This window comes from Brachypodium distachyon, chromosome 4 (assembly GCF_000005505.3).
Source record: "Brachypodium distachyon strain Bd21 chromosome 4, Brachypodium_distachyon_v3.0, whole genome shotgun sequence".
NCBI classification, from domain to species: Eukaryota; Viridiplantae; Streptophyta; class Magnoliopsida; order Poales; family Poaceae; genus Brachypodium; species Brachypodium distachyon.
Window position 1 is genome coordinate 38199613 of NC_016134.3, and position 60189 is coordinate 38259801.

Consider the following 60189-nt stretch of genomic DNA (forward strand, 5'->3'; position numbering starts at 1 on the left):
GGTTCTTCTTCTGCTATGACGGTGCCATTTTGTGCCATGCCACGGCCAGAGAGTTCTACGCACCGCAGGTTCTATGTGTCTGATCTTACGGATTTTGAATTTGTGTCCTCGCAGATCTGTTCATGCGGATTTGATGAGTTTTTGCCAGGGTGTCATGGTGCTTTCGTTGGTATGGTCTTTTGTGACTTTGGAATACTTCTCTGGTGTCCTAACGAAGATTTTGTGATTCGATGACTTTTAGTTTTAGAGGATCATGCCCGGTCCAAGTACGTTCAATGCTCACGGCTTTACATCATTTTGGATGGGCGATTCAAAGGACTTTATGAAATCTTTGTTCTATCTTTGGTGACGTGGTTTGCATGGAGGGTCCTTTGGAAGTAATTAACCTTTGAGAAGTATTTTCTAGTGATTTCGCATAAGAACACATCCTTTCTATTATCTTTTGTACGAAATCAAGAGTTCTATTGAATTCTTTTTCCTTTGCGATTGAAGAGTTCTATCGAATTGGCTTGGCAGTCTAGCCCGGACAAATAGAAAGTTTAGCATGGCCTATTCAGTCGGTCCATAGGGATAGCTTGACTAGAGTTAACCAGCCCCGAGATATAGCAAAACCCTCCTGCTTTTTTTTCGCTGCCGAGCCGGAAGGCGACGCCTCGCAGCGCAGCCTGTTGATTAATTGATCTTCTTGTTTTTAGAACATTGATTAAGATTAATTAATTGATCTTCGCCGTGCCGGTCTCGTTTCCGGAGTCAAGTCAAAGCTCGGTTGTTACATGCGTTCGCGCGCGCGGTAGGAGCAACATACAGGTCATGTCTGCCACCGCCATGTGCCTACGTGCAAATCTTTTTCTGAACTACGCTTTGCATATATCCGCGTGTTTAGACGACCAGGTGCCTGGAAATGGGGCGATCCATCGAGCAAAATAAATCTATTCCATGGTGGCGCCGACTAGAGTTTAAAAATGAAGAGCGGTAACCTAAACCCAATAATAGTATGCCAAACGGACACGAAGAAGTCAGAAGCACAATCTCCGAACATGGCTTGATGCGTACGTACACTCAACTTCATCAAGTGGCCACATTATATACCTGCGCAGCCAAGTCAAAAGATAACATGGACCGCCTTGCGACCGTACTGCAACTTTGAGAGACTGCGCGAATCCGTTTTTTGCACCTCATTTCGGATCGCGCATGTATGTATTTGCATCTTGTGGAGGACAATGGCACACGAATCTCTCTTTTTCCCAGTAGAGGCATGCAAGCTGATTAGCTCACTAGTCGAAAATCAGACAGTTGACGTGAAGAGGATAATAAGCTTTTAATGCTCTTGTCAAGCTTTCGCCTTCGTGGATCATCATAGCTGATCGTTTTTAATCCTGAAAGCAACAAGTAGTTGCACATAATTTCATACAAAAATATTGTATGGACTAGTACAACCTCAAATGATTTTTCGATCAACCAGACAAAATCATACTGTTCTGCTTCAACAAAAAAATGTTCAGAGTTTTCAGAATTGGTTTTCTATTGTGCAAGACAAGCACTGAACCAAGGACAATCACTGTACTTAAAGGTGAAAATTGTAAACAACTGAACAAGCACATGCATTGCCTATTTGCCTTCTATAGTCCTATCGCCACGAAGAAGAAACCGTGCCGGCCCACCGGGAGGATCCGAACCGGACGTCCGCGCCGTAGCCGTAGCCGTGTCCGGCGCGGACAGGCATGACGACGCGCGCGGACGCGCTCGCCTTGGGTTCCCTCCGCACCAACCGCCGATCCCGCTCCGTCAACCGCAGCAGCACCTCCTCCGCGCGCTCGCGGAGCCGCCGCGCCTCGGCCACGACGGACTCGTCCAGCCCGGCCCACTTCCACTCCGGCGCCGGCGACGCCGCGCTGGTCTCCTCCACCCGCTTCAGCACGCACACCAGCTCCATCGCGTCGGCAAGGACGAGCGTGTCCAGCCGCTCGCCCATCTCTCGCACCCGCGCGGCCAAGTTGCGCTCCGCCGCGACGCGGTCCTCCTCGGCGAGCCGGATGGCTTCCCAGATGAGGGCGTCCCTCTGCGGCGCGCAGGACGGGGGCGGCGCCTGGCGGACGGCGGCTACGACGGACGCGAAGCTGGCTAGCTCGGAGACGAGGCACGGGTTGGGGAGTGCGGCGAGGTACTCGGCGTCGGTGCCGCGGGACGTCGACGGGTCCGGCAGGAGGAGGAGGACCTCGAGGAGGCGCGCGGAGAACCGGACCCAGGAGGCGGTCGCGAAGGACCGGCCGAGCGGGAAGGCGGCGAGCGCTAGCGGGTTGCGGCCGGACGCCGGGTGCCGGACGAGGGCCGCGAGGATCTGGTCGCGGAGGATGAAGGCGCCGCGGGCGAGCAGGATCCGCAGCGCAACCAGGGCCTTCAGGGCCACGGCGGCGTCGCCGTGGCCGTGCAGGCGGTCCGTGAGCGCGGACGCGAGGGCCGCGGCGGAGAGGCGCGAGCCCCGGCCGAAGGCGAGGAGCGCGTCCAGGTGGTGCGCCGACGGCGGGGCCGTGGACGGGTGGTGCGCCGTGGCTCGTAGGACCGCGTGGTAAGCGTCGGAGGCGGAGGCTGTTGTGGAGGCGGTGCCAACAGGGGAGAGGAAGGTCGCCGCGAGCCGCCGGAGCTTGAGGCCCATGGCGCGCTGTCCCGACTCGCGATCGCGAGGATCAGGCGGTGTGAACTTGGCGAAGAGGTTGGAAATCGGGGGACGGAAATTGGAAGGAAGCTGTCAGTTGTACTACTACTCCTTCGCTTTTTTTTTTTTTTGACAGCAGTACTCCTCCTTTGCTTGTAGCGTGGCGCGCTCCGACGCGACAGATGGAGTATCTGGGCCGTCAGATCGGTTTGACTCGATCAATCTGCAGCTTTCGATGATGCAGACTGCAGAGACTAGGTTCTGTACGGAGTTCATCATGTGCAAAATAGAAAAGTCCACTTCTTTTCGCCCTGCAATCTACTACTCCTCGTCGCAGCAAGTTCTTCATTTTTCTTTCTCGGACGAGGTCAACACGCACATCGGAATGCACGTGAATGCTTATTGTTGCAACTTGCGACTCGACTAACGGGGTAGTGTTTTGCCCAACAGAGGTTTTCGTTTTGAGCTTTCGTTTCGGTTTTCTAGAGAGGTTTGCTCTTCTATGGAATCCAAGCTTGAAAAGCAAGTGGTTTCTATAAAGATAGTGAGTACAATTTTTTGCGACAACGATATACTTTGGAAATTTAGTTCAAGCATTTTTTTTTTAGCCTCAACTAAGGATACAAGCTGCAGTATCTGATCAGATGCAAAAGCACACGCACCACATTCACACACAGCACAACTCACACCCCACTATGCGCCTCCGACTATGGGAACAGCGGGCACGTCGTCCTCTTCTGTGACTTGTAGACGTGTTGTGAGGCACCTGCAAACTTATACAGGAAAAATATCCCATGTGAGACACCCATCAATCTCAAGGATCGACTGTTCTTAACATGGATCAAGCCAAATGCATAGCTCTATGCATGTCTGGTGGAGTATTACTCTCTAGGTGTTACTCACTCCGATCCATAGTAAGTGTTGAAGATTTAGTACAAAGTTGTACTAACTTTCGACTAAATTCTCGACACTTATTATGGAATTAGTAGATGAGATGGCAAAGTTTTATCACTAATCTTCAAGCTCCGCAGGTAATTTTTTTATTATTTTGTGTGAACACGTGTGATCATACGCGTCCGTGATGTGCACGGGTGTTGCATAGGGTCCCTGTGAACAAAAGCACGGCTTTGGACCTTTTTATTGTGAAATTCCATATATGCCACTACGAATTTGGTCAATTTTCAAGACCAAACTAGGGACTAAAAAATGGAATTTACTCAACTGTTACAAGAATTATGAAACGGAGATAGTAGCATATATATTCATGTAATAAAATGTGATGCTATGAGAAAATGAGGGCATGTATTTTACTAATATTTTATTGTGATTATTTGTGCTGCTATGCTGAAACGAAGGGATATGCTGCTGAATTTTTTCATACTTCTCCGATTCATATTAGTTGTCGAAATATTACATGTATTTAGACGTTTTTTAAGCATAAATACATCCATATTTTAACAAATTGACAATTAATATGGATCGAAACGAGTATTTTATATTTGTAATGGAATTTCCTCTCCTCGAGGCAGACCGGTTCTCGAACTAGTGACATGTGTTAATTATTTCTAAAAGTGGAGTAAGATATCGGTCCCTTGCTATGAATATAAAAAAATGTGATGTCTCAATCAACTGTTTGATAACTTTGGTTAATCAAATGAGCAGGCTGGCGTACACAGTTCCGCACGAGATCGATCCACTCCTGACACTAGAGGAGAGTACATGGGCGTCCCTTTCATCAAGTTTTTTCTTAAAGGCCAAGGCGTATATTAAATCGTCCCGCTCTAATCTCCTTCGCCAGCAGAACTTGCTCCGTTGCTCATGACATAAGATACGTGCACTTTTCAGTAACCAGCAGACAACCGTGTTTTCTTTGAACCAAACTAGCGGACAACCGTGTTATTTCGGTTTTTTTTGAGCGAAGTGTTATTTGGATTAATCGGTGGTATGCAGCTGGCCTGGGCCAGGGCAAGAACGGACACGGCCCAGGGCCTAGCAAATCTTGGGCCTATGTAGTTACTGGCCCAACAACTTCCAAATTCCCTTGATTACTCCTGGCCCGAAACTCTGACGACACAGTCCTCTTCGGTGTCGTTCCAAATTCTCGATCTTTAATCGTTCGAGGCGGCAGCCGGCAGGCTGAGGAGCTGACTGATTCGATCATTCCGTTTCCGAAGGAAAAAAAAGGTGCAGATTGCAGTTCCAATCAGATCAATCACGGTGGCACATCACGCACGGACGATAGATTGCAATTGCAATAGAAGAGAGGTAAATCAATCATCAATCAAGTTATTTCTAGATCAACCTAGCAATTGACGATTCATCGATTATCTTTTTTGTGCAACACTCGCAGCTGTTATTTAGAATGATGCCGATGGAAGTTCATCGATATTTATACTTTATTGATTTTTCTAGTGACATATGGAATTGATATTTTGCACGCACTATAGCTGTTGGGCCCATTCAGGACTTATGTTGGCCTATGCTTGCTTAGCAAAAAAAAAAAGGCAGAAAAGACTTTGAGAGCCTCGTAAAATTTTCCACCCAATGCATCCTGGCCGGTAATTTACTAGTCCGTACTGCTTAACAATTGTTTATATTGTGGGTGTAGATGCAAGCGGCCCGCCCCATCTTCCGCGTAATTTCTTTTATACAGTTCTTTCGCACCATAGCTAAAACAGTAGTAGTGGTTAATTTTGCAGCTGGAAACTTTTGTTTTAAAAAAATCTTGCAGCTAGAAACTTCGTGATCTTTATTGGTCTGCTAGTTAATGAATCTGAATATGCTTGTGTTTTTATTTTATCTTGGCATTCAACGGTAAGTAACTTTTTGTTGCCTTTCTCCTCACAGGCTCACAACCTGGACATGTCGACTTCGTTGCCCAGTCACATGCAAACCTAATAGAAAAATCAACAACGTCAACAATGACACTTCATTTATTTTTTCCGGCAAAACAATGACACTTCATGAGTCTGATTAACCACTGATCCGTCGCATCTTATGATGCACCAGCTGACGCGAGGTCGCATTATGCAAAGCAACATGCTTCCCCGGATGTATTCATATTTTCATCTGATTTGCACTTAACACACACAACGGTCAATGGAGAGCGGATCCTTCACTAAGATGAGTTATAATACGAAGTACTAACTCAACCAAGGGAAAAAAAGATATGAAAATAGTAATTGCATAAAGATAAAGTGAATAAGGTCATTTCGACAAAAATCACAAAGCGAAGACGATTCAAACATGTCTTTAACTAAGCCGAGCCAGCCCACAATAAAATTAGCCGGTCCCGGTTTGAGATCAAGTGTGACGGATAATGATTTTTTTTATTTGCCTCTCCCAATGGTAGGAGAAAGTGGCACGTATTTTTTGGAAATTTTAAATGGCTGAACCATGAATTTTGAATTATGTCTCTGAAGCAGTTAGGGATACATGGGGACTAATCAGCTTGAGCGAAGCTGATTAGTTCCGGTTGGCCTGGATGAAGCTGATTAGTTCCGATTGGTTTCGCCCAAGCCAATTGGAATTAATTAGCTTCCCCAAGCTACTTAGGTGCATGATCAATGCATGTTTAAATGGACGTAACTTGTGTTTCGTCCACAAACCCAACAATTTGAATGAAATTAAGGCACCGCTGAAATTAAGAGAGCAAATTAACAGAATCTGGTTACAAAACTGAGGCACGATTGGACTATTTGCTCTCTTAATTTCAGTTGTGCCTTAATTTGAGTCGAATTGCTGGGTTTGTGGATGAAACACAAGCTACGTCCATTTAAACATGCATTGGTCATGCAACTAAGTAACTTGGGGAAGCTGATTAGTTCCAATCGGCTTGAGCGAAACCAACTGGAACTAATCAGCTTCGCCCAAACCGATTAGTCCCCACCTCGCCCAAACCGATTAGTCCCCACCTGTCTAAACCTGCAAAAGCCCAAGGCCAACTACCCCTAATCGGCTTGGGCCAGGCCGACTGGGCCTAATCAGCCTGGCCCATGCCGAGGGTGGCCTAGTTTTGTAATTTTTTAGAAACGCGTATTATATTAAAAAATATTAAATAATTGTATTATTTTAAAAAAATAGATGGGAGGAGGGTCAAATGTCAGCTAAGTGAACAAGAGAAGCTTGTTTCAGTGACCGATCTGAGAGATTAACTAATCACTTTTATCCTAAATACTTGTCGTGGTTTTAATACAAATTTGAACTAAAACCATGACAATAATTTAGGATTGGAGGAATAACTAACACTTGTTATATTAAATTTTGTATTTTGGTTACTCGCTAATTTTAGAGTTGTGTCTTGTTAAAGGTTATTGGAATTGCAGTATTCAGTTACTCTATCATTTGAGCATCTGTTCGTAGTCAGACGGAAAAACATGTGGTTGGTTCAATCAGCTAGTTCTTTGTCCGTGTCACATGATTCTCGTATGCATAAAGCAAAAGTACAGAGTCCCCGTGCGATCGGCATACTACTATGCTTTATTTGGAAGAATATAGAGATGGCAGAATATAGAGGCACCATATGCTACACAGCTACCGCCAGATAGATAGAAATGGAAACCCTGCTTTAATTAAACACCTTTTTTTTCTTCTATATACATGTTTCTGCAAGAACAAAAATTGGAATGGAACACGCACCCCTGTAAACAGAAAAAAAAAATCCCACCGGGGACGACGGCAGCAACAACCGTTTCGTTTCCTTCCAAGCAAGCAGGCGGCAATCACACGCGCCATTTGACCACGGCAAAAACGGCCGGGTCAAACTCGTTGTCCAACACCGCACGACTGCTCGCTGCATTCCCCTGACCTGCCGGCCGCCTTGCCGCCCTTGCTCGACCCGTCCGACTCGGCGGCCCGCCGCGTGGACCTCGACCCCCACGCCGCGGAGAACGTCCGCGACAGGAACGACGGCCACCGCCCGGACTGTCCCAGCCGGACGCTCCTTCCGTCGCGGCTGCTTCCATCGCCGCCGCCCCCGGCTCTGAACAACACGCCGCGGCGCGTGCTGCCCAGCTGCCGGCTCGCGGGGAACGCGACGAGGCTCTTCGTACGCCGCAGCTTCCCCGCCGCCACGACCTCCTTCAGCACATGCTCCGGCAGCCGCAGCGTGAACCTCTCGGCGCCGGTGCCGGCCCGGGTGCCGCCGGCCGCGGCGAGCGAGTGCCCCGTCGAGTGCGAGCGCGGGAACGGCGCGCGGCGGCTCGACTTGGAGCGCAGCGCGCGCTTCAGGCTGCCGATGCGCGTCAGCTCGTCCGTCTCTTCCCTGATGATCCTCTCCTCCTCCGTCTCCTCCTCCGCCACGTCAATCACCACGGCCGCCGCTGGTGATTCCTGCGGCGGCGGAGCGGGTACTGGTGGGGCCGAGAGCTCAGCCGCCTCAACGGACACGTCATCGCCGGCCGGAGCAGCAGCAGGATCGTCATCGGGGACGTCGAGAACGGCGCGGCAGACGGGGCAGGTGACGTGGGACGCGAGCCACGTGTCGATGCAGTCCGGGTGGAAGACGTGGGAGCACTTGGGCAGGAGGCGGAGCGTCTCGTCGTCGTCGAACTCGCTGAGGCACACGGCGCACTCCAGCGCGCCCTTGACGGACTTGTGCTCCTTCACGTCCGCGTACGCCATGGTGGGGAACGTCTCCAGGACGGCCTTGTCGAGCCCGCGCTGCTGCCGCCGCGACCGGGCCGCGTTGCCTGCGGGGAGCGGGTTCACGGAGTAGCCGGAGCGGTCGCCGTAGCAGTGGCGGATGTACACGGAGAAGAAGCCGAGGAAGAAGAAGGCGGCGATGAGGACGACGATCACGATGGCCATGGACGGGCTGAATTGGGTCGCGTAGCGCGGGTCCCCTGGCAGCGGAGGCGAGCTCTTCTGCTGCGCCGCCGCGAGGTCCGCGGCAGCGAGCGCGACCATGAGGAGGAGGAGGAGGCGGAGGCGGCCATTGCTGCAGCATGATGGCCCCATCGATCTGGGTTCGAGTGGTAAATGGCCGAGCGGCGCTGAACGCAATTGGGACTTGGGATGTCAGGCCATGTTGCAGAGTGGAGCGTGTTTATATGTGAGAAGGAAGAGCCGAAGAGGTGGTTGACGGCCGGCTTGTAGGTGTGTGGAGCGAGAAAACCTGTGAATTGCTAAGTCCACCGCAAATTCATTGCTACAGCTTGCAAGCTCTATTAACAATAAAACATACCATGGTGCTTATTGGCTGATGCGCTAGCTTGGACACGCTGAAATGTGATTACTAGCGCTCCCTCCGATCCTAAATTGTTGCCGGTCTTAGTTCAAATTCGCACTGAAACAACGACAAGAATTTAGAATCAGAAGGAGTAGTATATAAGTTCACAAGGTGTAACCAAGATATCTTTCTTAGGGTTTGTTTCGTACGAATGTATTTTTAACCTGATCAAACGAAAAGGGTATTTGAAAGGATTGGTGATCAAATACTTTCAAATAAATCCTCTTTCACCCCCAAAATGCTAGTACGTTGGAGTGTTTTTAATTGACACAATAGGCATTTTGTGAGGGATATTTTAGGATTATCTTTTGTAATTTTGATCTACCAAACGACTCATTTAGTTTATTTTAGCATTTCTCTATTTGGGAAGGAAAACACTCTATGAAACCTTTAAATACTTTTCTACTCCCTCCGATCAATAATAAGTGTCTCAGATTTTGTACTAATTTAGTACAAAGTTGTACTAAATCTGAGATCGGAGGGAGTACCACACAATACCTAGTGGTTCGAAGTGGCTTTTGGATACTGTTTTTATCCTCTGCATCCTGAAAGTCAAACCTTCATCTATTCTATTTTTTGTTAGGGCCATATTTCGACCCAAATATCACAAATCTGAGTTTGCAATTCTTTCAAGTTTCTTGTTTGCTTCAACCTTCCTCCAACCTCTCTAAGGTACAAGTTGTTTTTCACGTGTCCTATGCTCCGCTTCGCTTCGATATCTAGTCCTTGACCTTCCTATCCGGAGCGTTTGGTTACATCCTTTATGAAGCCGAATGTCACTCTTTGACAATACCGTCAACCTCTTCAAGGACAAGCATCGCAACGTGAAGACCATCGTTGAACCGAGTATTTCACTTCCTTCGTTTCCTTCTTTTGGAATCTCGGGACACGATTCTTTTGAGTGGGGGAGAGTTCTAACAGCTCGAGAGCAACCCTTTTCCTTTTAAACTCTTTTGGACTGTTTTGTAATTTAATTATTTTCATCATCATGTCATGCTCATGTCATCATTATATCTTGCCATGTCATTAGCATCATGTCCCATTGAAATCAAATTTTTTTGCATCAAGCTGTCTTTTAATGTGCTTACCTTTTCGCGTGTTCGCGAAAAAAGCCTAAAATTATTTTATAAAAATCCTAATTTGGTTTGACAAATTAATTCCGGGTCTAATTAAACCTACACGCTCTCTCTTCTTATTTTATTTCAAACTCAAAATTAATTAAATTCGTGTGCAGCTGTTTGTTGGGCCTAAAGCCAGCCCAATAGCTAAACCCTAGCTTTTCCTTGCCTATAAAAGCTAACCCCAACCTAGCTTCCTTTTCTCCCTCTCCCTATTTTCCTGGCCGCCGCCACTTCTTCCTCCCCCGAGCTCTCCTCTCTCCCGAGCTCCCTCTCTCTCGTGGCTCCCTGCTGCTCGCCCGCGAGCCCCACGAGCACCACCACCTAGCCACGCTCGCCCGAGCTCCTCCTCCTGTCGAGCGCGCCAAGCCACCTCGTCGTCGGGGCCGCCTCGCGTCCTGCTGCTCCCCACGCTGGCGACCACCCCCACGTGCACCCCTTGCTGCCGGAGCTCCGCCTCCCCTTGCCGTTCTCCACCTGCACCTTGACGGCCTCTCTCGGACGCTGCTCGGCACCATCCTTCGCCTGCTGCTCCTCGCTGTCGACCTGCTCCGCCCACCTCATCGGCGTCACCCCCTTGTCTGCTTCCTCTCCGGCGCCCGCCCTCGCTCCCCGCGCCGTCGAGCTCCCTCGCCTGCTTGCCGCCGGCGCACCCCTCGGTTTTCCCACGCCGTCCGCCTCCTCGCCGGTTGCCGCTGCTTCTGCTCCGCGCGTGCCTGCGCCTCGCCGCTCGCCTCGCCTCTGGCTGCCGCTTGCTGCTCGCTAGGCCCAGCTCGGCCCGTCTCCAAGGCTGAGTCCAGCAGGCCCGTGCCCTTTTCCTCCTTTTGGTCTCTTTTCTGTTTTACTGAAGTTGCTAAGTCCTGACGTGTGGGCCCTGCTGGTCAGCGCATCCGTGTGCTCGTTGCTGTGTGCTACTGTTGGTGCTACTGCTCGTTGTTGTGTTGTGTTGCTGCTGCATATGTCTTGCCGTGACCCTTCGCTAGCCCGAGTCTTTGCCTTGCACACGTGAAGACCGAAGAACCTCGGAACCGGAGCCATGAACGACTACGACCATGACAAATGAACGACTACATCGTCTACTCGACTACGACGACTACGTGAATGACTACCTCGTCTACGTCGACTACTTCCTCTACATCGCGATGCCGCACGTGTCCAAGGTATAACGAGCGACCGTCCCGTGAAGCCACCGTTCTTCGGCGTAGACCCGTAGGTTGCGATCGATGACATTCATGTGTTGTATGAGATGCCCGTGATTGTACCGATTGTATCGATAATATTAGTTGCAGGTACATCGTTGCCACCGGCGTGTGCAACCCCGATCGAGTTATTTGTTTTGTGTTGTTCTTGTTAAAGCATGTGTTGCACCTATCCATGTCATTCTCATGCATGATAATACAACTATAATGTTGAGTGTAGTTAATCCATTAAACTCTATTCCTTGCATATGGAGTTGTATAGATGTTATGTGTAGTATTTTCGGACTCCATTTGACTTGGTAAATTATATATCGGATTTACTTTCGGAATCCTTAATATGACATACATCATCCCTATACGCCACACAATATTCTTTGATTGCGCATCAATTACCTTGTGTATCTTGTATGCTTATACTTTCCTTTTATGTGGTGTATTTGCTTCTTCATCGCTAGTCTTTGATTCCTACGACGACGACTACGCTTGTGTTCTTCTTCCAGGATTCTTGCTCAATTCCGGGCAATTGAGTACTCCAGGCAAGCAGCCATTCCTTGACCATATTGATTATACCTATTGCCTCTATCTTAATCTTGCATTGAGTTACGATCTCAGTCTTGTCACGATGCCTTTAAAATTGCATAGCTTGTTTGCCAGCTCTACTTATTGCCCTATGTCTTGTTACTTGTCCTAACACCATGTCACATGTTTGCTTGTTGTCCTACTTGGTCATTAGAAGTCTTGCTTAGGTTGTGAGTCTAGTGTCTTTACTTTGGGGTTATACAATTGCTGCATCAACATGCTACTTTATGTTTTAATTGCAATTCTTAAAACTGTGATCTGATATTTAACTGTAACAAGGCAACGATGGGAGGCCGTGCTCTGACACATTGGTGATTTGTTCCATTCGAGCCGACTAAGGACTGAGATCTCGTTTTCGCTGATCCAAGAAACATCGCGCTAACCGCTCGTGGGAGAAGATATGGCTTCCCCCTCGACTTAGTACTTGATCCTCAGCTCTTCTAGGGGCCACGTAGTTCGGGCGTTCCATTTGGCATTTGCATTGCCTGCACACAGAGATTTGTGGAGACTTATTGGTGACTTTGCATTCATATAGGATTGCGGCACTAGTCTGGAGTGGTCATCCTGCGGGCTCTGAACCGCTACCAGCTGTCCTCGCAACTCTTGAGTCCGTACGACGCTTCAGCCGGGCTCTCGTTTCGGATAGACTCAGTTGGGTGGTCCCCTGGATTAGTTGTGGAACTTGAAAACGTCGTGTCACTCAATCCCGCCAGCGCACATTTGAGTGTGAGCACGCTTGGTATTCGTGGGTTGGTCGAACGTGTACGGGTAAATTGGTGCAGGGATAAATCTTTCGGAAAGCCGTGTTCGCGGTTATGGACGACTTGGTTGGTTATTACTTGATCATTGAGATCTTAACCAACTTAATCTCAAAAACTTGAATAGTAATTAGCCTTAATCATAGAGATGCTTAAAACTGCTTAAGTGTGAGTGTCCTTTGGATTGCTTCCTCACAGGGTGTTGAGGGGGTGATATGAGGATTGTGTTGTTTGGTGTTTAGTAAATAGGTTAATCACCTTACACCTTGTAGACGCTTCTCATCCTCTCATTAGACGTTGTTATTAGAGTGTCTCTCCAGATATTGTTGCTGCTGCATAATCCCACCATATTTATCCCTACTTTGAGACTTGTTGCATAATTAGTTTAGTTCTCCCGTAAGTCTTGCGAGTACTTTGTACTCAGTTACTTTGCAACGTTGCTTTCTTCAGAGGTTCCAGTAGAGCAGGTGAGCCGCTAGCTTCTTTGTGGAGCACGATGTTGGATTCGATGTTTAGCCAGGAGATCCAGATCAGGGTTCTGAGACTCGTGGCGGGTTTCCTTTCAGCTTCCAGCCTCTTCAGACCATGCTGTATTCTTGTTCGTACTCGGGCATAATTCGACTTCCGCTGATGTAATGATGTAATGTTGGGACATGTGTTCTCTTTTTGTAATAATTGTTATTCTGCTCCTTGTATGAACTTTGTAATTACTCTCTTCTGTAGAGTTTTGGTAATGATATTCATGTTGCAAAACCCTGCGATGAGCACATTAATGCATGTATGCATTGAAGTGTTTATCGTAGGTTAAAAACCTGATGCTTGAATTATGCAAAGGTTAGCAATCAGGGGCTAAATTGCATAATTCCGGTCATGGTATCTTACACTTTTGCATTCTTCTGTACGTATTTTTCTACGACAAATTACAAAATAAGCTTATTATAATATACTTCACCAACCACCAACTCACCTTATCGTGTGCAATTTTGTTTCCTAAACCCAAGTTTGTAACCTTAATGTATTTTTTGCGGGTACTAGTAACCTTATTAATTTTAAGAAGCGTTAAGAACCATCATAACTACACGTGCGTAATCATGTATGCACCCATGGTAACCCACAAGCAACATGCTTGATTAGTTGATTGCATCTTTTTCTTAGTTCCATTCAAATTAATGGTGTGCCCAACCTATTGCTTTCTCTCAAGAAAGAAGTTGTCCCTGCAGAAAATAGATATATGAGACATCAAACAAAAGTGCAGGCGTAAAGTGACCTGACGCTCTCAAACTTTAGTATCTCACGGGAACAAGAATATATTTCTTCATGCCAAATGCGTGATCTTAGTGCTCATAACTGCCCAAAAAAAAAACACATGAAGTTCCTTTGAAGGAAATCCATGGATATTGCTCTGGCGTGTTGGTGCGCATAGACAATTTCCCGGGAAAGTGTAGTAGGTCAGGCAGGAGGCAGCAAATCCGGTACAGCACTCTTTCCTAATCCTCCGAGGCTGTCAGCCGAATGCGACCACAGAAGGATCGCTGGAGACGCGCGGCGGAGCACGTGGCTGCTGCTCTCGTCGCAAGCGTTAGATTCGTGTATGTATTCGGTGTTCCCTGCCCTGCCTGTTCTGTTCCCACCCTCTTTCCGTCCCATTTCCTTCCGCTATCTGCGAAGCTGACTTGACTAATTAACGAGACCGGTCATCAGTGACCGTTGCGTTTGCACCATCAGGCGGCCATGATCATAGTCAAATGTGAGCCAGGAGAAGGTTCTTGGGTTGTTTGACAAGCTAATCATCCAGAAGATGACCGTACGTGAAGGAGCGGTATCCATGTTTTTGTTATGTTCTCATCATGACCATTCAACTGCATGTTACTTTTTTTTTTGAAATTTACTACTTTTCCATCCAATAGAAAATGTTTCAAATTTGTCAAAATTTGGATGTAATCTAGACATTACTTACTGTATAGATGCATTTAAATTTAGTCAAAATTAAGACATCTTTTATTCGACGGAGGGAGTATTTTTACATCTGAATTTCCACAGGAGACTTGTATTATACTAGGTCTGCTTACGAAAGCTTCCAGTTGGTTATGGATCGGGGATCGAAATACTATTCGCCCATGAGACGCTGAACGAGGCTTTACCACTCGAGTGCATACCACTTTGACGTACGCCGACTGCCATGCCGCCGTAATGTCAACTTGAGCTTTAGCTATCGATGGACTGAAGATTAATCGGAGGTCAAAATGCGTGAGACACGCTGTGGTTGCATGTATGAGTACGAAAGTGCAGGCAAAGAAAACTGTCACGGTTAAAAATAAGGTTTACCCTATATATATAACAGTTTTATTATATCTAAGTGGCCTTATTTTTAGTTACAAATAAGTTGATTCATTATCTATTGAACCTGATATGTGCTTTACGATTCAGGACAAACGATGGAAAGAGAAGAGTGGAATGGCATCCAGGTGTCAATCCAAGATTTAAGTTTTTTTCTTAAAAATCACGTGGCTGAGATATAGCCACACCCATATACATAAGCTCAGTTCGGCAAGGCTTCGACTCCTAAATCTATAAACGGTGCAGGGCTGAATCCGTGGAGCCGAGTGGGCGTGTTCATTTTCATGGTGCTAGAATATTACACCAAAATTGCCACCAAACATCCCCAAGCCCAACCGGAACCCTCGACTCCAACCGCTCGTTCTCTTCCTCCAGCCGCGAGATGCCCATGGCAAAATCCCTCGGCTAGTGTCACCACTATCTCTTCCCGCCGTTCTCCACCGGTCACACCTCGCGAAACCCTAGAATGAAGACCCCTTGGTGCCATACTCTCTACCGCTGCCATGGAGATAGAGCACTGACACCGTCCATAGCTGCCACCATCGTTCTTCTTCTTGTCCCAAAAGGATACGGAGCGACAAGCTGTCACATGTTGGACCCAGCGCACCTAAACGTGCGAAGACAGATTTCGAGATTTCTGGATCACAAAGAGTCCTCAAAAGGTGTCTTATTCCCCAACCAATCAACTTTTCACGGTTATTAGGATTTCTAAAAGTTCTCAGGGTTCACATCGTCTGTCAGACTTCCTCTTTGTATGCTCGGTGTTAAAATTGCATCGTCCTCATTTCTTCACCAACTCACTTAAATTTTGGATGAAGGAGGCATGCGGAGAAGAAACGACTAGCACGATGGAGATCAGCCGTATACAAATAGGATTGTGCAACTTAATATTTGAAAGGTGCAATTGTCCTAGTCGCACATTTCAAAATCTAGCATTGTACAGATTGGTTTTGTGCAGATTTACCAATGAGCTAGGAGGTTGGGAAAAAAGGGAGTATGACGGAATTCATCAACCGAGAGGCGAGAATAAAGGAATTGTGAAGTTCATTTTCAGTCAAGAAAGATCAAAAACAATTTGTAAAGATACTCTTGACATACTTAGTCACAAATCTAAGGCCCAAATTTTAATACTACCAAATTATGGTGAAGAAGCAATGACGAAGACAAACGCCAACTATGGTGTAGCTAGCCAGAGCAGAGTGGGCATTCAACTAGGAGGGCTCTCCGTGTGGATGACATTGGATTGGTTTAGCAATGCAGCACTCTGTGCCGGAGTCTGTGCTCATGAATGACTAGGTTATCGGGCTACTGGGGTAGAGGCATGCTCTGAAATTTGACTAATCTGCCATAAGAAAAGATGCGCCGTATGTAACTTAATGCAATATTTCGTTGAAATGGAAATAAAGTTCCACTTTTTACCTCTGGATTTGAAATCCCCATACCAAAATTTTTGATGGCCCAACGTGGTACCTTGGCCACTTCGATGCATGTCGCCTGCTACGGCTGTGCCTTGCAATGTGAGGTGCAAGTATTACTTTATTGGCTCAAATTTGTCTAAATATGAATGTATCTATTTTTAAGCGTCTAGATACATGTAATATTTCGACAACAATTTAGGATCGGGGAGAGTATTTTGCAAGGAGCTGGATACATTAGAATTTAACGCGACATGAGTAAAGTACGAACATTTGAATTCGTCAATCTCAGGCTTGACAACACGCCAATTAATCAGGCTTACTTGATCGATCGGATATCTCCAAGGCCCCGCGGTAGCGATTGGAGCTAGTCATGCTGGTGGTGACGGAGGAAACGGCGAATTTACTTTCTAGAAATGACCGACCTAATATTGTACCGGGGAGCTAGTCATGCATGCCTAATAGGCCGGTCAGGGAGGGTCATTATTATCCCATAATATTGTACTGTTAGCTCGAGATCGAGCCTGGACCAGACTCTTCCGCTGGGACCCGGTCGGGCGGAATTTCGCGAGCTAGGAATGTCGTCACGGCGTTGCTGGCGGCTGCTAACCGCCTGGGGGCCCGGGCGCTGGCTGGGCTCATCTGCCTGATTCGCCTCCTCCTTTCGGCTTTCCGGACAGAAGTACTCGAGGCTGCCGCACGCCGGCACGCGCCACGTACATATCTCCCACCGATCACCGTCGACCGGCAGCCACAGCCTTGTCGGCCCGGCTTCTAGAGTCCTACTACGTTCCACGGCCGAGCCTGTCTCAGTCGCGACGAGTTGGATGGCGAAATCTGTCGGATACAACATGATCCTACACATTCAGGTGCTCAAATGAAAAATGCAATTTATAAATATAGCAACTGGTTATCTTCGACATAGTTTTTTTTTGTTTCGGAAGATGATGCATCAATCAGTTAGGCACTGCACGTTTCATCTTCAGATCGACATCCTGCCCCATGTGTAACAGTGGCAGTTAGGAGACACTGTTTGGGATAAGATGAAGTTCTTCGTTTATAATAATATACGAGTCCCTTCCCCCGACGTGATTGCATCTTCAACATAAGCTGTAGGGAGTAGATCGTAGACAATTTGTGGTACTAGTAGTCTGAACTCTGTGAGGGCCTGATCAATCACGTACGTTCTCTTTCTTTTTTTCGAGAAAGTCACGTATGTTCTCGATGAGCAGGCACGTTGAAAATATCTAGACATCTCGGTGACTAGAAGTATCGTGTTCCGCGAATGGATATGCCGTATGGGCACCATATTCTTGGCGTCCTACGGCTAGGATAGGAAGTTCTGAACTGCTGACGCCAAACGAGCCCACGCAGCCAAAGCAGGTCCTGAACTAGTGAACTGAACTGAGGTTGCCGCACGCAGCCGCGTACCACGGTGGCTTCGAATAAAAAGTAGATCGGCGAGCATCCCCAACGTGCTATAGAATTTGTCAATAATGAATAAAGTTGTTCTCATGGACAGCTTTATACATTATGGTACGTGACCACAAGCCCAAAAGCTTAAGGTCATGGCACAAGCTGGTGGGCTGCCCACAAGGCTTAAAATATTCACATTTAGTGAAAATGTAATACAATAACATTATCTATCTTCATTCTCTTCTCATTGTTTCTGACCGGCGGGCCTATCTTATGGACTGGTTTGGTCTGTGAGATTTCTTGTTTGCTTTAAGCTCTGTGCATGGGTCCCACCTTATGGCAATTTTGACCACATACACTGTTGATGCCCTAAGGTGCGATGAGCAACGTACTAAGTGTCAGCCTGCGCTGTGGTGCGCTATCGCCAGACGCCACCCGGTGGGCATGCAGGCATGTGGCCAAGTTTAGCAGCACGATTCGCCCTGCCCTGATCCGCTCTGTTCTGGTGGTAAACAGCCTTCGGGTGGCAGATCAATATGGTCGCCTGTGTCAGCTCAAACTAAAAAACAACAGGAATATGGCTGTCTGTGTTTTGAGTAGACCACCGCGGGCAGCTCGCCAGCAACTGGTAGCGACCGCAGACTACGGCCAGCGGCGAGGAATTTAGCGTCGGAGGTACCACACTTTTGCACGCACAATTTAACTGCCGTGTACAGACATCACAATTCAGGGCACATGTTCAAAACTTGTCAAAATTTCAATGCAAATTGTTGCGGTCGATCGAGGTGGGATACACATAACGACAGTGTGTACAATTAATTGCCGTCTGCAAACAATTAATGCAAATTGAATGTACAAGTTTAATGTGTATTCACTGCGTTCCATAAGTCTTGTAGAGGGAGTATGAAAATTACGATACCAAACATGTTGACGACGAACATTTGCACACTTTTTCTATGTGAGAACGCCGGCAAGTTTCATTGGACCTCATCTCTTATTTAATCTGCAGTCACTTTGGTTGACCCGAAGATTTCGAACCATAACCATATCATTACGTTTAGGAAAAAAACTGCAACAAGCCTTAACGGTTCAAAGACTTCATCACCAACAGCTGTAACCCTGATTCTCCCATTGTTCTTTACCATTTCTATGCTTCAAATCTCGAGATCTCTCTCTCTAGTGCACCCCTCAAACCAATACTTTGAGAAAGGGTAGAGAAAATCTCGATCTAGGGTTTCACCAAAGCAAAAGTTGATTCTCCTCGTTTTTCTTGGTGGATTTTGTTACTCTTGCGATTTTGTGATCTCTAGCCGGAAGGTGTCTCCTCAAGGCCACCAATCTTGTGCGGTGGTGCTTGTAGATTCGGAAGTAGACTCCAATTGAGTTGTGGAGTCGTGCCGTTCTCCTTGTTTACAAAGGTTCGGCGTTCGCCTTCAAGTAAACCATTAGTGGAGCTCACCTCGCCTTTGTTGTGTTGTGAGAGGAGAATACAATGAGCCTTTATGATGTCTCTATCTTTATGGTAGAGCTCTCCTCCAAATGAAGACGTACACCACCTCAGAAGGTGGAACTTTGGGATAAATCTTTATCTCCCGTGTGGTATCTTTCTTACTCCTTTACTTACTTGTTTTACTTAATTGTCTATCCTTTGCTTCGGCTAGTGCACTTCATACTATGGTTGCATTCACTTTAGAAAATTTAGTAGGCACTAGGATTAAGTGTTTGTATCTTTCAAGAAAAGAAAAGAAAAAGTTAAAATTTGTTAGTCGTCTATTTGCCCGCCCCCCCCCATCTAGTCGACCATACTGATCTTTCACTCAGATTTGCGCTCGTGTTGGAAACGGCATGAATACTCTTTTTTGGACTGATCCTTGATTGACGGCCAACGAGTTAAAGACCTTGTTCCTAAAATCTTCAAGCTTTGCCCTAGAGTTCAGCTGGATATCTCGGTGCACGATGGGCTTTTAAATCAGAACTGGATGCGTGGCATATCCCCTAATTTTAATGAAGATGAGATTGCTGAACTTCTGTCTTTATGGGACAGTGTTTTTGGCTTTCAGCTGACTGAGGATAAAGATTGTTTCCGGTGGAGATGGAATAAGTCAGGAGCCTTCTCAGTCCAATCTGCCTACTCAGCATTCTTTGAAGGGAGAAGTGAAGCACCGGGGCACGTCTTGATTTGAGACTCGAAGGCTCCAAGCAAATGCAAGTTTTTTCTTTGTCTTGTTTGCATGAATCGCTACTGGACAGCCGATACGCTGCAACGTGGTTGTCTCGATCATCCGGCTGACTGCCCCCTTTGCAACCAAGTTCCTGAAACTATTGATCACCTCTTGGTTGGCTGTGTTGTTGCTAGAGAGGTTTGGTTCAAGATCATCGCTTCTTGGAGGAAGCTGCAGTGGATGCCGGTTGCTGATTCTTCGGTGATCGGCTGGTGCTCAGGTCTTCAGGCTTCTGACAATAGTTGGAATGGCCACGGTGATCACTTTGACCTGTTGGATGATTTGGAAACAGAGAAACAACATTGTCTTCGATGGCGCCTCCTCCAACGCGTGTAAGATCTTTTCGTCAATTTGTGCTGAAACTGATTGTTGGCTGAGTGCTAGGACATCTCTAGGAGTGGTTTTGGTTGCGTTCAAAATGTAGCGTTGCCATGGAGAGACACCGGCTACTTTGTAAACTATATCATGTACTGGCTGCTTTGGGGTTTTCCTTTCTTCTATAAATGATGATATACCAGTTCGGTGTACTCTAGAGAAAAAAAGCAGTCAAAAAACGAACAGATAAAACTGTTAACATATGCGCAACTGAGAGTTTAAAAGATGAGCTGTTTTACAATACCCCGTGATGAATATCGGCCATCTATTGTTGAAGATCCAACGATCCTTGTGACACACTGGCCTACGACTTAATAGGATTGATAGAATACTCATATCAATAGGATTGGCTAAGAGCAATTTGAGGATGGGTGACCGACTGGAAAGTTTCTCCCGAGAATGCATGAGTGAGGACAAAGTGTGCTGGAAAGACATGTGTTGATCTGTGGGGCCAGTTTTGAAGCCTACTGAGCTGCCAGAAGTGACGCTGGGGTGTTACAATCCTAATAATATATTGCTGCAGGGGCGGAGACAAGCTCCAGGCAGAGAGGGCCGTGGCATTGGTAATTTTATTGATTTCACAATTTTCCCTGGGTCTGACTTGTTAATTTTAGCGATTTGATGCAACGGCCCTGGACTTGACAACGAAATCCAGACTCTACCACTGTATTGTTGGTTAAACAAAACAGTATAGAGGATATTTTAGGAACATCAAATTAAGCCCACGTTTTGCTCCCACACGGCCCACGATCATCCTTTACAGAAAAGACATTCTCTAAGTCCGGTAGACAGATGAAGAAGAACAATATTTTTGGGGAGCGAATTCCCCGGCCGACACCACCCACGGCCTCGCTCGCTCTTCTCATCCGACTTTTGCCATCCCCGAAATCTCTCTCTCACCTCAAATTTTGTACACGCATACAGAGCTAGACGATGAGATCAAATGGGCTCAGCCCATTAGCAATTGATGTTCACGTAAAAAATATCTTCAATTCTTTTAAATGACAAATATCTATTTTACCCTTACCAAATCAAGGGTCCAGATTTATATACTGCTTCCTATACCGTAAAATCTCTCTAAAAGATGGGAGTAAAACTGTACTAGTAACATATACGCAGCTGAACACCTTAAATAAACTTGTGGCCCCTCTATATATGCTGCTGCTGCTGCTGCTGCCGCCTGCTGCAGCGCCCATGATCAGTAGCTTCCGGGACGCAACAATGCTGGCCGCTCTCCACTGCCGCTGCAATCTGCATGCATCGACGGGTCATGAAAGCTCTGTAGTCTGGACCATGGCAGCAGCATAGTATCTAGATGCATTTTTAGAGAGAGTGGGAGGAGATATGTGCGTGGCAGGCCAAACAGTGATGTGATCAGCCAGCACGGCAGATTGGCAGGGAGCTGGCTGAGCTCCCTTGCTTTTCACTGATACTACTGCGTGCTGCTGGGCCAAACAGCGCGACACTGCAGTCGCTGCTATAGCTTCGCGCCGGACTGCCGCAAAGACCTCTCTCGATCGTGCCGTCGATCAGTTTGAGCGTTGTTCCGACTTTGCTGTGCCGCTCAAGCAGTGACGCTGGCCACTGGCAAGCTTCAGTGGCAGGCAGAAAGAGTGGAATCCATGGTTGATTCCAAATCGAATCCGTCTGCTTGGGCCAAAATTATTGCTCCGTAACGTTCAAGGACTTGTCCACCGCGGCGCATTTTTTTTCAGTCCCATTTCCCCGGTCAGATTTGCTTGTGCAGTTGTGCTTCAGGATGACAATGGATAGCCAAAATGTAAATATCCATGGATATCCAGCCCATGGATCACGGGTATGGATCGTTTTTTCGATCCATGGATATTCACTCATGGATACCCGTCAACTCATGGAGCGGGTACGGATATCACATTTGATCCATGGATATCCATGGATACCCGGTATTTAATGAAATAAATAAATTACTGACATGTGGGCCCGTTCTTTATGTCATATAAATAATATTCTTCCACCCAAACCCTAACTCCCTCAAGCCCACAATCCCCAGTTCCCCACCCCACCAGGCCGCCGCCACCCTCCCTCTGTACTCCCGTCCCCGACCCCCCGATCTCACCCCGATGGCCCGATCCCCCCATCTTCTCTCAACGATCTGACGAGCTCCTCCCAGTCCCTGCCTCCCTCCGTCCCATCTCCCATGCTCCCTGCCGGCCCCAAAGCCACGAGCTCCCTCCACCCCTTCCCTGCTACCTCTCCCTTCCCTGCTCTCTCGCCCCTCGCTCGTCCCGATGCAGCCGGCAGAAGATGTCATCGGGGATGGGGAAGAGGTGCAGAGGCTGAGCGGGAGCGGGAGTGGGCACGGGCGTGGCGGACCGGCCCGAAGCCTTGAAGAACAGCCGAGGAGCGGGAGCGCCGGTAGCGGGTCGGCGCAAAGTGGAGCAGCACCAGCGCGCGGCGGAGCAGGGATCGCCGGCAAGCAGAAGCGGCCCATCTGCCGGCGGAGGATTATCCCACGGTCGGCCACAACAACTCCTGATGGTGAGTTCTTCCCACTCCACTTTGCTTCTATTTGTAGCCCCGATCTACTCTATTTAGAGCATTTTGAGTTAGATGGCGAGTCCACTGTTAATTTTGCCATCATCTATCACAGAGCAGTATTATCAACTCCGGGTACTAGCTCTTCACATGCGGCATTATTATCAACCCCAAGTTCTTCACATGATACTGCTACAGCACCCATGGTAGTAGAGAAAAGGTTTAGTAATAAACGGACAACATCTGATGTTTGGGAAGATTTTACATCAGAAGAAATCAAAGGACAATGGAAAGCTGTATGCAATTGGTGTCATAAGAAATTTGCCGGAGAAGCAACCTCTGGTACGTCACACTTGCGTAATCATAGAAGTACTTGTGGTGCTCGACATGCACCAATAGGCCCTTCACAACAGAAATTAAGGCTATCAAAAGGTGCAGATGGGAAAGTAAATGTAGAGAACATTATATTTGATCAAGAAGTAGCTAGAAAAGAACTTGCCTTGATGATATGTGTCCATGAGTATCCTTTATCTATCGTTGATCATCTTGGCTTCCGAAAATTCTGCTCTGCATTGCAACCAATGTTCAAGCTAGTGTCTAGAAATACTATTAGAAAGGATATTTTGGGGCTGCACGAAGTCCAAAGGGACAGCATGGTTAAGTACTTCGCCAACTTCCCAAATCGAGTTGCAGTAACTACAGATATGTGGACAGCTGGCCATCAAAAGAGAGGTTACATGGCAGTTACTGCTCACTATATTGATGGTTCTTGGAATCTAAAGAGCTTTCTTTTGAGGTAAAAATCATTTTTTAGGCATCGTCAATATGAACTGTTTAGATATTTTAGTAAATCTGAACCTTTATGTTTCTTTTATGGCCTGGTTTATGTATGTGCCATGTCCACATACAGCTGAGGTGATATGTGAAGCTTTGCATACATGTCTTGTTGAATGGCACCTTGAGAGGAAGATTTCCACGGTGACCTTGGATAATTGCACATCAAATGACAAGGCTATGGAGATCTTGCCAGATAAGTTGGATTGTAATTCTCTTATGTTGCGAGGTTCTTTATTGCATATGCGTTGTGCTGCCCATATATTAAATCTGATCGTGAAAGATGGATTGGGTGTCATGGAGGATGGTATCGAGAGGGTACGTGATAGTGTTGCATTTTGGTCAGCCACACCCAAAAGGCACGAGAAGTTTGAAAAGATGGCACGCCTTATGAATATTGAATACGCCATTAGGATATGCCTTGATTGTAAAACTAGATGGAATTCTACCTACATTATGTTATGTCGTGCATTACAATACAAAGAAGTGTTTGCTAGACTTGCTATACGTGAAAAATCCTTTGCTTGTCCAAGTGAGGATGATTGGCTGTTTGCCAAGGAGGTTTGTGATAGGCTGAAAGTGTTCTATGATATCACAGAATTGTTGTCGGGTACTAAATATGTCACAGCTAATCTCTTCTTTCCCAAAATCTGTGGTATTCGTTTGGCAATACGTAAATGGCATGCTAGTGACAACCCTGTTATAAGAACTATGTCGGAGTTAATGATATTAAAGTTTGAGAAGTATTGGACAGATGTTCATGGTCTTATGGCTATTGCAACCGTTCTAGATCCACGATATAAACTGCATATTTTAGAGGCTTTATATCGGTCTCTATATGGATATGATACAGCATCCATGGAAGTTGCAAAAGTTAGGAGGTTGATGCTGGATTTATTGATTGAATATCAACGTGGTTCCGAGGGTGGTGGCACAACAAATCTGGACAACACTGTTGCTGCTCATAGTGTTGCTGATGTAGATGAAGTATATTCAATATTTGATGAGTATATGTCTTCACAACCCGCTGCCTCTTCTTCTCAAGTGCGCACAGAATTGGATCTATACTTGGAAGAGGCTCCACTCCCTAGAACACAAGATCTAGACATCATAAGTTGGTGGAAGATTGGAGGCATTAAGTACCCTACCTTGCAGCTGATTGCTCATGATATATTATCTATTCCTGTTACATCAGTAGCATCAGAATCTGCTTTTAGTGCTAGCGGAAGACTACTTAGTCCACACCGTAGTCGACTTGCACCCAACATAGCTGAAGCTCTTATGTGCATGCAAGCTTGGTCTCGAGCGGACATGTTAGGTAATTCATTTCTATAAAGGAAGTTTCTATTCCAGTTCTTTTATGCCATGTGAAAGCTAACTTGTGTCTTATCTTTGCATTAGGTGATATTGATATTGATCTTCTTCAAACTGTTCTTGAGGAAGAAGAAGAAGAAATGGTAATGTTCTCATTGCAGCATTGCTCATTTCTATGTTTTGTGTTCTTAGTTTTAGGTATTTAATTTACGTTTTCCCAATTCCCATTGTAGGAAGCAACTGAATCAATCATCACCGAAGAGTGAGGAGTTCCAAGCGGCTAGCAACAAAATCAATCTTCTATATTCACCTATCAACCGTTGTGTTGTAATAAGACCTATTATCTTATGCAATTGTGTGAGACTTTGTGTGAGCTATGTAGTGCTATTGTCTGACTATTGTGAGACATTTGTGAGGATTATATTGAACTCATGTTATCCTGCTGTTCGCTGCTGTTATACTGTTGTTCGCTGCTGCTGTATAATGCTGTTTGCTGCTGTTATACTGCTATTTGCTGCTGCTGTACACTGCTGTTATACTGTTGTTTGCTACTGTTGTATACTGTTGTTTGCTGCTATTATACTGCTGTTTACGGTGTACATTGCATGGATATGAATAATCCATGGATATCCGGATACCCGTGGATATGGATGTGGATATTGTTTTGGATCCACGGATATTTTCGTGGATGGATAGTTGGTTTGACGATAGATATGGATATGGATATGGATGTGGTCCACCCGTCCAGACCCGCTACTCTTTCCTGCTACTTTCCCCCACGAGGCCATGGTGGCCTTTTGGGCGAGGAAGCACGGCCCACGCACTGCCATGCGACCAAATCATGGCCTAATCACACACAAATCTTCGCTACCTTCCAAACCCTCCCATCAATCGAAATCCCTATATACGTGCTGCAACCTCTCGATCGTCATCGCCTCCCATTCCGTTCCTGTTCCCAAAGCTCTCCCCTTCACGTGCCCAACTTCCAACCCAAACCTTGTGTTGCTACAACTACACGTAGTACCGAGTACCGACCGCTGCCATGTACAAGACATAGGAGCTAGCTAACTTTTACCTCTTCAAAGTTGAGAGCGACCCTGTGTGCGGAGCTAGCTAGGCATGGCATTGGAGGCCGGGGTGCGTTCACAGGCTGCTGGTCTCTTCGGTCGCTGCGACATGGCGGGAGCAGCTTGGAATCCATTCTGTGGAGGCTACGGGATGGTGGATTTGGACGGCGGGGAGTGCGCCTGGGACGCGGCCGCGTGCTCGTCGACGCTGCTGTCTCAAGGGTTGATCCATGAGGTCAGTATCAGTATCCCTGACGACGCCGCCGCCGCCGATCCCTTGCTGCAGGGAGAGTGCTCCGGCGGTCGCGGGAAGGTGAACGCGGACGGCGCAGCACCGGTGACGGCGGCGGCGTCGGGGCGGAGGAAGCGGCGGCGGACGAGGGCGGCGAAGAACTGGGAGGAGGTGGAGAGCCAGCGGATGACCCACATTGCCGTCGAGCGCAACCGCCGCAAGCAGATGAACGACTACCTCGCCACGCTCCGCTCCCTCATGCCGCCCTCCTTCTCCCAAAGGGTAACATGCCACAAACACCTTTAATTTGGCTTCCCTTAGATTCTCGATTTCTCGTGCACGAACTAGATCGGGTACAGATTTGCTCTTTTGGCTGCTGTACGTGCAGGGTGATCAAGCGTCCATCGTTGGTGGTGCGATCAACTTCGTCAAGGAGCTGGAGCAGCTGCTCCAGTCGCTGGAGGCACACAAGCGGTCTTCGTCCCGGCGCCAATGCACGGCCGACCTCAACGACGCATCCCCGCCGCCGCCATTCGCCAACTTCTTCACCTTCCCACAGTACTCGATGAGCGCCGCCACCGTAGCACCGGCGGCGCCGCCCACAACCAGTGACGAGGGCAACGTCGATGCGTCCGGATCATCAAAGCCGTCGGCGGTGGCCGACGTGGAGGTCACAATGGTGGAGAGCCACGCCAGCCTGCGAGTGCTGGCCCGGCGGCGGCCCAGGCAGCTGCTGCGGCTAATAGTGGGCCTGCAGGCCCACCGGCTAACCGTGCTGCACCTCAACGTCACCAGCGCCGGCCACATGGCGCTCTACTCGCTCAACCTCAAGGTACACCTCACCTCACCTCACCAACCACACGTTCTTCCTGTCCATTAAACCCAATAAACAATTCCATCTACTAGCATCTGATAAGACTGATATGCATGAATATGGCTCTTAGTCCAAAGTTTACAGTGTCTCTCGGGTTAGCAATCTCACACTGTTTCAGTCTGGAACAAGCTGGTGCCTAGGTTTCCGTGCTTTTTGTATTTAGCATTGTCTTGGACAACACCGCCTCCAAATTTACCCCATGGTTTTTTTAATTACTACTCCGTAGAACCGTTGGTTAACTTTTCTAATGGGAACGTATAATGTGCATGGCCATTTCATCGTCAATGCATGCAGGTGGAAGACGATTGCCAACTTACCTCCGTGGATGACATCGCAACCGCGGCTCATCAGATCGTCGAGAAGATCCAACAAGAGCAGCATGGATGTACTCCTATCTTAGAGTAGCGCAACTTCAAGCCTGCGTCTGTGCCACACTTTAGTTATTCTAGCAACTTAATGTCGAATCAATGGACAAATTTGTTCATAGCATGTGATGCAGGCATGGTAGCTATGCACGTAATGCTTCGTAGGTTCAATAAGGATGTGCAATAATGATTAATTCCAGACCTTGAAAGCTCAAGGCAGAGAACAATTCCATGCAGGGTGGACATGACATTCCTGTGGCCTACCGTATTCCGTAGGATCAGGCACAATTGGCAGGTGCTGTTCCTCGACCTCTACCAGGGATTCTGTTCCCCTCGTGAAGCACCTGGCCTTCCCTGCCAAAACACCAAAAATACAGAAAAGAGCACAGAAGCCTTTTCGTTCCAAATTAACCTTATGATTCTTTATTTGGTTCGTTCAATACCGTAGTAACGCATTTATACCATCACTAGTATGCCATAATAAGCCCGTTTTTGTAAAGAAGAAAGAGCCTTTTAGGGAAGGGAGGCAGCAAAGCACAGATTTGAACATAAATCAGAGTGTCAGACACACGGCAAAACAACACAAGCTGTGTCATCTCATTGACCCAAGAAAAAGATTCTAGAACAGGGCGCTTTACCTCAATAGCCTTTTCCCATTTCTATGTAAGCATGATTGACCAAATAGTGAAAAGACCTGCACGAACATCTCATTTCCGTGATGCTCTTGCACCTGATTGATAGACCGACAGGACAAAACACATCCGCAGCTTGCTCTCATGCAGCGTGTCGTCTTCCTGCTTCAAAATGTTCTGCTCCAATCAATGTAGCATCGTTGGTAAAAACTAACAAGTGGAGTTACTTGAGAATAAAAATAAACAGCAGCACTAGTGGAGACACAATTCATCCAACAGTTTGAGTTAGGGAAAGATGTGCAACTCATTATCATATTTAGTGTGCATGCATGTTTCCAAAAGTAAATAGTGTGGATGGATCATGGATATGTACTAGTGTGTACACACGTGTAAGCACATGCATGTTAGTGTCCATATGTGGTATCGTCTCATCGTAGATTTGTTAATAATGGTCCATATGCTCAAAGACTGCCTTTTGCAGAAATAGGGGACAACAAAATTGGAGACGACATGGCTGGAAATATGCCAAAAACTGGTTGTATACGCCAAGATATGATTGACTATGGAGAAACTATCTCAACAGCAGACATGACATGCAAGATTGTTCCGTATTACTTAATTACTCTGTAGTAGAATAACAGCAGCTTAATACTATAACATAGTGAATGTGGACAACCAATATCAATGAACATGGCATAGATCACATGTTTACAAGAGCTTGTAGAAGGACCTACAGAGTTGAGGTCTTGTTCCATGAGTACATCAGGATGATGAGAACCACCTTAATGTTCTAACAAGTTCAACACTTGACCTCGCGGAATCGATACAACATTATCCAGAAAAGTACTAATCAACAGCGAATTAATAATATAGATCCTCATTAAGTGGAGTAAAAAATTAGCCCAATTCGACCGTTTGAGATATCAGTCACCGATGGACTCAGTTCAGATGGATTTGGCTCTTAAGAGTTAGCGGTACACCGGTTACATGTCAGTACAATTGTATTTTTGTAACTTCTATGACGGTAAATCCTCAGTAATCACTCACTGTGGGTAGCAGTTTGCAGCAATTTAGCAAAGCAGTCCAGTCCTGTCAACTCACAAAGAACACCCTGGTAAGATCAAAATGTAGTACCAGTAGAACGTTTACAAACCTTCAGAGAAACAGCTACCTGTAAGCGTCTTCAGGGAATTGGAACATTTGGGTACATAGTCACCGGTTAACCAGGACTTAATGTTCAGCCAGCCCGCTTAATCTTTGAGAATAAGCTGAATCTGGAAGAATTTAAGCTGAATCTGGAAGAACTCTGTAGACAGAAAGTGAAGGATCAGAAGCCACACCAACACTATGATACTTAGAAAGAAGCTTTCTTGGTTTTCAGAGACTTCATAGCGAGCGAGGTGCCTCCGAAGCTACTGTGTATTGAGTTATACAGGCATATAGACACATTTTGATCTCAACTTTCTATAATGGAAGGGCCTCATAGACATGGAAATATCTTGAAGAACAAAGGTAAAGAAGCTAATGCAACTAAGCACAAAGAGATAAAAGGCATATGTTCGTACAAACGCACGGAGTAGGATATCATCAACCAAAGTTTCCTGTGGGCAACTGCAGATCAGCAGCGATGAGCCCAATCAAATAGCAAATAAACAACATATAGACAGATTAACATATGTGCAATTTTGTTTGTCTTGATTCTTAATAAATAACTCTGCCTGAGGACAGGGACTGGGAAGAGAAAGAGGGAAGACAAGGATGGAGAAAGAGGATGAAAAGGGGGCATAAAGTCAGCATAAGTAAATTTTCAGTAGTTGGTGGGAAGAAAAGGTGAACCAACAGCAGAACCTCGGCAAAGCACCAATGGAAATCTAAAATATGCTGTCGGTTGCTGTAATTTTTTATCATGTAATACAATTAACTCTATGCTTTAGCTCTAGAACAAAAATGAGGTGCTTCGCACATCTACCAAGAAGGGAATTTGGAGGTACATATATGCTGAATAATAACTTTGAAGTTGTGATGAAGCTTCAACATATCAACAATTCAAATATCTTTTGGGCATCAACTGTGAAATTGGAATTTGGAAGCACTACCAACCAAAGAAAACTTGAACACCAATGTTTAACTAAGACAGTTAAAATTGATGTGACAATGTTTTTCTCCTCTATTACAACAAATGAATCATGTGGTAATTTTTTTTGTCTTTAAGATGGTTTTCTTGATGAAACATCTTTTAGGTATTTGACAGGCAGAATGTTACATGTTCCCTCCAACTACATGTATGAATGTTCAGGCACATGCATGTGAACTGTAAGGTGAAATTTAGGAAGACGGTTATGAATTCTTAAGTAGTTTATAACCCAGAAACTTATGGATTCTTGGATGAGCAGATATCCAGGTTTATTTTATATTCATGAGTTCTCTAATTTAAATCTGCAATATACTCCCTCTGTTCCTAAAATTAAAGCTTATTTTGTTTCCTTTGACCGAGCCTTTGACCAACAATTAGTCTATTAGTATATAATATTTGTGAAATAAAATTGACATCATTGCATTCATATTTCAAAAGTACATTGATGAATAAGCCTTGATTTCTATCACATAAATCATACATTGATGAAGTAATCCTTGGTCAAAGAAAACAAAATAAGCCTTGATTTTAGGAACAGAGGGAGTAGCTTGAAGAGCAGAGACATATATAAGAACTTTGGTATAGCAATCCCTTTCCTTGTCATAATCAAAAGTATGATAAACATTTTTATCTACTCCCTCCGATCCATATTAATTGTCTCAAATTTGCTCAAATATGAATGTATCTATGCGTAAAAAACGTCTAGATACATGTAATATTTCGACAAGTAATATGGATCGGAGGGAGTAGCAATTTCACAAAGTATAATAGCATGCCCAATTTGTTTAAGAGTTGGGAAGCTTGTTCTTTAACTATACACCTCCTATACAGTCTGGCAGTTCACATGAACAAGAGAGAGATCATATTATGTTTTTTTGACATGGAGAGATCATTGGAAAGACAAGGAGCATAGATATAGAAAATAAATACGCACTAGCACCTTCATTAGCAAAGTAGTCACAAATTTGTAATGAAAGGTTGTGTTATCTTTCCTTATTTGAGACTATTATTCCAGAAACGATTGAAGACCTGAAAAAAGGATATTGATTGCCCCCTGGTACATTGAAACAGGGTTTGTTACTACTTCTTTTTAGCATTTCCTGTACAATAATTGCTTACAGAAAAATGGACACATGTCTTGGCTGTAATGGAAAGATGCACACAAAAACGGGTTATGCTAAGGAAACATAACCGTCAACTTCATCTATAGCTGACAGAAGTTGTAGTTAGATGTTGTCAAATCATTGCTTTGTGAAATATCTTTCTACACCTTAACCAAAACACAATTTTGTTAGCAACTATATCAGGGTTTTAATCAAAGTAACATTGAATGCATATGCACAACCAGTCAGAACTAAAAAAAGCCACTGAGTAGACAGAAAAAAACATGGCCCAAGTGCCAAAGTGGTTGTTTGAATGAGGGGTTGGATAAGGATTTAGATCGAAATAACCCTATTTGAACAGGCTACATGAACTTCATAAACGATATGAGGGTTTTCACATGTTCAAAGGAATATCAACACATAAGAACGAAAGGACTGACAAGAGAAATCAGGTACCTCAATCTGGTGTCTTCCCTTCTTAACCACAGGAGCACAGAACAGAAAGTTCATTATATCCTGACAACAAGAAGAACTCACACACAAATGGGCACATTTTAGCTCACTAGATATCCAATTAACAATGATGCTAACTACTCCCTCCGTTCCTAAATACTTGTCGCTGTTTTAGTGCAAACTTCATTAACAACTATAGGATAAATAAGCCTATTAAATGTTCAATTACGAGTGCAAGTTCTTATAAATAAGCTGCGGATAAATACGTTCCTACAAATGTTCAGCAAGTGTTGATTGCCCAAACTGCAGATTCTTAATTTTTAAACAGTTGAACCATCCCCTTTTGGGAACCATCATCATTGATGCATGCAATAGTCCACTCTTTGCAATATTCCTACTCAAATATTACATGGAAAAGTCAATCTTCAGCTTTTCCCCAAAATTCACTTGAACGAGCTTGGCAAGAGGAGATTATGATACAGAAAACTTGGGAGGTGCAAGTTAACACGAGCACACCAACTCAAGAAATACTTATCACGCAATGATTGCTCTTGTCAACTCACAGATCTCAGATCATATTCTCTCAGAGCTACTTCAACTCTCCGGTATATATTAACAGACACTGACACACTACCAGCTCCCGGCTTTGCTGAGGCTGCACCCCCTTGACAGTAAAACCATGCCAACTCACAGTGGCAGCACGGCGCCACTGGAGTGCCCATTCCGTGAGAAGAAGAAAGTCCGACCACTGCTTGACATCGATCTTCCAATCCTAAAACCGCCTGCCTGACAGGAGGATGAAGATGTCCCTGCTGCCTCCTTCTCTTTCGCCCTGAAGATTTTCATGTTTCGACCATTCGGCAACTTGCGATTAGCCAGCACAGCAGCATCACGCACCTCAGGCACAACCACTAGGAACAATGGCGAGTCCATGGAGGCCGAGCGCCGTATTGGCTTTGCTGGCCCACTTCCATTCTCCTCCACCGAAGCTTCTGTGTCCTCGCTTTGAGTTTCAGAAGAGGCGTCCGAATCCTCAGAACCCTCGGCCAGTGATTCCGACGGGGACAATTCAAACACCTGGTGCTCTTCCGCTTCGCCGCCCTCTGTCCCAGCATCAGCCACCGCAGCAGAGGGAACGACCACGGGGGAACGGCAGAGGGGGCAGTTGACGTGGGCGCGGAGCCAGGTGTCGATGCAGGGCGCGTGGAACGGGTGCGCGCAGCGCGGGAGGAGGCGGACGAGCTCGCCGTCGTCGAACTCGCCGAGGCACACCGCGCAGTCACCGCCCCACCCCACGACGCCGCGGCGGTACTCCTTGGTGGCTATGGACGCGATTGTGGCCTCGTCGAGCCCCACCGTGCGGATGTACCAAACGTGGTGCACGTCCCCTCCGCCGCCGCCGCCCGCCTCCTCGTCCCCATCATCGAACCCTTCGCCGTGGGGCAGCGGGGCGGTGGCCGACCTCCGGCGGCGGCGCAGGAGGCGGCGGCGGCGGTAGATGAGGAGCGCGGAGAGCGCGAGCGAGAGGAAGAGGAAGGCGGAGAGGAGGGAGACGGTGAGGAGGAGGCGTACGGGCAATTGGTGGTCGACGGGTGTCGGGGCGCGCGGGAGGGGCGGGGGTGGGGGCGCGGCGAAGTCGTCGCACTCGTCGCCGCCGGGGCAGCTGATCGGGAGGCAGTCGAGCGGGTTGGCCGTGCAGTTGAAGTTGACGGTCTCGTGGCCGCCGCTTGGCTGCGCCCGGTAGGGCATGGCTAGGCTAGCGCGGATCGACCAGCGGCGGCTGCGCAGCGCAGAATCGATCGGCGAGCGCGAGTCCGGGGCGGTGTGGTGGGGGAAGTCAGGGAGGCGGAGACGTGGAGTGGATTAGTCGTTGTTGGGTTTGGTAAAAGTTTGGCAATTGTGGTTGTGGCAGCAACTGGCGGTGGAGCTGGAGAGCGCACGCACTGCCAGTGCCAAACACTTCACATGCCGGCCTGCAACTAACTCACTGACAGGTGAGGCGAGAAATCCGACCCACTAGTTTAGGCCCACGTCCCAGTGGTGTAGAACGAAATTTTGCATCGTAACAGCCGTCCGTGCGCACTGAAGACTTTTGATTACACTGAATCAAGACGGTTCTTACGAAATGGGAAAAAAAAATACCCAGTCGTGCATGTATCTGTCTAGACTCTAGCACGCCATGGAGCGTGAAAAGGCCATAAGGTTGGGGACGAGGTCCTCAACTCAATCAGTTGGGACATCAGATCACACATGATACTACTAAAAAATGTCGCACATATTGTGAGGGAGTAGTAATTACGTACGGTGTATTAGAGTAAGAAAATGTTAAATAGATCAGGTATTTCTGAATTTATGTGGCGAGTTTTCTTATGGTTACGGAGTTATGTTTTCGCGGCATGCTGACGATTTCGAACGATCGGCATTTGACATTTTGAATTCGTACTGGGCTGAGAAAGTCCACGTTTGTCTTGTATGGGCTGCTTCCATTCGAGTTGTAAGCAATCTGCACCGACCGTAACGTGCAATGGCTGACGGGCCAGGCCAGCCCACACCGCCGCTTTCAAAATACGTGGCCTGAGACAGCCCACGTCGGTCCACAAAGCATGCAGCGATGATCCTCACGAACAAAAGCAAGCTCTTATATGTCTCAAACAAAAGAAAAAACAAGCTCTTGATCTCGATGAGACTTGCCGTAGAACTAATCTCAACGCATACAGATAAGGTTTCTTTTCTACTACTGTACTAGTATTCTAATCAACTCGCCGGTCCCACACTGGCAATTTAGTGCTGACTCGACTTGGGTCCGTTCCATAATTAGCCTGTTTGTTTCTTTGTTTGTTTGTTTCTCGTTCATTCAGGTTTGGGTGCTTTTAGCTTCTGCCGTTTATACATGAAGCTGAGAAGCAATTTTTGACGTGTTTTTTGTGCTTCTGTCTGATAAGCACATCCGATTAGCACATCCGAAGGTGCTCGTCAGTTTCATTGTAAACTGTAAACTGTTTGAGTAGTATCGAGCTAAATCTACTCCTTGTTCCTTTCTTCCCCTTCGTCCACCTACTACGCTTCGGCCGCCAAGCGATCCTCCATGGCGATGCTCGCCTTGCCGCCTACCGATGCCGCCACCCTGCCCGCCCAGGAAGACCCAAAGTACGGGCGCCTTTCTCTCTGATTCTTCGCAGTCAGTTATAGGTCGATTTGGGGATGGAATTTGGTTCCCCTTTTTTTCTTCTGATTTCCTGCATATTCCTATTCCTATGCAGCGCGAGCGAGAAGCCTGCTGCCGACGGCTCTTCTGCTGCAGATCCGAGCGGCATCGACTCAGGGTACGTTTCCTCTGATCCAGAACTGCGATTGTTTTTCCTGTTTTTCGAGGGTTCAACGGTCAACCCGTGGATTTGCTTAAGATGGCTGGCTTTTGTGGACGAGGCAGGTGGGTTTTTCTTGGGAAATCTGATGTAGTTCCGCCCGAACTGGCCGCGGCCGCTGTCGCCGCGGACCACCGACGCCTCGGCTTCTCGCCGCTGCCGATGATACCTATCTGGTAGGGACCACCGAATTGGTAACAGCATAGTGTATCTCTGTAATCTGTGTGGTTCCTGTGTGATTAATCGCGGCTGATAGTCACATACTCACATCTCTGATGTTCTTTTTTCAGGATTCAGATGGTGCTTGGAGGCGTAGTCTACACGGCCGTGCCATTCTACAAGAGGGCTAGGAAGGTCGAAGGTACACACAGTCCAATAATGCTACTTCCTCTTACTTTTGATCCATACAGTATGATTACTAATTTTGCAAACAGCACCCAAATTAATGAGTTCATGAATAGTTTTTTTTTGGCATTGACATTTCAGAATCAAGTTCTTACTGAAATATTTGGGTTGTGATGTTAGGCAAGGCAATAGAAAACGTGGAAACTGCTTTGGACGTTTTGGAGCGCGCCGCCGAGGTGACAGAGAAGCTGGCTGCCAATGTGGCCAATTCCCTACCAGAGGATGGATCCCTGCACAAGTTAGCTGAGGAGATTGAGTACATTGCTGAGGTAGTGGATAAAGATGCACAAAAGGTTGAAGTCATCGTTAAGAAGGTCCGTGCTGACTTATCCTTGCTCATATGCCTGGTCATATACTCATATGCTTGTTTTCGTCTTGCATATCAATATATTTAGCATTATAAATAAGTACATCGCCCGTAAAAAAAGTACATATGTGATGAGATGGGTCATCAGCTGTGCTTTCTCATTAGATGTTAATGAAAGTTACTCCTAGGAATAACATATACTAGTGCATTGGCTTTATGTTAGTTGTTGTTATTTGCAAGGAATCAAGGACACATTTTTTTTATGTGGTTCTGCAAACAGAAAGTATTAGAAGACCTTTGGCTGGGGAAAGAATGTGCTAACTTGGTAGCCGAAAAAGAGTGTCTCCATGGGTTCTACTTCTCTCCAAGCACACTTCAGTAGCTTCATTTCCAAATTTTCTGCAGTCATCCAGATTTTGCACGACAAAAACAGTAGGAAAATTACCTAGTGCCAATGAAATAGAGCCAAAATATGTACAGCAAAGTAACAAAATTACAAATAGTGGTCAGACCACTCTTGGAACTGTCTTTTGTACTTAGGCTTAACTCTGAAGAACCAGGGTGGCTTTATGGCTAAATGTTTGCTTCCAGCTGACAACTTGGCAGCACATTCTCGAATATTTTTACATTTCTAGTAGACCATATCACTTATGCACCAAGTGGCCAAAATGATATCTTCCGTGTAGTAAGGTGCCTGAGGAGCTTGCTTCAAATTGCGCAGCATGCATTATATCTAGAATCTAGATAATTACATATAATTTGATGCGCCCTATTAAAGACTGTTTCACCGCTAGTACCTTGGGTTATGAAATGTCTCAGCTGACCTGGTCATCGTTACAGATTGAAAAGCTCAGCGACCAGATCGACGCTGCAGTGGAGCCTGTTATCGAAGAGCTCGAGGAGGAATTCAAGCCGAACCAGCGTCCACTGCTGGATCTGAAGCCCAGAAATGACCACCCATGTATAAACTGGGAAGTAATTTAGTGTTTCCGGGTGTTAATATTGTTCAAATTTCTTTCAGTTCTTTGTATGTGTCAACGTGTAAATATGCTTGGTGTGCCCTATGAACTAGAAGTGTGCCATGGTTATAGTAAGACATGATGATGTCACTGGTCTGCTCGTATCTGAAGCGGCCTGGATCCTGGTTGTATTAAGAACATTTACGATGGAATCACAGTTCAAATTCTTAACACTGCATCTGAATAATGCAGGTGTATGAGCGTGCATCATGCCATTATCTTTCATGAGGTGCATTTTGAACCAACTCTTCATTCTGCAGTCTCACACAAGAAGCATGGCACACAATGCTGATGTCAAAAAAAAAAAAAAAACATGGCACACAATGCAGTCTCCATACCGCCATGGAAAGAATCTGCCATTCCATGGCTCCACTCGCTTGGCAACCTTCTCGACCAGACTCGCCCAGTCCGAGACTAGAGCTTCCGGTCAGGCGGTCACTGACAGTGAATCCAAGAGACCAAGATAACTGAAGGAAAGTGAATCCAAGATAACTGAAGGAATCTGTTTGCAGTTTAGCATGTTCGCAGCTGATGTATCAGTATATTTTCGCTCCTTAAAGAGGCTATAATAAGACTGTAACATGAACAAAAATCGACAAAACAATAGCACGTTATCCGCATGCACCGGTCCTGATTTATTATGCTTGAGACCGAGTCCGACCCTCTGGCGTGTCCGGCCGGTTGTGTCCTTCGCGTTAGGTGAAGCACGTTTGGGTCAATGCGTTAGGTGAAACAGCATCCCATCTGCCTCCGTCCCCGGCCGGCCGTTCGTTCGTTCACGTACAAGCACATCGCCGTGCAAAGGATACACCTGTGGGAAAACGACCTAGCAAAGAGCAGGGGAAGCTAGCTAGCTAGCTAAGCTAACCCATTACTAATTCCTTTGTAACCTTTGTTCCTTCCTCATACGCTTTGGCATCAGTTCCCTGACCATAGAGTCATCCATAATTGTATATATCATCAGCTCATGCTTTTACGTTTTCAATGCCCCTCGAGGCCTCGAGGTCTTCAACGAACTGTCTGTCCAAAAGCTCGCACAAAATGCATATGCTCCGATCATTGAGAAGTGCGGATGCCAGCGCGCGGCACGAACAATGCTGCGCAGACGGAGATGCCGACCAGCTGCTAGTACTAAAAAGCCGGGCGCAGCTTTCGCGCTCGTTGCCTCCTGCAAAGGAGAAGGAGAAAAGCTTTGAGTCGCGCCGAAGGCATCCCGGTTCCATTGTTCCATTCGCTTCGCTTCACACGCCAACACGTCTAAGTCTTGGCACGTACCCAGACCAAATGAATAGTGTTGTTTGGAGAGAAATCAAATCGGCAAAGGGAATAGACATATGGGCCCGTTTCATTCTTTCTTTAGTTGTTACTAGCTAGTGTCACCGGAGAATTTTGATGGGACATGGATGGGTATCATCGGTGATGTGTTTACGACTATAAATAGACCCTCCAACCTCCGGTCAGGTGTGCAGCACTGTTACAGAGACAGTAGGAGTTTGGTACATTCGTCACACCTCCATATATCCTTGTCTCCCTTCCTGTGCCAACCTCTCGCTCCCGCTCCTCTGATCGTCCTAACGCGCGGGAGATTACGTGGTCGTTCATGGCGTCCTCTTCTGTTGCTCTCGTCGCGCTGCTTGTCGCGAGCTGCGCCGGAATGGCTGCGGCGGCGTCGTTCACCGTCGGCGACGCGCAGGGCTGGGTGGCCGGCATCGACTACTCCGGCTGGACCAGCGGCAAGTCGTTCGCCGTCGGCGACACGCTAGGTAAGCAAGCTCAATCTCTTCTAAATTCTTGGGCACAAGCACTTGACAAATTATTGTGTAAGTACTGTACGTGCTAGTAAAATTAACTAATTGCTGTCTTTGTTCGTATGTAGTGTTCACGTACGCAAGCAAGGTACACACGGTGACGGAGGTGAGCAAGAGCGGCTACGCGGCCTGCTCCGGCAGCAGCGCTCTGGGCAACGACGACAGCGGCTCCACCACCGTCACGCTCTCCACACCGGGCACGCACTACTACATCTGCAACATCCCCGGCCACTGCGCCAGCGGCATGAAGCTCGCCGTCAACGTCGGTGGCGGCGGCGGCGGCTCGTCCTCGGGTAGTGGTGCGGGCATCCCGTCCGGCGCAGCCGCTGTGCGCGTGCCGGCGATGAGCGCCGCCATCGTCCTTGCCGCGGCATCGGGGGTTCTGATCAAGGCCGCGCTGTTCTGAGGAATTAAGCGCGCGCGTGCCAGGGCAGAGGCAGTGCAGGGGTTGCAGTTTGTTTGGCCGGTCGGTCGATGGTTTCGTGTTTATTTTGTTGAGCTAGTTTCTGGTTACGTTATTTGGCGCTGTCCTTCATCGCGCACTTGTGTATTTATTCACGTTAGCCTGTGATGTATTTTGTGTGTGTCGTCGTGCGTGAGGTTGTGCCTGAGCATTTGTGCATTTTTTATACTCCGTGACAATAATAGTACGTGTAACTAAAGAGGATTTTCAGGGTACCCGGTACTCCAAAAATTTATATGGAATACCGAGCAAATCTCACCGTCCATATTAAAAGGAAAATTAGACATTTTCAAAAGGGTACAAGATCCAGGGGAAAAAACTGTCGATCTGGGCCAGTGCAGTCAAGTGGCAGCGGCGGTCCCTCCCGATCCTGATTGGAGGAACTCCAGTCGAGCGGCGGCGGAGCATGGTTGATGCATGAACGAATCATCAAGTGATTAATTAGATTAGTCAGCAGCCATTTAGAAAAGAACACGCAGGAATCATTAATTTTAGAGTTGGAGGGACCCGATCAATTTATCTTGATAAGAAGCATGAATCACTTCGAGCGTCAAGTGATTAATCAACAAGTCTTTAGGAGAGATAAATCCATTCATCAAAAGCCATATGCGTGCATGCGTGATCATGGCAGGGCGGCACTGAGCTGCTCCATCTGTTCGTCCGTTGTCCGGCACGGCAGCGGCGGCTTCGTCCACTTCGTTCCGTCTCTTAGTCCAGCCGCTGGCACGGTGCTCTAATCGCCCGCTGGTGTGGCAACATCTGCGTCTGGCAAAGCAAGATCCCATTTTTTTAACGCACATTGAGCACCAGCACCGTCACGCAATTACGATTTTGCCCTGCAATTCATGGTACTCCGGTAGTTTTTGATCGGTACTCCGTGAGCCTAACCATGGAGTACCAGATAATACCGGTCGTTGGATGAAGACAAATGAACGGTTCATATTAAATCCGGGGTACCGTAAAAGAGCTCTGTGTCGTACAACACTCGTCCGTGCGTTCCAGCCTCTTCTTCACAGGGGAGGCGAGATGTTTATTTCGTGATTTTCTCATGGGAGAAGTCTCATGCATGTCAGATTTGGACATGTCACTCGCGACATGGGATATGCATATTTCTTCTTTCCTCGGTCTGCCTTGGTGACCGAACCTAGCTCAGGAAAGACCCATGTCCGCGCCGAATCAGGGTAGACTAGGGTGGTCGTGCGTGCCACGTCGGTGGCGTACTAAGAAAAAAACTTTTCCCATTTGGTGACTGGCGAGTGATGAGTCATTAAAAGTGCTTCATGGGATGAGGGTGATTTTTTTTTTCAACCCTCTCTTAAATTTTTTGAAGAACTCAAAATACAATTGTAGTATCTGAACTCACGCACTAACACACATCAGACGCACAACACGGCACTCACACACCCTATCCGTGCACAAGAAAACCTACAAGTTAATACATACATACTTAGATTCCTAGAATCAGCAGACCGTGGACAACGTGTACGTTGCACTGTTAGTACAAACATGGGAGAGGCGAAACCACAAGGGATATCTAAATCCCGGTGAGACACCCACGAAACACCCCAACCGGGGATGAAACCAGCTGGCGGGCTGCCTGCTCAACGGCCAAGCTGGCCACGAGCAGGCGTTCAGTTCTGAAAGAATATTTCTTATTCATCAGAAAGAAAACGTTCACAAGCTAGGTGTCTCCAATGGAAAATAATCCTAAGGGACCTGATCTCTCAAGAGATCACGTGTATCATATACTTCCTTCATTTCACAAAGGTTGGCGTATTTTGTTTCATTAAGACAATGTTTTGACCAATGAAAATTTTATTGACATGTGTTTTTCACACATGAAATTTATATCAATGGATTCGTCTTTAAAAGTTCTTGCTAATGATCATGATTTCGTATCATATAACTTACATATTAATAAAGTAATTCTTGGTCAAAATCTTTGTGAAATGGAGGGAGTAATTAACAATCAAAACTAATCTCAAAACATTAGGAGTGAGAAAAAAATTATGATTATAAAACAAGGATTTTCTTACGTGTCACAAGATTAACACGGTCTTTCAAGCAGGAGGAGATACCCGATCTCTTGGGATTATTTTCCATCTCCAATAGGCTAATAAGCTATGAGAGAGACAACTCTTTTTTTCATTGTCCTCCGTACTTTCAGTTTCTTCATATTTTTCTTAACTTTCAAACTTTTAAACTCTTAGTCTTTCTGAAAAAAAATTCTCGGAAGAAATTACGAATTTGAGAACTTTTATTAGAAATCACGTTCGGTTTTGTTTAGAGGAAAATTCAATGAACATTCAAAGATGGATTGGACTTTTTGTGGTGTTCTTGAATTTTTTTACCTAAAAAAGTAAATTTCACAAAACCACGCATTTTCTGCCTAAGGTTTCACAAAATCACAATTGACGTTGATTTTCTCACTAAACTACCAGCTTGAGGCATGTCTTCTCAAAGAATCAATAATATAAAGTTTACAAAACCACACATATTTGTAATTACTAGGTTTTCACATAGCGATAGTTTATCGCCAATTGTCTCACGGAATCACCACTCTTCGGATAGACGTTCTCACGTAAACAAAATCAACCAGATTGAGCCATTTGGGAGTGTGTTTCTAATAGATGGGGTCCTCATGTCATGTGACACTTGGCCGGCTGGCCTTTTTTTTAACACTGATATGGCTTCATGTGACACAAGACATGCGAGCCCCATTTGTCTGAAACGTTGATGTCTTAATATAACAGGTTTTGGTTCCGTGAGAACGTCCATTCAAAAAATGGTGGTTTTATGAGGCAAATTGTGGTTCTGTAAACCCAGCTACAAAAATGTGGTTTTGTGAAAATTACAATGCTTAACCGAGATTCCTACAGATGAGACCCACGTATAAGTGTCGTTCTTGACCTCCTATTCCACGTCCTGGCGCTTGTTGTTGCCGCTCTTCGCGCCGCAAAGGGAACCAGTTGCGATCTTTTGCCGGAGAGAACTGCCGCGCCAATGCGCCATCCCAATCTCCTTCAAGCCGATCGCTTCGCAGTTAGTAGTAACCTCGGCGGCTTTGCCGCTTCCTGTCCCCGTCCATGACGGCAACGGCGTCGAACTCCCCTAACCCTCTCCTGTCCGTCATGACCGCCTCCTAGCCCTCTTTTAGCGGGAACGCGACCGGCATGCATGTTTGTCCGGAGCGCGCCCATGCACCTCCGCCTCGCACGGCCGTGGCTGGCTAGAGACCATGGTTCGCCGCGAAACCATGCCGATTGGGTTCACCTCGGCGTGCTTAGCGCCTGTTTTTAGTGCCCTCGACGTATTGATTCATGATGTTGAACAGTTATTCAGAAGCTCATTCGATGCTCGAATCGAATCCGATCAGACATCACACGAGTGTTCCCACATGTGTAGTGCGGTTGCCAGCGCGCGGCACAAACAGGCCTCTGCACAGGCGGCGGAGATGCGAACCTGCAGAATGGCTATCGCTGATTGGATCACTGGAACTTGGAAGCTTCGAGTCGCACCAAAGCCGTTCTAATTTCCATTCCCTTCACACACTGCACTTCCGGAGTAGTCCTACCTACAGTTCAGGAGAAACCAAAATCAGAAAAAGGAAATTCGCCATGGGCCAGTTCTGAAACTGCGAATCTGTGACGTGTATAAATAGACCCTCCAAACCTCCTGCCAATTAAGCGAGAAGCAGAAACAGTCTATCCTACAGCTTAATTGGACTCGATCATGGCGCCCTCCCCTGCAGCTCTCGTGGCGCTGCTGGTGGCGAGCTGCGCCGCGGTGGCTGCCGCCACGACGTTCGATGTCGGCGACGGGCACGGCTGGGAGACCGGCGTCGACTACGCCGCCTGGACTTCGGACAAGACGTTCGCGGTCGGTGACACACTGGGTGAGAAAGATCACCTTGGGTACAGAAACACAGTACTGCTCCTAGCCCTTGGCCCGTGTTGGGAAAACTGCTGATTTGTTTGCATATGCGCGCGCAGTGTTCAACTACACGAGCAAGGCGCACACAGTGACGGAGGTGAGCGAGAGCGGCTACGACTCGTGCGCCAGCGGCAACTCGCTGAGCAACGACGACAGCGGCGCCACGACCGTTACGCTCACGACCGCCGGCCTGCACTACTTCATCTGCGGCATCGCGGGGCACTGCGCCGGCGGCATGAAGCTCGCCGTCACCGTTACCGTCGCCGGGGCAGGCGTCGGCTCGACGACCGCGGGAGGACTCACGCCCGCCGCCGCCGCCTTCCACGTGATGCCGGCGATGGGCGCGGCCGTCGCTGGGGCTCTGATCACGCTCGCGCTGTTCTAAACGTCTGACTAAGCACCCGCGCGCATCGTGTGACGGTGTGAGTGACCAGGGTATCTGGTGAGACAGGCGAGCGGATTTACTGATGTGTTCAGGTCTACGATAATAAGTACGTGTGCTGTATAACTGGACTACTGTTTGCCGTTTGGGTAGGTGACTTGTGCTAGTGGTAAATAGGTAATCACACAACTGAACAAGGATATCCATGCACACACATGAGTTCTATTTTGTTCCAAGATAACAGGAAAGAGAACCCTCTCGGAGGCACTACAGTAGTGGCCATGCACATGAGTTTATTACCTGTTTCTTGTGGAATTTTTCGAAGGGCCAGCGGCCGAAATTTTTATTAGAGCGAAAAAGGAAGTACAGGAGCTACACTCAGGAGCGAAGAGCTGCCAGGCTCAACATACGTTTCTTGTGGAATTCCTGGGTCTGAATCGAAGCCATAGGGTGTCTGATAATCATTGCCTGGTTAGACTAGTTGGGTTAAACATCTAATCACCTCTACCTTACTGGCTCTACACATGTCTTTGCAACAAAAGATTTTCACCAATCACCAGGGTATTGGATGCGTAGCTTTAGCATTTTTGTGTAGCGCGCAATTTCCTTCTTCAGGTTTCCAGAATAATGGGTGATGTGTAACGGTGCATAAATAATGATAAAATCGACTAAGGGTGCGTTTTGTCAGATGAGACTATGAGAGCGATGTGGTCGGTTCTGAAGAGAAGGGAGGAAAAAGATCGACGGGCAGGACCGGAAAATGGTCGGTCGGTAATGGCCTTTTTCTCTCTCGAGAATGTATCTAATGGCTTTTGAAAAACTACTGCCTCTGGATTGTCTCATCAGATGGCTATAAATACAACTTTAGCAGTTTGTCAAACAACACCGTCAGTTTGCTACTCATCCTAAATTCTTGTCTCAAATTTGCTCAAATATGGAGGTATCAATTCACAAAATGTGTCAAGATACATTTAATATTTCGACAACAATTTAGGATCGGAGGTAGTAAAAACCAAGAAAGAAAACCTTTTTTTGGGTGCACAAACCCAAGAAACAAAACCTGACGTCGAGTTACAGGATAGAGACATAGCAGAAGCCTTCTGAATTATTTGTCCTAACTGTCAGTCCGCAAGGACGAAGTTCCCTTCGGCATGCAAGAATTTTCGTTGGGATTTTATAAGGACCGCGATGGCTACTTCAAACTCCTATGAAATTACTCCATTACTAGTGTAGCCTAATCTGAAATGGTGCAGAACAACAACAAGAAGAAAACATTGGTAAACGTTACAGTTCAACTATTTGGAGGATACGCATCTTTTCCCGGTGGAATTTATTTTTATTTTTTAATGTTTGTGTATTATACTCAGCAATGTGGCGGGACAGGTGATTTCGCTGAACAGGTGCGAACTTCTGACCGGTAAACAAGAAGCAAATGGGCTTAAAATAAATTTAAAGCCCAAACGGGCAGCACAGCAAATCAAGGCCCAGCAATATCACTGTCACCTATGAGAAAAAAAAGTAGCCCAACAAGGCAACAGCCTGCACACGAGTCATCGCCAAATATGCTAAAAAAAAGAGGTGAGAAACCCCAGCCGCTGGAAGCAGCCGTCAAAGTTATGATTTTCTGTCCGTTCATCGTCTCCGACCGCCAATTTGCATCAGGAGATGAGAAAAATCACGGATCAACATGTGGCAAGTAGTTTGGTTATCTTCTTTCTGAGGTTTTGTGTACTTGCGACGACGTCCTAGCAATCGAGGCGGTGGCGTACGGAATAAAGGTCTCCCGGCTCCATCCCTTGTAGTACTTGGGGATCTTACGGTATGTACTTTTGTTATTTTGAACTTTTTTCTCATCGGTTCAGCGACGAATCAGCTGTTTGACAACATGTCTGTCTTGTAAGGAGCGTGTTCCCGTCCACGGTACGTTCGATGATATTAGGTTCTCATCGTTTGTGGTGAGCGACTCATGCACCTACTAAAAACCTATGAGGTTCTTTCAACTTATTCAGGTCTGGTCTTCTTCAGTTTCATCACCACAAACATGGAAAAATATCAACATACAGATGACAGATCTTGCGATTTTTACTTCCAAGAATCTTGATGTAACTTTTAGTTTTATCAAGGATCTGTGTTGTCGCTTTGTGTTTCAGTTTTGACATTCGTTTGTACTCTGTTTATTGAATCAATAAAACCAGATGTTTCTCGAAACAAAAACTACTTGGCTAATCAATGTACTTTAACTGTAAGGCGTACAAACAGGAGGAAAAGAGTAAACCGAATTCGTCGCCTTTGAAGAAAGCTTTAATCTCCGATGCTTCACCTCGTCTCTGAGATTAATGTCTGACATCTAGCTTGTTTTTTTTTTCTTATTAGGTTTGTATGTTCTTTGCGGTGGCATCTTTGACGTAGAGATGATGTCGTCTACAAGATTGATTCATGGATTTGTCCTCGTTCTATGTAGGCATTGCGACCTATTACTTCATGGAGTCAGTGGTTATCGTGTCTCATCAGTTGGTCTTTTTCCTTGCCGATTCATCGAACAAGCAGTGTTTTCACAGCTTGTCTTGCAAGGGGTGTGTCCCCAGCCATGGTATGTTCAACGATGTTAGGTTTTTACTATTTGAGGTGCACGACTCATGCGGCTTCTCCAAATTTATAACGTTAGTTTATCTTGTGCAAGGATGACGTTTTGCAATTTAGTTACCGAATACCTGTAGAAATTTGAAGATGCAAATAATAGATATAGTGGTGTTGATTTGGAAGGAACGTGATTAATCTTTTAGTACTATCGAGGATTTTTGTTTGTTTTGTTTTTTTCAATTGTATCGATCTAGTGCATTTTTTTATATGAAATACAACATGATCGTTGTTTAAAAAATTGCCCAAGGGAGTACTTCCTCGAAGGAAAATAATCCTGAGACCCGTTCTCTCCTCTGATCATATCGGACACGCGCACTGTGTAGGGCCCGCAAACACACTGACTGACTGGTGGGCCCCAGGAACGGCGCAGCATCTCTCGCCAATCATCTACTACCTCCTACTCATATTAAGTGACTTTTTATTACATGTATCTAGACACTTGTTATGCATAAATACATATATATTTGGACAAATTTAAGTCGCTTGTTACGGGGAGGATGAAGTATTCTTGGGACGAGCGTCTTATGTGAATGCAGCAAGCTGCGAGCCGAACCCGAACGACACGACAGGCTCAGGCGGGCCTACACGCCCGGGGCGTAAACCCAGCCAGCTCTGTTCACATGCTCTCCAACGAGATCTACAGAAAAAGCCAATTCCCCGAGCCTCCTTCCTTTTGTTTGTCCCCCCCCCCACGCAGAAAGCGAAAGAGGTTCCGGTGTGGCTCCTTTCTTTACAGCCCCAAAGTTGCAACCGCCGGACGTCGACGTGCATGGTTGGTGTACAGGCGGCCGATTTAGCCTGTGCCTACTGCCTAGCGAGGAATTAGATCCTGGGATGCGATGCCTTTTCTGCTTTTCTACGGGGGATGGGAAAATGGGAAATCCCCGCGATGCTGCTGGTGACGATGATCGCTGGAATTGTCAAAGGCTAGCCTAGAAAAACGGCGCTGCGAAAAATGGACAATAGAAGAGCGAGCCAACTGATTGCCGGCCAGCTACCGGACAAGCCAGCAGCGACGCTAGCTGCAGCAGCCCTGGACCGCCACCCTGGATCGTGACGGGACTCAGTCAGCCGCGGCGGCGGCGGACGGCCGCATCGTTCCGATCTCCGGCCGCAAGCTACTGAGCGAGCGAGCGTCGCGTTAATTGGCGCATCGACACGAGGGAGCAGCACGTGCTGCGACCCGCACCAATCGTTCCCCACCAACCCGTGGCCGTGGCTTATTCCATCGATCGTTGCTCCCCAGCTGGCCTCCATTTTCCCTCGGCTTCGTCTTTACAAAAAGGGGGTGGCGGAAGGTACTAGCAGCAGAAAATTCGTCGAGATGCTGCCAGTGGAGCGCGTAGTGGTAAATTTTTAAGGGAGACCAGACCAGACCAGATCTGGAGCGAATTAAGCGTGCCTCAGATCCATCCGTTTCAGGCTACTCGTACTCCCCGTGTAGTACATTGCTTCCTGATGTACGAACGGCCACGAGCTGCATCAGCATTTTGCAAGCTGCTGCTACTACACTGCCCGAGATCTGATCTGCTGGAGCCGGAGCTAAAAATTGCCAAGACAACGGACTGTGATGCAAGCACAGATGGAGAAAGAATGGACTCATAATACAAGGTAAAAGGAATAATTAACACGGGGGATTATACAATGGATTGGAGAACACCACCGCCACCCGCAAAATCCCAAACAATCTGTAGTCCACGCCACACTCCCACACACGTACACGGAGAGTCCTACTGAATAGAATGCCGAATGTAATCCAAAGAAAACAAAAGCAACATCCTCAACGCCACCCACAAATGGAGAAAAGAGGAGATCGAATGGACGGATATAAATTAAATATGTTTTACAGCTCTGTGCGTCGATCAGATCTCTCTCAGTAGAAGGCGGCGGCGGCGGCCACGGCGGCGGTGGCGACCCACGCGGCGGCGGGGTAGACTCCGGCCGCGGCGCTGGGGGGAGGGGTGACGTCGCTGCTTGGGGAAGGGGTGGGAGCCATCGGTGATGGTGCCGGTGGCGAGGCCATGTCGGGGGCGGGGACCGGTGCCTCGGGAGCCGGGGCCGGGGCCTTGGGGGCGGGGGCAGGTGCCATGGGCGCCGGCGCCGGGGGTGGGGTGGCCGGGGCCGGGGTGGGGGGAGACACCGGAGCCGGGGTCGGCGGCGCCATCACCGGAGGTGGCATGGTCGGGGGTGCGGCCACAGGGGCGGGCGTCGGGGTGGCGGCCGGGGCCTGGGCCGAGGTGGCAGCGAAGAGCATGGCCAAGGCCAAAGCGACGAGCTGGAAACGCGCCATTGGAGGAGTGTGTGTGCGAGCGAGAGAGAGCAAGAAGAGCTTGTGCTTTGGGCGGCTCTTGCTTGAGGTGGTGTTGTACTGTAATGGTGTCCGAGACAGTACAGGTAGGGAGCTTATAAAGGGGTAGAGGACGGGGATTACGCCACGGAATTAAAAGTAGTGTCAGGGAGGTTATTGCTAATTTTCGTACAGCCTAGCCGTTGGATCAATATATCTAGCGGGGACGGTATGCGTCTGCTGTTGCTTGTCTATTCTAGAATTCTGGTTTTCTTCTAGTATTATTAAAAAATCTCAACAGCTGACAAGGATCTTTTCTTTCCTTTCAAGACAAAATCGCGAGTATTACTTATTGTTTCACGCATAATCCTGGTCGGTGGTGGGCTGGGTTTCTATGCATTCTCGTTCCATGCCTAGCCTAATGCACGATCAGAGTTGGAATATCAAGTATTAGTGGTAATCAGCCGATTGGCCCAGACGTTTTGCTAACGTGTATACGCATTGAGTTTTCCTTCAGATTTTTTTTATGAGAATAATATAAACAATAAAAGTCAAATTCCAAAAAGAATACTCCAAGTCAATATTCATTTTTGTGAAACAAAAAAGAACAACGTACGCGTACTCTGAAATGTTTGTTCGTAACACTTGTCACCGTGGGATCTGTGTTTCTTCAGGTAGTGGTTCTATTTCCTTTGGGCCTGCGCACTAGTTACTTATGTCATCCACAAAGGCAGACTCTTAATCGGTTTTTGTTGAAATTTGTTCGCATGGAGAATTGAGAAACATGAGAGAGAAGATAACTCAGTCAGATTCATAAGGAAATAATCGACTAAGAGTCAGCTAAGAGTCGACCTTTTAAACATGGTATAACATCGCATTTAATGCTAACAAATCATCTAGAATCAGTTTAAAGAGACAAATCATTGCACGTGTTATTTTACCATTGACTTTAGATGACGTGGAGAGTAAGTACTGATTCTACTGTTGCGGATGCCCTTATTCTTTTTTATGCACTTGTTTCGTCATTTTTGGAATGCATTCATGTTTTCTTAGGATGTCAACCTTGGCGTGCCCGATGGCAACTTGGAGTCTAGAATTTCATTTACCCTCTATTTGAAACGAACTATACCTCTCAGATATAGATACTGCTTTTTTAAAATCCTTTTTAGCTATTAAATTTTGATAGTCACATGATGATATAATATCTGTATTAAATCATGATCACCCAAACCTTTTTTACTAGCTAAATACCCCTGTGCTTGCTACGGTAAAGAAGAAGAAAATCAAATTATCGATACAAAATATCGAGATAATGTTCAGCCAACAGTGAGTAATTACATTAACGGCTAGCATGCAAACCTATAGGGCGTATAGCACGAAGGTGGTATCGTCGGAGGTGTTGTAATCATCATGCGGTGAAGTCTGAAGAGAGTCTTAGCCTCTTAGACGGTGGCGCTGCAGCTGTGTTGATGATGAGCTCACATGATCACGGTTTGGTGATGTGCACTGCTGCAAGAACCATGAGTTTTGAGTGGTGAGGGAAAAGATCTCCTTCGATATGAAACTTTGTGAGACAAACTTGACCACTGAAAATGTATTTTCGTTGGTCCGTGGATAACAAAACAATGTGAGATAAGAAATGATTTTTTTATTGTTCTGCACAAAAAATCCGATACCCACATGGTTGACTTATAAAGAAATTTATTTGGGGGAGAGGGAAAGGGTTGCATGACACCATCATTATCAACTCCCCTTTAATAGTAAATGGACAATGATCCACCAAATTGTGGAAGGAATGTTAATTTATTAAATATATCAATCTCCAAATAATGTAGATGATCCACCAAATTGCAGATGCGCGTCCCTTGACAATGATCTGTTTTGCCTGAGCGATCCCCTCGGCTGCGATCGACTTCGCCTGGGCTGGGGCGCTCCCGATCTTAGCCGTCTGGACTTGTTCGGGACCTTGAGATCGCGCCTGGAGTCGTCTGGAGTCACTACTCGGTTCGCCTCGCCTCCAATTCACTACGACAGGACACGAGCCGCCTCCTCACATGCTGCCCCGGGTGCTGGGCCATGTCCTCGCAACCTGGGGGAATTCCTTGTTGCCGCCAAGACCCGCACGGACGCGCTGCTGCAAACTCCTTCGGTTCGATGTTGCCAGCAACCTTTGGACTTCCAGCCTCGTCGCAGCTCAAGGATTGCGAAGCAAGCAGTGGGGTTGAACTGCGAGCAGCGTGCCCAACGGATCCTGTTGCGGAAACTTGGTTTGGTAAAGGAGGACGAGGCTCCTTCGGCGGAGGCCATCGACGCGTACCGCAAGCTGTTCGAGGTGCCCCTGTGCGGCGGCATGATTGCGGCCATTGCTGACCTCTTTGGGTGGACCAATTCTACTATCCAGGGCACTCCTTTGCCGCAGTTCGGATCGATGGGCGGTCGCCTTGTAGAGGCTTGACTGTCCCCGTCTCTTCGGTTGTACCATTGTTGTTATGTCTTTAGATCCTAAGTTATTGGTGTGGAACGTCCGCGGTCTGAATTGTAGGGCGCGTCGTTCAGGTGTTAGGAGCCTCGTTAGCACGAGCAGGGCTTCCATTGTTTGTTTGCAGGAAACTAAACTATCGGTTGTAACTCTTAACTTGGTAATGGACGCCTTAGGCGCGGATTTTGATGATTATTTCTACTTGCCGGCTACTGATACTAGGGGAGGGATCTTGATTGCTTGGAACAGCCGCACGACCCAGTTGTGAAGCCCTCTTCCCGCTCAGCATAGCGTCACGGGTCTTGTCACCCCTTCCCATGGCTCGCCCTGGTGGTTGACCTGCGTTTATGGCCCTCAGGATGACGTAGATAAAATCGCTTTCCTCGATGAGCTTCGAGATGGTGCGTGCCTCTCGTCTGGGCCCTTGGGTTGTGTGCAGTGACTTTAACCTCATCTACCGCGAGGAGGACAAAAACAATGGCAACCTCCATCGCCGCATGATGGGAAGATTCCGCCGCTTCCTTAACGACTGCGAGCTCAAGGAGATTTATTTGCATGGTCGCCGATACACATGGTCGAATGAGAGGGAGACCCCCACTCTTGTGCGGCTTGACCGTGTCTTCTGCACAGTTGATTGGGAAGAGTTGCACCCAGACTGCTCGATGCGTTGTCTTTTCACTACGATCTCGGACCATTGCCACTTTTCTTAGATTGCACGCCACGGCCGTCCTCCGGTCGGCGATTCCAATTTGAGAGTTTTTGGGTTAAGCTTGACGGATTTGCCCAGGTGGTGGCTGACGCCTGGGCCACCCCAGATCCTGAGCCCGACCCTTTCAAGCGGTTGGTTTCTAGGTTGAAACTTACCGCGAGGCGGTTGATGAGTTGGAGTGACAAGCACGTTGGTTGTGTCAAACAACAGCTGATGGTGGCACGGGAGATCATTTTTCGTTTTGACGTGGCCATGGAGACCCGACGTCTTTCGGTGGCGGAGCGCAAGTTGCGCGCCCGTCTCAAGCATACCTACTTGGGACTCGCCTCCCTTGAGCGCACCATTGCTCGTCAACGCTCGAAGGTCGCTTGGCTCAAAGAGGGAGATGCCAACACCGCCTTTTTTCACCAGCACGCCTCTTTTCGAAGACAGCGGAATGCCATCCATTGTCTCGTGGTTGGCGGGACAGTCCTCTCTGACCATGGGGACATGGCAGAGGCCGCTTTCGACCACTTCTCGTCCCTCTTGGGGGTGGCCGAGAACCGTGAGTTCTCGCACAACCTAGACTTCTTGGGGACGAGTATGGCTGACCTAACTGAGCTTGACGCTCCCTTCTCGGAGATGGAGGTGTGGGATGTCATTCGGCTTCTGCCTTCTGGGAAAGCGCTGGGCCCCAATGGCTTTACTGCTGAATTTTTCCAGGCTTGCTGGGCCACTGTCAAGATGGACGTCATGGCAGCCTTCGACAAGCTCCATTCGTTGCATGGTCATGGCTTCCAGGGTTTGAAGCAGGCATTGTCGTAGCCCGGGGCTTAGACACCGGGGGTAGGTAGCACCCCCTTTTAGGTTCGGCAGAGAGCGTCGGGGATCGCTCCGGTGATCGCTGGCGAGGCCAATGTCAAGCGTGAATATGCACACAACCGTTTTACCCAGGTTCGGGCCACCCTGAGGTGTAAAACCCTACGTCCTGCTTCTGTGTTTTTATTAACCGATGAACAAGGGTTTACAGGTTGCCGTGGGAGTCCTCGGGTGCTCTCTCCTTCCTTGCTAAGGGCTATTTGCTATTTCTGGGTAAAACTAGTAAGGAACCGAACCCTTTGACCGTTTGCAATGGTCCTCCTTTTATACTCAAAGGGATGCCACAAGTGCCTTGGTGCATGGGCGAAAGGTGGCGAACAAAGAAACCAAGGAGCTTGCCCTCGCTGCGTTGGCTTGCATGCCGGTGAGTAGCCCTGCGTCTAGGGCGCTACGTGCCTAGAATTCACAGCGGACCAGTCACTGTGGGCTGACTGGACGAGGAATCCCCTTTCTGTCGGAGCATTAAATGTTTGCTTGTGCTTCACTCCTTGCCCTAATGAGCCCTGCGCACAGGGAACCCGCCAGGTAGCCACGTGGCGTCGTTGCTCTGCCCGCTTGGTCCCGCCCCTGTAGTAAGTGCCTACGCCCGGGGACACCCTCCCCGGCAAGCGACCTTCCCGGTGGTCGCCCGGACGGGAACCCTCACGTTGCCTCCCAGGGCAACCCCCGCAACCCGGCTACCCTTGCCGGGCTGGTGACTTGCCGGGCAGCTTGCACGGGGCTGCCCGGGGTGCTATCCTTGCGGGAAGCAAGCGAGGCGAGCCACGCGTCATGCAGCGGTGGTACCCCGGGTGCCATTGGTGCGACAGTAGCCCCCGTGCGTGGGCCGGCAACGCCTGATCCCCGGGCGGAACCACCCCTGGTCAGTTGCCGGGCTACGCCCTTAACCGACGCGTGGGTCCCGAGTCGTTTCGGGTCCCCGTTCATGCGCTGCTCCATGGACTCTGCCGTTACGGGCAAAGTGGTGGGGGCGAGATTTCCGCCCTAACCTGCCCCCTAATCACGGGTGGTTACGGCCACGTCCCGCATTGTCTCCTTAAAGCGTAGTTATCCCCCGGTGCACCCGTAGGGTGCGGATGCGACCGTTGCTTAGCGTCGGGGCGTTATAAGACCCCACCGCTGTGTTGAGGAGCAAACACTTAGTCCCCAGCCCTTCTTCCTCATCCCCGTTCTTCCTTGCGCCCCTGAATCCTGCTAGCCTCCGCCCACGTTCCCCATGGCGCCCACCGCCCCCAAGAGAGGGAAAGGCTCCAAGAGTTTCACGGCTGAAAAGGGCGAGAAGGCTCCCAAGAAGCCCATGTCGGAGAAGGAACAGAAGAAACGGGCGCTGAGGGCCACGCAGGCCTTCTTCAGGCCAGGCTACAATGACGAGGGGTTGGATAAGATCCGGCACGCCGTCGACTCGTGGTTCAACGAGTACGGTGAGACGCTCATCTTCCCCGCCGGCACCGACCACCAGGAGAACGACTTCCGAGTGTTCGCGCACTTCATCCTTGCCGGGTTGGTGCCTCTGTACTCCCTGTTCCTCCATGCACTCATGGAGGCGTACCAGCTCTGGGTGGTGCAGCTCCACCCCACCCCCCTCTTCCTCCTCGCCGTCTTCCAGTTCCTCTGTGAGGGGTTCGTCGGAGTGATGCCGTCGGTGGCATTGTTCCGGCACTACTTCTATCCGCGCGTCGAGCAGGCGGAAGCAATGTCGTCTGGGGTGGTGTTCCGCGCCCGTGACCGGATGAAGTCAGAGTTCATCGTCCGGTCGGAGAAGAAGATCGAGAAGGAGTGGCGCGCGGATTGGTGCTGGGTTCGCGTGGAGGAACCCGACGAGTTCATCTATGCGCCCACCGAGCTGCCGGCGACCAACGACAGCTGGCGGGACCGCTACAGCCGTGACGCGGAGCTCCGCCCCATCGTCAAGAGGATCAAGGCCCTGCGACTAGCGGGGCTCACTGATCTCGACGTGGCGCGGACCTACATCAGCCGGCGCATCGCGCCGCTGCAGCTGCGGTCTCGCCCCGCGTGGATGTACACGGGGCCCGGGGACAACACGCGCCTCCAGAACGGGGGTGTGACCCCGGATGCGATTCGGGCAGGGGTGAAGGGGATCACCGGCGAGGATGCCCCATTCACGGACCTGCCCCCGGGGACACCATCCCTCCACGTCGGCGTCGCGGGGAAGCACGACATCGTCAGCAGCTACCCGCCCTGCAACGAGTGGAGGCTGATGTCCGATTCCCCTGTTCGGGCCCCGCAACCTCCGCCACCCGCAGCCCGTGGGAAGCGAGTTGCCGAGGAGAGCGGGGGGGGGGGCATCGGAGCTCAGCTGGCCCGACGTTGAGTCCTCCGGCGACAAGGCTGGCCACGTTGCCGGGGGCCAAACGGCCCTCCCTGTGGCGGAGGACGAGGACGAGGACGACACACCTCTGGTGGTGAGAAGGACAAGGGCGCCTGCGGCAGCGGCCGCCTCCGCAGCGGCCGCAAGCGCCGTGGCGGCTTCCACGACAACCGGGGCTGCGGGTTCCCCACGAGGGTCCGTGGCTCCGCCCAAGTGGGGGATCTTCGGGGGCTACACGTTCAAGCTCAACCCTCCGAGGTAAGCCGGCGTCTCTCCCCCCTTCTTCCCAGAAGGTTTGCACCAGCTCTGGTTTCCTTACTCCTTTGTTGACGCCTTGCAGGGACAGCACCCCGTCGGGAGCCGGCAAGAGGGGGAGGACGGACACTGCGCCCGCCGTGCACCCGGGCCAGTGCAATGCCAACCAACCCGGCACGGGGGCCCGCGGCGCCACCAACACGCTTGCCGCCGACCCGATCCTGGTGTAGGAGGAGCCCGCAACGGACAGCCCGGCTGCAGGAGCCGGGACGGAGGGGGACGAGGCTCCCCCGGCCAGCACGACGGCCCTGCAAGGTACTCGTCCAGAGCCTCCTTGCGTTCGTCGCCGGGTACCCCAACTTAGCCCGAAGCACTAATTTTGTTCTTTGTCGCAGGCACTGCTGCGCCCTCAACGGGGGCAGGCGACACGGTGATCGACGTCACCTCCGACGTCAAGGACGTTGTGGCAGGGGTCAAGCCAGAGGCGGCCTCCGCGCCGAGCCCTGCCGCCCCAGACACAACGGTGGCGGCGCCCACCGTCGCTACCGGAGCGGGGCCTGGCAGCACGCCCCCGGCCTCACAGGCAGGAGGCACGGATCCCGTGGCTGCCAGCTGGAGGCGACTCCTGCCGGGGGCGCGGTTCCTCCACCAGCCCCGCAACCTTCGGACGCGGGGGTGGAGGAGAAAGTGGCAGGGGAGCAGCAGGCGGCTCCCCTGCAAGGAGACGATGCTCCTCCCGGCCAAACAGTCGCGGCGGGGGTCTCGTCGTCGTCCGCCGCTACCTCCAGCCCAGAACCCGGCATCCTTGCCGGGGTGACTTGGGACCCAATCACGTGGGACCCGAGCATCTACAATCAAGGTCACCAGTTCCTCGACGCCATCAAGGAGCGACACGAGCTTGTGAAGAGCCAGCTCGGAGAGGTGCGGTGAGACGTTGAGAGGGAGTGACAGGAGCTCTCCGGCTACGGGAGGAGGCGCGCCTGGCTCGGCAGGCCAGGGACGAGGCCGCGACGCCGGTCGTCCCCGAGGCTGAGCTCCACCGCCAGCTGGAGGCCCAACACCTCGAGCACCAGCAAGCGTTGGACTCGCTGGCCGCGGCATGGGAGAAGGCCAACAAGGAGCACGAGGAGGTGCTCGCGACAGCCCAGGCTCGCCTCAACGAGAAGAGCGAGCCGGTCAGCAGCTACTCCTCCCAACTCCAGGGGCTGCGCACGAAGCTGGAGGAGCAGGCCAAGGCCGTGGAGGACGAGGCCATGGCATCGGCGCGGCAGGAGAAGGAGCTTAACTCCGCCAAGGAGAAGAGCGTCCACCTCGAGTCGGAATTGTCCACCGCCCGGGGCAAGCTCCTCAAGATGGGCGAGGACAATATGGCCAAGGCCACGGAGATCGCGCGGCTCACAGAACTCCTCCGCAAGGCCAAGAACGTGGTGGCGCTGACGCGCGGCAACCACGACATGTTGGTGGCGCAGCGGCGAGGGGAGACCGAGAGGCTGCGCGAAATTGCCCAAGCCGTGCACAACCTGCTGCCGAGGTTCGAGCTGCAGGCCGCGAAGGTGGACGGCTCGGACGTCAGCACGCTGATGCCCTTCTTCTCCGACATGGTGGGGAAGCTCGGGGCGCTGGACATGTGGATCGCCAAGTTCTGCGACGGGGAGATTGCGTCGTGCGCCAGGGAGATCGCCGAGACGATCCTCCCCCGGGTGCGCTACCATCACCCCGACTTCCCCTTCGAGACGCTGCTGGACGCGTGGTCGGACAGCGAGGACGGCCCCTCCCACACCAGGGCGGTAAGCCGTTTCGTTGATGAAGTGGTGGACCGGATGCAGAGGAAGCCTGAGCCGGAGCCGGAGCCGGAGCCCCCGACGGAAGCCCCCGGCAACCAGCCGTCTTAGTCCCCTGCAAGGTTTTGTCTTTCTTTTGTATCTGTGCTTTTGATTCCTGCAAGTATCACGCTTGGCGCCGTTGAATGATTAATGTTTTATTAGTCCATGTAATCGTTCGCTATTTTTATGAATTTCATTTTCTGGTTCTACTTGGTACTTGGTTCTTGTTCCCGGAATTGACTCGCGGGGTGGATCTTCTGGCCTTCGTGTGTTATGCCTTGTGTTGCCGGAGACTCGCGCGCTACCCACTTAACCAGACCAGGGACCCGGGACGGACCCGCAGTGCCAGCTGGGGTCAAGTAGCAGCGGCGAGCCACTCCGCTTGCGGGATAGCTACCCCCAAGCATGCGCCCACGGGACGGACCCGCAAGCCGCATGAGGGGCGCACTCCCCCCGCAAGCGTCCTTGTAACACACTAGCCACACGCAAGACTCGAACCACACCAACGAGCCAACGTTAAGTATTAGAAAGCTAGGTGGCTAGGATCGTGCACTTAGCTGTCTATTCTCGCACTTGGAACGCTTGATGGAGGGGTGCGGCAGGGACGCTGTGGCGGGGCCGCCGTCGGCGCCAAGCGCGGATGGCGTGCACCACCACAACGTCTCTGCGGCAACCCTCGCCTTGGAACCACCTTGGGAACACCCGCTGGACGAACGCGGCAAGGGCACGGTGACAGTGCACCCATCGGCGCTGAGCGCAGATGGCATGCACCACTACCGTGTCTCCACGGCCTCCCTCGCCTTCGCAGCTATCTTCTTAGCTTCGCTCTGAGTTGCTCCATGGCCACCATGCCCTTTTATAGGCATGGTGAAGAATCCTGCCACCATGCGCGTCGAGTTACCGCGGCACACGTGGCGACACCCTCCTGCGGTAAGAACCTTGAAGCGGTCGCCATGCACCATTGGCTACCCGCTAAATGACACGGCCCGTGAGCACTCCACGAGCGTCACAGTGCGCCCGATCCCATCCTTATCCTGCATATCAGATCCTTACCACGCCCGAGATGCTGCAATTTTTTTTTTTTGAAATGCACGAAAAAAGTCGCAGCACAGATAGAGACAGACAGAGCACAGGTAGCTCTCCTGCCTCCCAGCCCCCGGGCACAGAAGGGTCGATACCAAACTTGGATGTGAGCACTCTTCCAATCCCAAGATGCATACACTGCGTGGTTCACGTTGCGAGGAGCCCTGCAACGGCACGACCCCGTGCCGGAGTGTCCGGCAACGGGATGTTTGTTTTCGAGGCTCCGGCAGCCCCCTGCTCAGAGCCAAGGATGGAAAGAAACTTCCGTGCACTTAGAGCAGGACGCAGAAGGAAGAACATGCAAATAGCGAGACAACTTGAAATTCAGAGGAAACCACTTATCTTTATTCATAGAAACTAGTGGATTACAATCGGGGGTTGCCCAGCTACACTAGTTCGAGAGGCATGCTGCCGGAGCATCACCCGTGGGTCAGGCTCCGCCGCTTCACGGGTAGAACTTGCGCAAGTGTTCAAGGTTCCAACTGTTTTGCACCGGCAAGCCTTCTTCCAGCCGGACAGCCCCCGGCTTGGTCACCTGCACTACCCAGAAGGGGCCTTCCCATTTCGGAGTGAGCTTGTTCCCGGCCTTCGTTCCTTGTATCCGACGCAGGACAAGGTCTCCGACCTCGAGCTCCCGGGGACGGACTCGCCTGTCATAGTAACGCGAAGTCCCTGATGATAGCGCGCGGCCCTGACAGCAGCCCGGCATCGAAGTTCTTCGATGAATTTAAGATCGTCAACCCTCTGCTCATGTTGGCAATGCTTGCCATAGGCGCGTACCCGAGGGGATCCATACTTGAGCTCGAGGGGCAGCACCGTTTCTGCCCCGTAGACAAGGGCGAAAGGAGTTTCGCCCGTTGCCCGGCTAGGTGTGGTCCTGATTGACCACATCACGGGCTGGAGTTCTTCGACCCAATGCTTCCCGTGGCCTCTGAACTTGTCAAAGGTTCTCGTCTTGAGCCCCCGCAGCACCTCTGTGTTGGCTCGCTCTGCGTGTCCGTAGCTCCTCGAGTGAGCGACAGAGGCGAAGTGGATCTTGGTGCCCATGCCCTCGCAGTAGGCTTGGAACACGGCGCTCGTGAATTGCGTGCCGTTGTCAGTGACGATGCCGTTAGGCAAACCTAACTGGCACACGATGCTCTTGAAGAATTTGATGGCCGCCTGAGCGGTCACCTTCCGCACTGGTTCCACTTCCACCCACTTGGAGAACTTGTCGATGGCCACAAGCAAATACTCGTAGCCACCAACCGCTCTCGGCAACTTGCCGACGATGTCCAGCCCCCAGACCGCGAATGGCCAGGAGGATTGAATGACTTGCAAGGCCTGCGCCGGCTGGTTACTCTTCTTCGCATGGAATTGGCACGCCTCACACGTCTTGACCAGTTGCTCGGCATCGGCTAGCGCTGTAGGCCAGTAGAAGCCGTGTCGGAAAGCCTTGCCGGCCAGAGCCCGGGAGGCCACATGGTGGGAACATGTGCCTCGGTGTATCTCTTCCAAAAGTGCGCGCCCTTCGTCTTGGGGCACGCAGAGGAGCTTCACTCCATTTGCACGCTTCCGGTAGAGATCCCCGTCTACCAGAGCGTACATCTTGGCCCACTGGGCTACACGCTCCGCGGCAACGTCATCTTCCGGGAGGGCTTCCCCCTTCAGGTAGCGGGCAATGTCCGCTACCCAAGGTGGGGTTTCCCTACTTACACATGCCGCCACATCAGCGGCATGGACCTCCGCTGTTGCGGGGTTTCCTTCGGTTTCTGGGGGGGCTTCCCCGGCAGCCGGCTTGTGGGCGACCGAAGGCGCAGTCTGCCTGTGCCAGAACACCCCCGCCGGAGCCTTCCGGCGCTCTGCTGCCCACTTGGACAGTTCGTCAGCCGCGAAGTTATCCTTGCGCTTGACGTGCTCGAATCGCAAACCCTTGAACTTACATTCCAGCTTGCGGACTTCATCCACGTACAATGCCATCTGCGGGCAGTCGTAGTCCTTGTTAACCTGGTTGATCACGAGTTAGGAATCCCCGCGAACAACCAGGCGCTTGATATCAAGGGCGATCGCCACCCGCATCCCGGCGAGCAACCCTTCGTACTCAGCCGTGTTGTTGGTGGAGTTGGGGAAGTCGAGCTGGATGGCGAACTTCAGCTGGTCTCCTGTGGGTGACTCGATGACGACTCCGGCGCTAGCCCCCTCCAGGCTGAATGCGCGGTCGAAGTACATGATCCAGTGGCCT

At 49.1% G+C, this 60189-nt stretch overlaps 6 protein-coding genes and 1 pseudogene across 9 annotated transcripts; 4 read left to right on the top strand and 3 right to left on the bottom strand.

The window, feature by feature from the left end:
• Positions 1-1367: 1367 nt before the first annotated feature.
• LOC100836899 (putative clathrin assembly protein At4g40080) lies at positions 1368-3210 on the bottom strand. Its single transcript, XM_003576578.4, has one exon. The coding sequence runs from the start codon at positions 2651-2653 to the stop codon at positions 1628-1630; it is 1026 nt and encodes a 341-aa protein (XP_003576626.1). The 5' UTR covers positions 2654-3210; the 3' UTR covers positions 1368-1627.
• A 3902-nt stretch (positions 3211-7112) lies between these two features.
• LOC100830364 (E3 ubiquitin-protein ligase ATL6) lies at positions 7113-8698 on the bottom strand. Its single transcript, XM_003578216.4, has one exon. The coding sequence runs from the start codon at positions 8609-8611 to the stop codon at positions 7412-7414; it is 1200 nt and encodes a 399-aa protein (XP_003578264.1). The 5' UTR covers positions 8612-8698; the 3' UTR covers positions 7113-7411.
• Positions 8699-25705: 17007 nt separating this feature from the next.
• Positions 25706-27908, top strand: LOC100837512 (transcription factor bHLH94). The gene is made up of 3 exons (XM_003576579.4): positions 25706-26544; positions 26651-27094; positions 27431-27908. The coding sequence occupies exons 1-3, from the start codon at positions 26083-26085 to the stop codon at positions 27539-27541; spliced, it is 1017 nt and encodes a 338-aa protein (XP_003576627.3). The 5' UTR covers positions 25706-26082; the 3' UTR covers positions 27542-27908.
• Positions 27909-28814: 906 nt separating this feature from the next.
• On the bottom strand, positions 28815-33722 carry LOC100838331 (E3 ubiquitin-protein ligase RING1). 4 transcript variants are annotated; one of them, XM_024454951.1, is made up of 3 exons: positions 31827-33722; positions 29305-29439; positions 28986-29222 (listed from the first exon to the last, which is right to left on the bottom strand). In XM_024454951.1, exon 1 carries the CDS (start codon positions 33570-33572, stop codon positions 32511-32513), a length of 1062 nt encoding a protein of 353 aa, XP_024310719.1. In that variant the 5' UTR covers positions 33573-33722; the 3' UTR covers positions 28986-29222; positions 29305-29439; positions 31827-32510. The 4 variants fall into 4 exon arrangements, with proteins under 4 accessions (XP_024310718.1, XP_024310719.1, XP_003576630.1 ...); XM_003576582.4 differs by having other exon boundaries at positions 29305-31321; XM_024454950.1 differs by having other exon boundaries at positions 28815-29222; positions 29305-33722.
• A 914-nt stretch (positions 33723-34636) lies between these two features.
• LOC100830672 lies at positions 34637-37106 on the top strand (annotated as a pseudogene).
• A 1283-nt stretch (positions 37107-38389) lies between these two features.
• Positions 38390-39443, top strand: LOC100830982 (blue copper protein). The gene is made up of 2 exons (XM_003578217.4): positions 38390-38682; positions 38796-39443. The coding sequence occupies exons 1-2, from the start codon at positions 38520-38522 to the stop codon at positions 39131-39133; spliced, it is 501 nt and encodes a 166-aa protein (XP_003578265.1). The 5' UTR covers positions 38390-38519; the 3' UTR covers positions 39134-39443.
• A 3421-nt stretch (positions 39444-42864) lies between these two features.
• On the top strand, positions 42865-43813 carry LOC100838630 (blue copper protein). The gene is made up of 2 exons (XM_003576583.4): positions 42865-43085; positions 43183-43813. The coding sequence occupies exons 1-2, from the start codon at positions 42923-42925 to the stop codon at positions 43506-43508; spliced, it is 489 nt and encodes a 162-aa protein (XP_003576631.1). The 5' UTR covers positions 42865-42922; the 3' UTR covers positions 43509-43813.
• Positions 43814-60189: the final 16376 nt, after the last annotated feature.

Excerpts from the sequence above, each read along its gene's own strand:
- LOC100836899 (XM_003576578.4), bottom strand. The coding sequence starts at position 2,653 with ATGGGCCTCAAGCTCCGGCGGCTCGCGGCGACCTTCCTCTCCCCTGTT.
- LOC100830364 (XM_003578216.4), bottom strand. The coding sequence starts at position 8,611 with ATGGGGCCATCATGCTGCAGCAATGGCCGCCTCCGCCTCCTCCTCCTC.
- LOC100837512 (XM_003576579.4), top strand. The coding sequence starts at position 26,083 with ATGGCATTGGAGGCCGGGGTGCGTTCACAGGCTGCTGGTCTCTTCGGT. Across the intron at positions 26,545-26,650 it reads CGCCCTCCTTCTCCCAAAGG|GGTGATCAAGCGTCCATCGT; the intron begins GTAACATGCCAC and ends CTGTACGTGCAG. Across the intron at positions 27,095-27,430 it reads TCTACTCGCTCAACCTCAAG|GTGGAAGACGATTGCCAACT; the intron begins GTACACCTCACC and ends CAATGCATGCAG.
- LOC100838331 (XM_024454950.1), bottom strand. The coding sequence starts at position 33,572 with ATGCCCTACCGGGCGCAGCCAAGCGGCGGCCACGAGACCGTCAACTTC.
- LOC100830982 (XM_003578217.4), top strand. The coding sequence starts at position 38,520 with ATGGCGTCCTCTTCTGTTGCTCTCGTCGCGCTGCTTGTCGCGAGCTGC. Across the intron at positions 38,683-38,795 it reads CGCCGTCGGCGACACGCTAG|TGTTCACGTACGCAAGCAAG; the intron begins GTAAGCAAGCTC and ends GTTCGTATGTAG.
- LOC100838630 (XM_003576583.4), top strand. The coding sequence starts at position 42,923 with ATGGCGCCCTCCCCTGCAGCTCTCGTGGCGCTGCTGGTGGCGAGCTGC. Across the intron at positions 43,086-43,182 it reads CGCGGTCGGTGACACACTGG|TGTTCAACTACACGAGCAAG; the intron begins GTGAGAAAGATC and ends ATGCGCGCGCAG.